Source organism: Prosopis cineraria, unplaced genomic scaffold (assembly GCF_029017545.1).
Source record: "Prosopis cineraria cultivar Desert tree isolate PC_DT_omini unplaced genomic scaffold, ASM2901754v1 PC10, whole genome shotgun sequence".
In the NCBI taxonomy this organism is placed as follows: Eukaryota; Viridiplantae; Streptophyta; class Magnoliopsida; order Fabales; family Fabaceae; genus Prosopis; species Prosopis cineraria.
Genome location: NW_026555341.1, coordinates 29,483,895 through 29,555,983, shown reverse-complemented (window position 1 = coordinate 29,555,983; position 72,089 = coordinate 29,483,895). Strand labels below are relative to the sequence as shown.

The 72,089-nt window shown below is 29.2% G+C and overlaps 3 protein-coding genes across 4 annotated transcripts; all 3 read right to left on the bottom strand.

Moving 5' to 3' along the window:
- Positions 1-16,775: 16,775 nt before the first annotated feature.
- On the bottom strand, positions 16,776-28,009 carry LOC129284530 (DEAD-box ATP-dependent RNA helicase 13). Its single transcript, XM_054920042.1, has 16 exons — positions 27,770-28,009; positions 27,403-27,675; positions 26,827-27,075; positions 25,177-25,355; positions 24,894-25,088; positions 23,468-23,644; positions 21,975-22,363; positions 21,663-21,843; positions 19,637-19,759; positions 19,401-19,517; positions 18,997-19,101; positions 18,336-18,476; positions 18,146-18,211; positions 17,871-18,020; positions 17,217-17,292; positions 16,776-17,092 (listed from the first exon to the last, which is right to left on the bottom strand). The coding sequence occupies exons 2-16, from the start codon at positions 27,563-27,565 to the stop codon at positions 17,031-17,033; spliced, it is 2,373 nt and encodes a 790-aa protein (XP_054776017.1). The 5' UTR covers positions 27,566-27,675; positions 27,770-28,009; the 3' UTR covers positions 16,776-17,030.
- A 15,397-nt stretch (positions 28,010-43,406) lies between these two features.
- Positions 43,407-52,221, bottom strand: LOC129321304 (truncated transcription factor CAULIFLOWER A-like). Of its 2 annotated transcripts, none has more exons than XM_054967023.1 (8): positions 51,899-52,221; positions 47,647-47,725; positions 46,520-46,584; positions 46,241-46,340; positions 46,064-46,105; positions 45,754-45,780; positions 44,846-44,973; positions 43,407-43,621 (listed from the first exon to the last, which is right to left on the bottom strand). In XM_054967023.1, the coding sequence occupies exons 1-8, from the start codon at positions 52,081-52,083 to the stop codon at positions 43,516-43,518; spliced, it is 732 nt and encodes a 243-aa protein (XP_054822998.1). In that variant the 5' UTR covers positions 52,084-52,221; the 3' UTR covers positions 43,407-43,515. The 2 variants fall into 2 exon arrangements, with proteins under 2 accessions (XP_054822998.1, XP_054822997.1); XM_054967022.1 differs by having other exon boundaries at positions 45,754-45,795; positions 51,899-52,217.
- Positions 52,222-60,393: 8,172 nt separating this feature from the next.
- Positions 60,394-68,561, bottom strand: LOC129321305 (MADS-box protein CMB1-like). Its single transcript, XM_054967025.1, has 8 exons — positions 68,113-68,561; positions 64,404-64,482; positions 63,802-63,863; positions 63,561-63,660; positions 63,377-63,418; positions 63,245-63,286; positions 61,443-61,573; positions 60,394-60,765 (listed from the first exon to the last, which is right to left on the bottom strand). The coding sequence occupies exons 1-8, from the start codon at positions 68,295-68,297 to the stop codon at positions 60,672-60,674; spliced, it is 735 nt and encodes a 244-aa protein (XP_054823000.1). The 5' UTR covers positions 68,298-68,561; the 3' UTR covers positions 60,394-60,671.
- Between the last annotated feature and the right edge of the window lie 3,528 nt (positions 68,562-72,089).

Below are 72,089 nucleotides of genomic sequence, written 5' to 3'. Positions count from 1 at the left end.
AAATTTATGCTATTGATAGGAAGCATTTCTATTGCTGTAAAATTGTACTTGTTGGTAATTTGCTTCACACGCGCACACACATATACTTCCTCCATTTTTATATATAAGAAAAAAAAACTGTATTATACAGTTTAAAAAAATTAGTTAACTATAATAATTATATCTAAAAATAACAAAATTAAACTAAAATGTCCTATGTTAATTAATATAAGCATGCATTAATTATTTTTTATTATTGTAAATTATAAGGGACAATTTAAGATATGTGTAATAAATGTTTATTAAAGTATGTGATTTTTCTTGTATAAAAAAAAAGTATAAAAGTGATAATTTTTCTTACAAATAGAAACGAAGTAGTATTAATATTTGGTTTAAATATTATAATTTGGTTTTAATATATTTAGATGGCATTATATACACACACACATTTAAAGTAGTCTTACTATTGAAGGGGATATGGAACTAGAGTGGAAAAAGGCTGGAGAGTGTTTTGATTGATTTTAATATATAAAGGTATTTTTGTCTTTTGATTCATTAATACAGCTTATTCCCATGTTTTTTATAAATGGACCAAACATTTTTACCTTTTTACATTTCCTTTCCTGAAAAGCATACCAAACAAAATAGCAGTAATCATCATTATATTTTATTTCATTCCATTACATTCCCATAGATTCTTTAAACCAAATGTGCCATTAATCTTTGCTTAAGATCATCTTCAAACTCATCACTAACAATGAAGTAGTCTCAGATCGACTACGTAAAGCCATTTGGCTATTCTTGATCTAGTTAAAGTCAGAGGATGGTATATACTACATAGTATAAATTGTTTAGATCTAATAAAATCAGGGAAACTTCATGGAGACATCCAATTAAATGATCGGTTTGGATTAATTTTCCCAGCCGATTTGTCAAACATCCATCAAGCATACATCCAGTACATAAGCGGCAAAACAAACGAACAAGCTCAATAGCCAGCGCACGATTTCATTTCCCAAAATCAACATAAACACAGATCAACGAGAAATCAAGAGAAACCTCAAAGAAAAACAGAACAGACCAGAACGAAGAAATAATAACGGGATTCAATCTTCTTAACTAATAACTAGCCTGACCTTGACGTGGATCTGCTTGTTTTCTAAGTCTTTTTGTTGCGCGAACCGCGAAAGTAGCTTCTAGGGTTACCTTCAAAGACGTCCCTGTACATAGTTTTGCCTTTCCCGCCAGGAGCTTTCATAATTTTTCTGCCATTAGAAGCACCACCGGACCCACGGCCCCGAATAACAACGACGACGAGAAGAACGAGTACGCCTCCCACAACTAAATGCCTAATCTCAACACTTTCTTTCGCGGCACCAATTTCGTCTCCTAACCAATTCTTAGCGCTCAATCCCAAATTTCTAGCGGTCTCAGACCAATTCGAATTCTTGGCGCTCTCCATCAAATTATTGACGCTCTCAGACCAGTTCACGTTTTTGACGCGCTCCAGTAAATCTTTGGTGATCTCAGACCAGTTCACATTTTTGGTTCTCTCTAACAAATCGTTAGCGCAGTCAGACCAATTCGCGCTTTTAGCGCTCTCGAACCAATTCATTTTTCTACTTCAGCGTTTATCGGTTCGGTGCGTCGGTGTGTGTCTATTACATGTATACATACATACACACAATCAAATGCTTTGGAGACATGGATGGATGTCACAGTCAGCAGTGAGGTCACGAGGAAACTGCTTCAATGCTTCTTGCCTGACTTCCTTTGTCGGACTCGATGACGTGTCAGATATTTTGTCTGGATTAAAAAATGTCCAACTCAAATTAGAATGAATTGATGTTTGCAAATAAAAATAAAAAAAACATAACTTTTGATGTTGCTCGTATTTTATTATTAATTTTTATATTTTTTTAATATTTAAGTCTTTATATTTTTATTTTTTATTATTTTAAATCCCTTCAAAAATAATGAAAGGGTCTAAAATAATAAAAATAAAAATGTAAGGACTTAAAATATAAAAAAAATATAGTGACTAAAAATAAAATGCGAGCAAAATATAAAAATTAAAAGTTATATTTTTTTATAAAAACTTGTGATTGTAACACCAGTAAATAAATAAAAGATAATATATTTCTTTAAATAATATCTTATTAAAATATTTATATTTTAATATTTAATAATTTAAAAGGTAAATAAGCAAATGATCTTTTAAACTTTATATACAATAACATTATAGATTTTAAACTTATTTATTAGACAAAATGTTCTCTTAATTTTTAAAGATAATACAATCAAACTCTTATCATTAATAAGAATTGATATTAACTTCAACCAAAAAAAAACTCAGAAAATGATTAAAAAAATTTGGTCCTTTTTAATAATTTTTTTTTACCTTTATTATAATTTTTTGTCATTATCTGAAGATAAGACTTGGAATGCGTAAGTAAGGGGGGCCTTCAACTTGTTCGACTCAATGCTTTTGCGGTGGTTTTGTTTCTTATGCTTTCCCATTTTGTTTCTTCAATACAAGGATTTGAATGAAAATAATTAAATCATGTTGTTGTGAATCTTTATTTAAAGCAATGACTTTGAACTGTTTGAAAGGCTGAACCTTCCGATGGATATCACGAGATAAAGAGGAAGAGTGTGGAAGATAAGGCATCTCCCGCGAGACTACTTCAGGGTCTGAAGAATTGAAGGATTTGAAAACAGGAGACATATCGGAGGAGGCAACCAGAGCAAGAGAGTTTTCACACCTAAGCCATCCTACCTGGTCAAAAAAAATTTAAAGAATATTTGACTGCCCAAATGCCTGGGCCCACACATGACCCATCACCACCAAATGGGAAATTTAGCTGCTAATTCACACAAAAGTATTTTTGCTCCTTAATAAAATAATTTAAAAAAACAATTATCCTACTTATTATAGAATGTTCAAAAACAGAATACTTGAACATGAGAAAACATCCTTGTGATCTGACTCTAGTACTTGCAGTTGCAGGTGCGGTGCGATATTATTTAAAAGTGCACTTTATTTTTATTTTTCCCCTCTCGCACCCAGTATCTTGAAGCATCTAGGTATGCTGGGTTCTTTATCCGTCCAGCTTGCTCTAAACTAATCTGGACCCCCGCTTAGTGTATCCTCTTTGAGATGATTCTCGTAAGTATCTCAAGTGACGCATGCTTTACACGCTCAGTTACGTTGTTGCATATCCTTGGACTCGAATCCAAAATTTCAAGTTAAGCTGTCACAAGTCACGACTACTTGGACGAGCAGCCTTCGGTAAAGTGCATGTTATTCTCTGAGCATTTGTTGTGAATTTCGTGCAGAGGTCACCTAAGAATGAAGAGAAGCCATCGTCAAAATGGTTTATATCAAAGGATGCAATAATACCTGAGCTAATGCTACTAGGCATCATAGAAAATCTAGACCTTGGCCGCTAACTTAGAATCTTGACCAACGATTTTATGTGGTTAATACGGCCATTGAGAGTCTTCACTGTGCTGTCATCGAGTATATTTCTCACATTTGATCACTTTTGTATATCTTGTTCGATACTTAAATATTGCCCTTAAATTATAGACTTGGAGCGTTTACGACCTTAATTTTTTTTTTGTGTACAATATAATATTTTTCTTCAACATTAAAAATGGTATAATATTTCTCCTATTGCTAAAAAATGTTTAACTTTAATCATTAGTTTATGATAATATAAAAAGATTTTAAAAATTATAAAAAAAACTCAAAAATTACATTATATTATCAAATGTGAGGCAGGCATGAGCAGAAGTTGTGATTCATAAAATTATATAAAGTTTATTAACTTGAGTAATGATTTGACTCAATTGGCCCAATGAACATTAATAAATTGGTTAGTGGTCACCTTTCCAAATTTCGTCATCGTCCTCATTATCAAAAGAACATTAATTATACGATTCACCTACTTTATCTAGAGTAACTTAATTAGCAAGTATTCTCTTTTGATTTTTCTTCCCACTTCACCTACTTTAACTACTTTATTCCTGATTTCCCTCGTTTTTCTTAAATCTTTATTAATTGTCTCACACCCCCCCCCCACTTTCTTTCTCTGCATAAGCAGTTTATAAAATCAACAAATTTCAATCTTTCACATGTTTTATTCCTACTATAAGCTTTGTTTAAAAAAAAAAAAGAATCAATGGGGTATCTCCTTCCAATCTTTTCCTTAAACGAGAATAAGAAAATTTTTATTTAAAGAATAATAATTTTTATTTGATGAATCACAAGAATTTAACAAGAAATCATAACTTTTCAAATATAATTTTTATTATTAAACAATAAGCTCTAATCACAATTTTTTAAAAAAATAACAAATTTTGTTTTATAAATTACAAGAGTTGAATAAAAAACTACAACTTGTCCAGTATAATTTTTATTATTGAAACAAAGTTATCAACCAATCACAATTTTTATTTAAAAAATAACAAGTTTTATTTAAAAAATCATAAAAATTGAGCAAAAAATCACAACTTGTTAATAAAGGTAAAATGATCTTTTTATTTTAAAATTTTATTGATACATAAATCTCTAAGGATGTTAGTAAAATTATGACATTTTGGGACCCAAATTATCATTTATAAAATTTGGAGAGATTTTATTATTAATTTTCCTATTTACTATTTAGTTTGATCATTTTGATACCATATTCATTGTACAATTTAAGAAACAGACCTTTCAATTATAGGCCTAAGAGTGTCTTAATTATAAATTTATCTTTCATGAAACATTTCCCATCAATTTTTAAAAATAATACAATTTCATTCTGCTGTTTATAAAAATTAACTTTAATAGGTAGTAATTTTTGGATCTTTTTTAATAATTTTTTATATCATTTTCTTGTCATTTTCTAATTAAGTAACAATGAAAGTTAATTTTTTCTAATGGCAAGAGTCAAATTACACTGTTTTTAAAAAGTTTTAAAAAAAATATTATACAAAAGATGATTTTATAGTCCCAGAATTTTAGAGACTAATTTACTCATTTAACCAAGTTTAAATCCATGTTGTAAGTTTTTGCACATCTTTTCTTTATTTTCTCAACAGCCGCAACATTTTACAGAAGTTTTATAGGGAAAAAATTAACAAGAGACTCCGTGCATAATTAACTATATGCGCCTTTTTGTAAGAAGGCATATATGGGGAAATTGCAGCAAAAATTCAAGACCTTCATATACATTAATATAAGGACTCTAATTTTAGATATTTGTTCTTTCCATTTTTAGCAAATAAATAACCAAAAAAAATTGGATTCACTAGCAACGTAAACAGAATACTAACTTGACATTATATTATTCACATTAATATCAAACATAAAGCATACATGACATAAACAGCTAAAGGAGGCATAGCAACGAGTGCATCAGTACACTACCACGTCGTTCATAGTAAACATATAGAAAACACACAACAACGAAAAAGAAAAAAAGAAAACAGAAATTAATAAGTAACTTTCAAATAAGAAAACAGAAACGGACCAGACCATATATATATATATATATATAATTAATCATAGTGAACTGAGATCAACAGGCAAGATCTTGTTGTTTCATGCCTATTTTTTGCGCAAGTCTTGGAAGTAGGATTTAGGGTCTTTTACAAAGTCGTCCCTGTACATGACCTCGCCTTTCTTACCAGGAGCTTTCATGGTTTTTCTAGACTTATCTTTAGAGGACGAAGAAGAACCAAACCAGGAGATGACGCCGGCGATCCCGACGGCAGCGGCGGCGGCAGCAAGAGCCACACCTGTTGCAGTATCAAAATTACTCTTTCTTTCAGTTCCAGCTTGGTCTTCATCACCATTTTCAAGGCCCCCAGACCTATTCATTTTTCTGCTTCGCACTTCACTCACAACACAACTCTTCTCTTTCTTATGTTAAATTGTTATGTTCCTTGAAGGGCTAGGAACTACTTTGTGAGTGTATAAATATTAATTTGTGCGTGTGTGTGGAGGGTTCGTGGGAAATTGCCTTTCACCCTTTTCCACCATCATTCCTCTTTCTTAAAGAGAAAGTTTCCTAGTTCCTTCGAATTCTCTAATTATATTTATTTAAGAGATAATATAACGTTTCATTTTTAAATTTTTTGGGGGGATGACAATTGAAGACTGAAAAAATACTTAAGTAGACTGGTGCACTTTGTCATTTATAATTTGTTCAATAAAAACATAATATTTAAATAGTATTACATATAAATTAATTCTGATATTAATAATAATAGAGAAAAAAATGTAAGAAATTAAATCTGCATTCTATTATAAAAAATCAATTTAAAAAATATCACACAATATTTTATTTAAATTACTTGGAGTATTTTACTAAGGTAGACTATAAATTATGTGGTGTATCCAATCTATCTAAATATTTCTTTTGAAGACTACAAGGAAATTAATGTGAAATAAAAATGTTTGAGTTGTAGGGCCTATTTGATTTCTATTCTTATTTATTATTTTTAAAAATCATTTTATAATATAGTTTTAAAATTATTTTTAAAATAAAATAAAATAAAAATCTGTTTGGTTATGTCAATTTAAAAATAGTTTTAAAATTAAAAAATTAATTGAAAGTAATAGTTATAAGCAATTAATAGTAGTAATTAATAATAAAAATTAGTCAATATAATTATAAATATCAATAATTAAATACCGTGTATTTTAAAGATAAAAAAACTTGAAGTTGTTCCTTTTTTTTCGAAAACAAAAAAATGAAAACATTTTTAGAAACAATTAAATAAAAAAACACTTATCTAAAAAATTTTTTAAATTTTTTTTTTTTAAAAAATAAAAAACATTTTTAAATTCTTGAATTTTCAGATATAAATTCTTGAAGTTTTAGCTGTAAAAGATCCTTAATATTTTCATTGGTCCTTATTTGTTATTTTTCCAATTTTTTAATTAGTAATTTAGTTCCTGAATTTTACTTAATTTTTAGGTTAAATGAATTGGATAATACGTCTTATCTTTGAATTTGAAAATACTTCCTCCGCTTTTAAAAGTATAATCTAATCTATTTTATAAGTTATTAATTAATGTAATTGTTTTATTTTAAATTGAAATTCTCAAACTACTTAAGAAATAAACAGAAAAAATAATGCTCTAAATTATATAAATAACAATCTTCAAAGTACCTTTGGAGTATTGTATGGTTTGTTTACTTTTTATTTTTATATTTATTTTTGTTTTTTTTATTTTTATTGTATTGATATTGATGTTGTGAGTAGAAAAAAATAAATCATTTTTTTATAAATCATGCAGCCTTAGTTGAGTATTGAAAAAATAATAATAAAATTCTCTAAGTTATACAAATGAGAATATGATCTCTTAAAATGTTATAATTTTATTAAAGTTCTTTGAGGCTTGTGTCAATAAATTTTAAAGTAAAAAGATCATTTTACTCTTATTGAAAATAATAAACCTCAATCATAACTTTAGTTTAATAAATAATAATTTTTATTTTGTGAATCATAAGAGTTAAACAAGAAATCATAATTTGTTAAATATAATTTTTGTTATTGAAAAAAAGTCTCAATCATAGCTTTTATTTTGTAAATCATAAAAATTAAATAAAAAATTATAACTTATTAAGTGTAATTTCTATTATTAAAAAATAAGTGTCAATCACAACTTGTTCCGTGAATTACAAAAGTTAAATAAAAAATTACAATTAGTTAAGTATAATTTTTGTTATTGAAAATCAAAATCTCAAAATAACAAACTCCAATTATAATTTTTGTTTAAGAAATAACAGCATTTATTTAAAAAATTACAAAAATTGAATAATAAAACACAACTTGTCAATAAAAATAAAATAATCTTTTTAATTTAAAATTTATTAACATAAAAATATTTAAAAATTTTAATAGAATTATAATATTTTAAAAAATTAGATTATCATTTATATAATTTAAAAAATTTATTATATGTTTTTCTTGAATATATGATGGATGTTATGTTGTGTTCATCTTAATATTTTCTGCCATTACTATAAAGTATTTCCCCGGTCAAAAAATAAGAAGTCATCGGTCAATGCTAAATTCATCGTCACTCTCGAAGCAGGTGGGTGGTGGAGTGATGATGTCCTTTCTCCTTTTTATATTCTTTTCAATATAAAGAAAATTAAATTATGCAGAGAAAAAATAAAAAATATTTTAATAGAAAAGAATACATATAAATAAATAAATTAATTAATTGGTGTTTGACTGTTGAGAATTTATTGAAGAAGAGGCTTACTCATATATAAAATCTGACTCACTTCAAACTAATTGAAGACCATGTTAATAATTTCAAAAATCAATTGATTTTTACTAAAAATGACTTAAATAAGGTATTAATACATTTATTTATATATTTTTATTTGGTTACAATACAGATAATATGATTCTCCTAAGATAATATATATATATATATATATATAAAGCCTACACAAATGGATGTCACAGACTCACAAGAAGGTTACGAGGAAACTGCTTTTTACTTCTTTTTTTTTTTGAGCAAAAAACTGCTTTTTACTTTTTGAAAAGAAAAGAAACTGCCTGATGTTTTGATGAGATTTCCTTGTCAGATTTATGACGTTTCGATCTTTCATTGCTGCAACGTTCCCACTTAGTCCTGATTTTTTTTTTTTTTATTCCATGGACAAAGTATCTGGAATGCATGTGAATATTATCATTTTCTGTTTAGATTAATTTAAACCCGGACTGTTATTATTATCAACATTAGTTTCACATATATTTCGAAAATGTCTTCAATATATTAATTTAACTCGACTTTATATTATAGAACTCGAACACAAGATTTAAGATAAGTTAATTTAATTTTTTTAATTAGTTGAATTAAATGCGCCTTGGTTCTTTCTTTTTCATCATAATCAATTGTAATTAAATATATTTTTTTCAATATCATTTCAACAGAGTTTGTCAAAAATAATGAAAAATGATAGAAAAATTTATTTAAATTATATAAATGACAGATTAGTCCTACAAAATGGTATAATTTCTCTGAAGTCTCAAGGGATGTTTCTGTCATTATAGAATTATAAGAAATGACACTTTTATCCTTTATTCATATTAAAAAAATTCACAACTTTTCATTCACAACTTTTTTTTATATATTAATAATTTTTATTTTTAAATTCGCAACAATTTAATAACTATTTGCAAGTCCTGATGTGCATCAAGTGTTAAAACTTCACAAGTTTTTATTTACAACTTTTGTTCTTATATTAACAACTTTTATTTTTAAATTTGTAATAATTCAATAGTCATCTGTAGGCCTTGATATATATCAAATGTTAAAAATTTGCAACTTTTTATTTACAATTTTTGTTTCTGTATTAATAATTTTTTTTATAAATTTGTAATAATTTAATAGTCATTTGTAACTCTACACATATAAATCCTGATATGTCATGTTACTTTTTTTCTCTCATAAAAAATAATTTTAAAAATATTTTTAAAATATTTATAAATGAGGTAAAAAAGACGACGGCCTTATAAATAAGACGTAGCAATTAAATAAATTAAAATGCAAGGAATAAATCAGGTGAAAAAGATGGGACAAGAGCGAGATGGAGGGAATAAAATGAAAAGGTGGCTTGTAAACAATAGTAGAGGGGAAAGCCAACAGCCCTCTCGAATGAGCGGTGAAGGTGAAAATCAGGTTGTGTCGGCTTTTATTTTGCAAGCAAGCACGCCTCTCATCTCTCATAAAAAAGGATATATATATATATATATATATATATAATACCACAGAAATGGATGTTATGGTGTATATTTATTTTCTGCCTTTAATATAAAGTATATCTCAAGTCAAAAAAAAAAAAAGAAGTCATTAACCATGATGATGTGGCCTGGTGGTTCCTCACTTGGTCTCTTAACCAAGTTGGAGGGGTTCAATTTTTCCTTTGGGCATAGAAAAACATTCGTGGCTAGCCACTTTACCTTTAATTGGAGGACTTAATGACGTCCGGATTAATTTAGAACTATTGATATGCTTGAAAGATGATTTGCTCTACCATAATGGATGCTCTAAGCAAAAATATATGAAGTTATTGGTCAATACCAAAGTCATTGCTACCCTGAAAGCAAGTGGGGCGCAGAGTGAGAATGCCCTTTGTCCTTTTTACATTATTTTCAATATAAAGAAAATTAAATTATACAGAGAAAAATAAAAAATACTTTAATTGAAAAGAATACATAAAATATGTATATAACAATAAATCTTATTCCACTAAGTGAGATCAGACATAAAGTATGTTATAAATAAATAAATTGATGTATGATGTGAAGAATTTATTGAAGAAGGGGCTTACTCATATATAAAATCTGACTCAATTCAAACCAATTGGAGACCATGTAAATAATTTCAAAAACCAATTGATTATTACTAAAAATGACTTCAATAAAGTATTAATACATTTATTTATATATTTTTATCTGGTTATAATGCAGAATATATATATAATACCACAGAAATGGATGTCACAGGGACGTCACTAGGAATCTGCTTTTTGCCTTTTTTTTTTATTGGGGAAAAAAGAAAAAGAAAAGAAAAGAAAAGAAAAGAAATGAGTTTTGCTTGATGAGATTTCGTTGTCAGATCCATGGCATTTCGATCTTTCATTGCTTCAAGGTTCCCAGTTTCCCACCAAAGTCCTTGATTTATTTTCTTTTTCTTTATTTTTTTATTCCATAAAAAACGTGAGTATTACAATCTCCTGCCAGACTAATTTGAACAAATTCAAACTTTCACTGTTTGCTCCCATTATTGCTAATAGTAGTCTCACAGATATTTTAAAAATATCTTAATATATTTATTTAACTATTACAAAACTAAAATATAAGATTTAAGATAAATCACTTCAACTTTCTCATCAACAATTGATCTAAGTGCGTCTCAATTCTTTCTCATTAATTAGAATCAATTGCAATGATATTATGTTGGAGCCTAGTTCGTTAGACTTTCGGATATTTCCTAGATTGGCTTTAAAATTTAATCAACTTTCTAGGTTGCAATTGCAATTAACTTTACTTCTTCGGATCTCTATTATTGTTATTAACTTTGTTTGAAAATGGGCGCAAACGGATGAGTATCGATGCATTGAATTTCATTAGAATTGCCTAAAAATATATTAAACTTTTAATTTTATCCTCACTCAGATAAAATAAATAAACTTTACATTCTCTTTATAATTTTATTTTTAAAAATATAGAGATTAATATTTAAGAGGTTAAAATTTTAAGAACTAAATTGTAAGAGGTAAAGTTTAGGAATAATTTGTAATCGAGTCAAACTTTAAGGATTGAGTTATAACGAGTCAAAATTAAAAAATTAAGTTATAATTAAATTAAAATTATATGAATTAAATAATTACTTTTTTCAGAAAAAAGAAGAAGCTGTACACAAAAATATATAAAGTTTTACTCTAACAATTATTAGCTCAACTAGGTAAAATTATCTTTATTCTTTTTTTTTTTTTTTGAGTCAAGATTATCTTTATTCTATTCGGGAGCCAGATTTCCAACTTGGCTAGCGAATATTTTTTTTTAATACAAAAGAAGAGACGAAGCATGACATTATGACATTAGGGGCTATACTATAAAGCTAATAAACAGTAATAATTTGGCCAAGGGTCAAATTTCCAAAATCCATCATGTTTGTGTCCTTTTATAATAATAATAATAATAATATTATTATTATTATTAAAAAATAATATTCCCTTCATTTTAAATTGTAAAATATTTTTAAAAAAATTTAACATTTTAAAATATAATACGTTTTAATAAAAATAAAATTTTATTAGTGATACTTTTTTAATATTATTTTTTTATATATTCTCTTTTTAATATTTTTTTATTAATAAAATATTAAATAAATATTATTTTTAAAAATATATATTTTTATTTTAAAAAATAAGATCATAAAATATATTTAATAGATTTTATTAATATATAAAATTTTATTTAAAAAATATTTTTTAATTTGAGACAAGGGAATAGATCCAACTACTTTATCTATGGTAAGTACAATAATTATGTTTTAGTTTTCTTCACACGTCTCCTCCTTTTTCCTTCATCCCCAACTTTTCCGTGATTTAATTGTTCATTTTCTCTTCCTATTTATTTTTATTATTTTATTATTTTTTTCTTTTTCTTTTATCCTCTCTCTTTGTTCCCGCTTTTATACGGACTCTTTCCAAACTTCTTTTCCTTCACAATTATTTTTATAGAATCATCGAATTTCACATTTTTTACAAAAAATAATAATAAATTATATATGTATATATTTGATATAAATATCAAATAATAATCATAATATTCTTCTCTCTCCAATTTCGTATACTATAAGTTAATTTCTTAAAGGAATTGATAATTCTTTTTATAATTTATTTTGTATAAAAAGGTATATCAATAATTTTATCCTTTTCTTCCATTTTTACATGAGAAATGATATTTTATAAAACTACTATTCCAATATTAAATAACAGGAATAAATAAATAAAGTTAAATCGTTAAAATTTCTAGATACATTATAACAATAATTTTGTAAAATACTAAATATTTAATTGTTTAAATTTATTTAGTTTAAATTAGATCTAGTAATTAAAATGAAAAAGCAGGAAGGAAGTGGAGGAAATCATTTCTAGTCAATAATACGTCAAAACAAAAAGAAAGAAAGAAAGAAAGAAATTTTCTTCCTTTATTTCCCAACCAAACTCGTTTGGCTTTGAATCGGACCTATCGCCACTCCTATCTATGCCTTTGGATTAAATAAAAACAAGTTGATATAATTAATGATCCGACAAATATAACCCCACATAAACATCATCTTTGAAGACCAAGAAATAATAGAAGGGAAAACTAGGAACATGCATGGACCATAAGTTAAGGTTATTTTGAGAAAAAGGACCAGGGTCTTTCTAGTAAATTAAGGTCAAGTGATAGTTATATAACCTTAATTCATTTGAAGGACCTCGTCCCTTTTTCTAAATAATTTACTTTATTATGATCCTTCTTCCCAATTTCCCCGTAACAGAACCAAGGCGCACAAGTGGTAGACATAGGATTTGGATATAATAAAGGGCCTAGATCGATTAACTCAATGAATATCTCAATTATTATTATTAAATATTTATTAATATTTAAAATTATCAAAATATATTTCTCTCTAAAATTTTAAAAGAATCATCACACACTCATAAAGTACATTATCCCTTCCAAAAATTAAAAATTTAGTATTTTTAAATTATTTTATAACAAAATTTTGTTATAACCGTTTGAAAAATTCCTAAAAAAATTTAAGATCTGACAAGAACTTTAAACTTATTGAATATTTATTAAAATAATAATTTCACTTGATAATTTATTAATATTTACTTGTTTAAAATCTTGGTAAGGTATTAACTTTTTCATAAGTTTTTCATTAATATTCTTCCCTTAATTAAATTAAACAATTATTATCTTGTTATATAGGACACTCATTGAGTAATTAAACTTAAATCCCTCATCACTAGATCCAAATATATATTGTCATGACATTCCTCTAACAAAACATTGTTTATTGAAAAAAAAATTTAGATGAATTAAATCTGAGACTTCAAAAAAATCAGAATATATCTCCAAACTTAAAAATCACTATTAAAATACATATAAATCGCTCGTCACTAAGATTCTTCCATAGGAAAATTTGACCTTGAATTATTAGGATAAAAATACACGTTTTCGCCTCATTTTGCTTTGTTCTTTCCAGCGTTCTAGAAGATGTTATACTGACAGAACAATTAACTGATATTATATCATCAAACACGAATCATACATAACCAGATCAAGAAGATGTTAGATCAATTTAACCAGACATCAAACCCAGATCGACACGAACCAAATCAAACCCTCAAAACAAGACAACATAGTACACCACATTGCCATACATAATCATAAATACATCCAGATCTATACTATCTCATCGTCATCGTCCCATGGCTGTTTGTTGCGCAATCTTCGGAAGTAGTCTCTAGGGTTCTGTTCGAAGGGGTCTCTGTAGATGATCTGGCCATTCCGACCAGGGGCTTTCATGGTTCTTCCTCCTCTTCTTCTTCGGCCCATACATGCACAACAACACTTACAACATTTGTACCCACACACAACAGCCACAACAACAAGAAGAACCATTGCTCCGATCACAGCCGACTTCTTCACGACGTCGTTTTTCCCGGCGGCTTCAAAGGTTTCTTCGAACCACTCCTTGGTGTTCTCGAACCAGCTCTCGCCGATCTCCAGCCAATTGATGTTTTTTAGACTCTCGAACCATTTTTTGATGCTATCAAACCAACTCATGTTTTTTTTTTTCTCCACTGATCTTACACTTCTCACTCTTCTTCTGCTTTGAGACAACTCTTCTTCGAGCGGGTGTTTTTATTTGCAAGAATAAATTTTGTAGTCCTTGTATTTATGCTTATTTCTAATTTAGTCCCTGCCATTTTGAATTTTTTAAAAATTTGTCTATAAATAATACACTTAGTGGCTCTTTAAGAAGTCATTCGTCAATGCTAAAGTCATCGTCACTTTGAAAGCAGGTGGAGTGAGGATGTCCTTTATATTCTTTTCAATATAAAGAAGAGGTTACCAGGAAACTGCCTTTTGCTTGATGAGTTTTCCTTGTCAGAGTCATGACGTGTCGACCTTTCATTGCTTCAATGTTTCCGCCAAGTCCTGATTTTTTTTTCTTTCTTTCTCTTTAAGTGGAATCCATTCAAATTAACCAATAAAAATTGTTCCAGTTTGACTCTTCATCTACAATCCCATATAAAATTTTTTATTAAACTTTTTGATTATAACAAAAAAAAAAACAGAGAGAGCAATTAAACATTTTTCATAACATTCAACATAGTTTGTCAAAAATCAACCAAACGAATTAAAAAATTGAAAAATTTGTTCAAGTTACAAATTCGACAAGTTCAGATTAATTTACTTACATCTTCCTTCTTTAGAAAGTAACTCTCCTGCGGAGACATGCTTCCAGGGAGTGATGTGGAAAAGAGAAAATAATTAAGAAAGAAATTTGTTCAAAAACTAATTTGTAAATTGATATTAAAAGTTCAAATTAAATATCTAATTTGCTCGATGATAAAAAAAAAACATATGGAATTTTCCCTATATTAAAAATAAAAATTAAAAATATTTTGAATATTTAATATTTAAAATATTTATAAAAGTCAAAAGAGTTTAATAAAAATATTAGTAACAAATTTCAACATAATTTAATCTTTATAATTCTATTACTAATATTATAAAAATTAAAATTTCAACATATTATAATTTTAATCTTTAAATATTATAAATATTAAAGGTTCAAAATATTTTTAATCTTTATAATTTTATTTTTTAAAATATAAAGATTAATATTTAAGAGGTTAAAACTATAGAGATTGAATTGTATGAGAAAAAATTTAAAAATTTAAGTTACAATCAAGTTAAAACTTGAATTTTGATTTAGAAGCATTTAGTTATAACTCAATCAAAAATCTCTTTTTGTTTTTGAATTATAACCAATTATTGGATCTTTTGATTTAAAAATTAATAACCTAAAAATATTATTTCAATTGAAAATTTAAAATTCAAATTGTCCCTTTAGACAAAATTTTGAGGTATAATTAGCCTCAAATCCTTATACAATTCATATATGATGACTTTATACAATTTTTAAAACTTTCAAGACCAATCAAAAATTAAGTATATCAATTGCACTTAGTAGAAAGCTTTTAAGGAAGCTTTCCCCTTTAATCCTTTTCTAAGAATCTTTATTCATTTTCAAAAATCTTTAACATATCTTCGAGAAATAATTCTACAAATATCTCAATCATATTCCACCTTTCTTTAAAAGTTTTCAGTAATCTTCAACTAAATTCAATTTTTTTTTTCCAGAATCTTTATCGATCTTCAAAAATCTTTAAGATATCTTGAAGAAAAATTTTCTACATGTAATTTTAATTATCTTCTATTTTTCGTAAAAATCTTCGGTAATTTTCAATTTTCTTCCATGATGCAAAGTTGACAGCACAACGAGGCTATTGCCTTCTACATTGAGAACCTAACCATCAATCATCTCAATTTCTCTTCATAAACAGTTAATATCTTTAATTTGATCAAACTTTTACCACGTCAGCTTTACTTGAATGATAATTTAACTCTGTAAAATTCATTTAAATTAAGGAATTTTCACATGCTCCATGTTCGAGTCCCTCAATTCTCAAATCCGTGTACAGTAACATCGTTTTAAAGAAACATTATAGAAGACACATTCCGGGCCAACATATTCTCAATATTTATTACAAGATAAAAGCTAGCAAGAATGATAATAAAATTTTAAATTTTGAAATCTACAAATCCGGAAAATTTTTTTAAAAAATTAAATTACAAATATTAATTCAAACAGTGATAAACAAAAAATCCCAATTATGTACTGAAAGTTATATTTAACATTTAAATGTCTTATTCATACTAATAATTCTTGAATTTAGAATTATCTAAATTAATATTTATAAACTTATTTTTCAAAAAATTTCATGAAAACCTAACTATCATCAACTTATCATTTCAAAATTCAAAAAATTTCATGAAAACCTAACTACCATCAACTTATTATTTTAAAACTTTACTGTCTTTCTCCTTGAAAACTATTGCTTCTATAACAGACAATTGTAGGATATCAGAGCCCATTTAGTACACGTAATCAATGGAATCAAAAGGAGAATCAAACATGAAAAAATGATTTCATTTATAAAACATTATCCTTTATAGTTATAAACAAGAAAATTTTTTTTAATAAATAATAATACATATATTAATTTTTGTATTAAAGGATAACTTATGAAGGATCTGTGCGTCAAGGCTTGAGCAATAATCCACCATTGTTGCAAACCCAGTGGTGAAAGGAATGCCCCAAAACAACCGGTACCATTAACTCTTCTCTGAATCTTTTCACTGAAACAACTCAAAATGGAAGGCACAAATATTCAATTATATTCATTCTCCATTTTCATCTCTCTCTTTTGCTTCCTTCGCTGGTCACGCAAACCTGAAATGACAACATTGTATTAGATAAACTAAATCCAACAGAACACATATTCCCGATCACAATAAACTAAAAGGGTCGGCTATAAGAAAACTAAAATAATCATCAAAAGACAATACGACAATACGTTTTTTCTCCTCTTTTCTCTTTCGTTTCAAATTCTCGATCCTCTTCCCTGTCATATCCTTGACCTCCATGCGTACCTGTGAGAAGAGAGCGGGGAAAAAAAAAGATAATGAAAGATATAAGCCAAATCTCATTTAATTTAATATAAATAGCAAGCTCAAGGAATTCACAACTTTTTAGGCCAAATAATATGTCGTGCTATTTTTTCAAATGACAAAGTCATATTTCAACTTCTTCATTCACAAACCAAAACAACAATGGATGAGATGAAAGCAATGAAACCCCAAAAGCATAGAGGTTTTCTGGACAGATTGTTAAATAGGCATAATTTACAAAATTTATGCAGATTAAACGAATCAAGAAAAAACAAGTACCACAAGGCTCTAGTTAAAACACACCTTTGACCTGCTAATGTTAATTTTTTATGACCTGATCTAGAAACCAAGCTAAAAAAATTATCTCGTTATTTTGGTCTGGTCCCAATTTTAGGGCTCATTGTATTGTCATGTAAGCTAAATATATCAATAAATATTAGGCTTATAGGAGTGTCATCAAGTTTTGCCCCGCCAACTCCCTGAGAAACTTAAGGGCACACACCCTTACAAAGCTACATCACGAGATAATCAAACATCCAAGAAATGGCACAACATTCTACCTCTTCACCAGCATTCCGCAAAGCTTGAAGCGCTTCTACGCAATCTTGACCAATCACAACCAACTTTCCCTTACCAGTTACTCCTGCACTTCCTTGCTTTTGCCTGGCTAATTGTTGGAACTGTTCCTGCATCAGAGGTGTGATACCCGCCTGGAAAGAGCATCATCTATGTTTTAGAATTTCGTAGATTTGAAAGAGATATAGCATACACACACATATTTATAAGCCGAAAGGAACAGAAACAAAATAACAAAATGAGGTCAACAGTGCAATACCCCAGCTAAATATCGATGTGAAAATTGTTTTGATTGCAAGGGACGTGAAAGAAGCACATTGAGCTCCTGCAATGGTTCATTTAGGACAGAATTAACAATCACAGGAAATGTCACCTAATGGGAAACATATGGGGGAAGGAAAGTAGTGGCCATATATCAGTTCAAGATGGAAAATTATTGAGAATCAGACCTGTTGCAACTTCTTCAAATGAGTAGAGCTGGCTTTCATTTGCCTATATTTCTTAACTCTTTCCTCCTCACTGTCATAATTTTCTGTAACTAACTCCACGGATTCAGCATTCCGCTCAAACCAGCTTTTCTGAGCTTTTTCCTAAAATAAACGGGGAAAAAAGTGCATTGGCATATTAAAAAAAAAATTACATATCTAGCAGGAGTTTGGTGCCCCCGGGGGGGGGGGAGTTGAAGGCTCGAACCAAAATGCAACGTCAAAAGAAAACTATACAGTCATTGTATAGTATCTGAAATTATACCTACACAAGGACAGGGATCTAAAAATATAAGATACGGGTTTGGCAAGGTATTATTATATATTAAAATTCTACAACACACGATAAAACATTAATGTACAAAATTATAATTGACAAGGAAAAGCTTTTGAATGACGGGACACAAGTACCTGTGCTGCTGGCACAAGGCCTCACCTGGTTATTGTGCAATGTGTGGCATGTCCAAAAGATATCAAAAGCTTTATTTATTTGTTCATTTTTAAGTGGAAAGGATGGTAAATGATTACAACCGCCACATGTACCCATATGGGTAAAAATTGAATGATGCTTCAAAGAGTCAGGCAATAGCACTCCTTTGGTGTAAACTCAAGTGAATCTATTTACCTGTGAATCCTTCCGCATTATTTTGTCTATTTGACGGGCAATAGACAACCGCTTTAGAACTTCTGGCATGTATGAATTCTCCAAAGGAAATCGCTGAAAAGTGTCCTATATATGTCAAACAAGAAGTGGAAATGTGAGTGATTCGTCAAGACCAGATGAAGCAGTAAGAATATCCAGTACTTATTTGGTTCAATGGCTAACTTTGCAGCAAGTACATTAATTCCTCCCCCCACCCCAAAAAAAAAAAAAATACATGGATCAACTAAACTCTTAAGAGCCTACTAATACAGTGTTACTATTGAAATACTAGCAGAGAGGTTCAACTACTATTTCTTCAACTAAGATTCTCAAATTTAAAGGATAAGAACAGTACAACTTTCTTTTTCTGAGGGTTTAAAAAAGACCTTGGAAAAGGACTTGCACAGCGAAGCAAACTTTGACGTATCTTTTGGTGAGATTAAAGCAATGCTGCACCCTTCAGCAGAAGCCCTAGCTGTTCTTCCACTTCTATGAACATAAACCTAAAAATAAGAAATAACTTTCAGATGCTAAAACAATCATATCATAAACATATAATACACAAGTGGCTTTGTGGTGCGTATGTATAAATAAGGGTGAAATAAGCCTAATATTAACTAACATCTGCTGAATGTGGAAGCTGATAGTGGACAACTGCTCTAACACCAGGAATATCAAGACCCCTCGCTGCGACATCAGTAGCAACAAGTATGCCATTTTCATCTTCACGAAAGCGATCAATGGCCTGCATTAAATAAGAGAAGAATTTAGAAGTCATATACATATCATGATGAGGCAAACAAAAATCAATTAGAGGTCTGAACTGGAAGGGGACGAATGCTAAAGGGAAAAAGAAAAAAATAGTATATGGATAACTACTGAGTACCAACTGTGAATCCCATGGCTGTGATATTAGTGGCATCGACACATCGTGATATGAGAATGAACATAATTTCCTCATATTTCAAGGCTTACCACAAAACCCATGAACACAACTAATCACTACAGGGAGGAAAATGGGGTAGACTATGAAACATAACGAAAATAACTTCAAAAAGAATCCATCTTCATGTGAAGTATGTATTGTACACTTCTATTAAACACGGTATAACTACCCATTCAAATAAATCCTATAAAAAGTGGGGCAAATATCAGAAAAATCACCCTCTTGTTTAATGCTACTGAACTGACTAGTAGAATAACGGAGCAGGATTATAAGTAAAGTGTCACAGCAGAGACTCAAATTGTTCATTAATTGTCCAGCAAGATGGTACATTTAGTGATGAGTAAGATTTAAGTATTACGTAACAACCTGAAATTTTTCAACTCCTTACAATTCAATCTGATAAGTGTATCCGTTTCACAATCTTTTGCAATCATACTCGTTCTCTATGCATTCTATGTAAATCATCTCAACCTTCCTCACTCAGAACTATTGGATCTAATTTTCTAGTTTACCATTGGTTCTGTCAAACCCTGTTAGCCAACCATTTATCACCTTAACTTTATGACTAAATGGATGATTGTTATTCTAATCATTGACTTATTGTGGGAACCCACAAACCAAATGAAACTCCCATGTTTAGATGTAAATGCTTTCTCATGGTTGCCAAATACCAATTTCTCCACATATACATGGATGAGTTCAAGCATAACCATTCTAAGATTGAGTAGTAAGACATCATGTGCTTAAATAGGAAAAGGCCAAACATATAATGATTTTCTTATCATATGAAATGGATTAGAAACTTGAAGAAAGCAAATTCACAGTTCTAGAAAATAAGTTTCAATCTTAGAAAGAAAAAAAACTTCCTAGCATTTTGAATTCATTACTGATGTTAATTCAAGGGCAATACTAAACCCTCATAAACACTGTAGTTGTGCAGGCTCCCTGCCTTTAATTCGTTCTATACAGGCCCTGATTCATTGACAGCCAATCAGACATCATATCACCAGATGTAACACCATATAACTCTGCATTTGAAAGAGGAGATTGTAGCTGTAACGAGGGGTATACAAACAGCAAAAAAGGATCATACAGCAGGAAGTGTTGTTTGACTCTGTCTATGCCTTCTCTATTGTCTTATTTTTTCTAATTTTGTCCAGTTACTTCTTAAAGCTACAAAATGCGTTTTTCACTATCATGCTTGGGGTCCTATGTATTCATGATGAATTTTACTTAAGCATGTTAAAGGTAATTTTGACGGTACAATACTCATTTGTGGCATTTTTGTAAGTATACCTTTCATTTTGGCAAGGAAAAGTTCATAAACACACTCACACGGTCTTATCTACAACGTTAGGGGAAAGGAAACTCACGCACCATATACCCACATTGGTGTAAAACCTCAAACTCCCCCCCCCCCTCTTTTTTTTTTCTTTTTCTTTTTTCAGGTGGAAGGGGGCAAATAGCACCTCAATCCTGATAACAACCATGATCACTAAGACCTCAAGTGGATCCATATAAAGGAGGCCTTTAATAATTATTGCACCAATCAGCAGAGTCATATTTTTTATATTGCTAAATATACAGTTCTAAAGTAATAGAGACAGACTAAAAGAAAATTATATATTATAGTCATTCAAATCATTTAGCACAACAAAACTTACAAGAAACCATGAATGGAGAAAAGGAAAAGGAAACAAACCTTTAAACGAGCTCGCTGCTGCATTTGAGCATGAAGAGTCCAAGCATTAATGTCAAGAATGCGCAGTAGAGAAGAGATATGGCGCAAAGCTGCAATTGATGTACAGAATACTATTGTGCGGCCTTGTCCATGGACAGTCAAAATATAGTACAGATAAGCATCTTTGTCTTCTTCTTTGCATCTGTATTCCATGACAAATAATTGATGTCACATAAAAAGTTATCAATCATCCAAATGAAGAAACTTCAAACAGAAATTAATATTTGCAATTTCTGAAACTTAAATTCTATACTTCGGCTTAAGATTACTTACTCGATAAATGATTCTTCAAGCTTGGCTGCCAATATTGATGGATTAGTGAGATCAATCACGGCAGCATTGGGTCTCATTCCTGCACGTTCAGACAGGGCTTCAATGGAATTAAATCCATCTAATACTGATTGATTTTGTTTTGTTGAAGCACGCTTTAGCTTCTTGCGAAAATCAGCAGATAGTGCTACTGTTGCCGAAAAAACTAGAGTTTGTCTTTTCTTTCTTTGGTAGCTTGAAATTGTGATGCAATTTTGTGCAGGTTGACGATCATCAGCACCAGAAGTGTTGGACATGGGAAGCATGTCAATTATTGATTGCAACTCTTTAAAATGACCACTTTGTATCATTCGATCGGCCTCATCAAGCACAAAGAACGACAAGGAATGTAACTGCATGAACAAATCATGAAAAGTTAAAAAAATAATTTTCAATTTAAACAACATCTCAAGGACTTCAGCACCAGATTCAAGATACATAATATCATAATTTTTGTCCATGAATATTTATATAAGCCTCTGCTACATGCTTGAACATGAGCAACATAAAGCCCTTTGTGTTTATCATTTATCATCTTCAACAACCATTTCAACCTGAAAGATTCAGACTACGTTTGGATGGATGGCAAGGGTTGGAAGGGTCATCTAGGAGTAAACCCTCAGCTTTGACACACAAAAACACAACACACACACACATGGATGGCATGGAATTGCAAAGAAGGGACTCCAAGTCCAGGACCTTCCTTGCCACTTGAAACCCAAAAGTTTCCATCCATCCAAACATTTGGGGGTTTGAAAGAATGAAAAACTCACTGCTACAACATTCTAGTCATAAAGGTAATAATAGAAAAATAATATAAAAGTCATGCCATTCCATCATCAACTTCCTCCCTTCATTAAATAGAATCACAAATGATTAGAGTACAAGATAATATAAGATAAAGGTAATATAACAGCATTGATCAATACAACATATCAAACCAAGCTTAGAAAAAGCAAAAGAGTAATTATGTTAGGTGTTAAATAAGTGATATGTCAGTCCAAGGATGCCCACATGTTTTGGTATATTCCCAAGTGTTAATCCTGCAGAAGTACAGGCATGCGTAAACATGTCTCAATATTGAAAAGCTATGTGCAAAGTAATGTTAGATGACCCTATCAAGCATAACTAATATAACCAATATGATATGTCTCTTATAATGGAATGCGCCAAATGAGCACGCTTAATAGCAGTTCATGTATTGCATGGTATGGTAGAATTAAAATGCCATCAGCCGATAGCTTATAAATAGGCTTTCTCTTTTGTGCTCTTCACTTGTTAATTGTTCTATATTTTACATAAGAGAGTTTCTTGTTGAAGAATTCAACCTTCTTTGGCACTTTAGTTCCCACCTTGGCAGTAATCTAGTTATTTTTTATTCCAGGAACATTCATAAAATATCCATAACGAAAAGTTCCATCGTGGTAAAACTTCATGAACACAGTATTAGCAATTACCTCAACTAGATGCTTTTCGCCAGCTGACATAAGTTCCCATAACCTCCCAGGAGTGCCAACAATAATCTCAGGCCTTGTTTTTAAGAGTCTTTCCTGTTTTTCGGCCAAAATACCCCCAACTATAGGAGTCACCCTAACGTTGATATATTTGGCTACTGCTTTCAGATGATCAGTGACCTGAAAACAAAATTACATATCGAATAATTTAAATTGACAAATAATATCATCGGGAAAAATTATTTCTATTGGGCAACCAGATAGCATGTCAAACTGTAAAGATCCACTTGAGAACTCAATAATCTGAGAGAAATATATGATTTAGTAAATGTTTTTGCAATACTTATATATTAATACATAAAATAATGTTTATTGTTATATTAAAAAAAAAATACTACATGCCATTTAATGAAAGTCAAAGTAGACATTTAATAAAAAAATATTGCGTGTCACTTAATAGCTGTTTCTAGAACAATATGATTTCATAAGTTAAAGAGATATGTGGAAGTTGTGTACCAGGTAAGATTCTGCACATAGTACTTCAAAAATATCCATCATGATGTGTTTTGGTAAAACAATAAAAAGAACTAGACTATACAAACCAGGGATGCATCTTGGAATTAAGCCATAATAGAAATTTCTCTTCAGGAATTATATGTGTGTGTGTGTGTGTGTGTGTATGAAGAATAAATTATTTGAGGAAGAAAAAGTATCCTCCCAAAGCCAAAGGATGACATGCAGGACGACCAAACAAAAAATAAGAAACTTTGTTTTCTATTTTAAAAAAGAGTTTGGGTGAAATGGGTCTTAGAGGCTTATTTATCAGGGACAAAACAACACAGTTCAGAATATTTACAAAGATACTAAAATTTAAGCATGCAGACAAGCTGCCTAATCTCACCACATATCTGAGATGGACACTCCCTTACAAAAGCCAGCAATAAACTAAATAAAAGCTACAGACATTGTCCTAGTCGATAAGCCATTTGGAGGCTAAAGGCACCCTTGAAAATATGAACATTCTGCTCTGACCAAGTACTCCAAAACAAAGCCATATTTCAATGCCAGATTTTTTATAAGACCAAATTTGAATTTAAATAAACTTGGAAACACTTCCCAATTTTTTTAACATCGTTGAAACTTCCACCCATCTATCATTCATCGATTACTGATACCAAATTTCAAGCAGTATTCTTTCTTGAATGTCGTTGAACATGACGTTTGAATTCATTACTATTTTCTCTGATAATTTATTTTGTCAACCACCACAAAATCATAGTAAATCCATTATTAGCCCCATAACACACTGGTTATCAAAACTAAACAAGAAAGAAAATCACATCCAAGTTCCCTATTCATCCATTTGTGTCCTCCACTTAACATTCAAACACTAAAACTATATAACTGAACAAAAATCCTTGACAAATACCTGAAGTGCAAGTTCCCTAGTTGGAGCAATGATAAGAGCCCTTAGAAGGCCAGTAGGGGCATATTTGTCAGGTTCTTCACCCCTTTGTTCAACCATCTTTGCAGCCTTCTCCCTCTCCTCTAAAAGGCGTTGCAAAATGGGCAAACCAAAAGCAAGAGTTTTCCCAGATCCAGTCTCTGAAGCCCCAACAACATCCTGCCAAAGTGAACAGACAATAATTATCATCAACGCTAAACATTTGAATCAAGTGCACCTAGTTCCCTGAAGAGAAGCCTTGACCAACCTTTCCCTGATGAGCAGCAGCTGGAATACAAGCTTTCTGTATTGGCGTGGGCTCCTTGAACCCCAACTTGTGGATTGCTTTCATGAGCAGAGGATGAAGTCTCAACTCACTCCATGCATAAAATTCCATTTCATCAACGTCCTCTTCCTCATTATCATCCTTCACATCAATAACTTGGTCTGGAAGGTGGAAGCACAAGCTGTGGTTACTGAAACATAGCTTACTCTTGCCCAAGTACTAATGTTCCAAAAATATTTTACATTCCAGAAATTTTGGGATGATATGTATGGGCAGACAACAGGCAACAAAACTTCGAAATTTCTACAGACGCACACAAAATAAAGAGAAAAAACCTGAAACTAAATAACTAAAAAGTTTAACAGGAATCATTCATCAAAATGATAGCGAAATTATCACCCAAAAGAAACATATGTATTTTTCAAGGAAAATGCAAGTAAACCCCCTAAACTTCAGTTATTTGCCAATACACTCCTCAACTTAAATACTAAAAATTAGCCCTTTAAATGTTTACCCTATAGGTCAATATAGCATTTAAAACCTATCCTTTTCCTATTAATGCAATTGCAAATGCCACTTCAAACCCTTTTCCTTGCCGTATGGCATCCTTCCATGGTCTAAAGAGTTCACTTTCTATGCACAAAAAATACAATATAAAATATCTAACAATGTTTACCTTTTTTGCCTAAGGACGCAAAGGGATATATTCACATTTCAAGACTACTTTTTTTTTTCTTTTCTTGTTCATTCCATACAGATTAGACTTGATATAACAAAAACTGACCAAGCAGTGTCACTAAAATGATGCAAGACACGTTTACTAGTGATTTTAGAGCTACGCTGAAGCAAAATGAGAAGGAGGGGCCCATGCAGGGCCATGAGAAATGTCATGTTTATTTGGTAGGCTGTTCAAAACTCTGAACACAAGGAGTCATCGGTGTTAGGGCATGAGACAACAGATGCCAATGATCTTATTGGATTACTGGTCAGCACTCAGAACATAAGGAGGGGTCCCTTAGTATGACAGCCAAAAAGTAGTTAGTGGTAAAATTAGTATAAGAATAAATACTCGAGTAAGGTCTGTGATGAGCCTCTGGATTTGTAAGTATCTGCTGTAACCAAACACCAGAAAAAATGACCAGGGGAAAAAGATAAAATAATCAAGTATAAACCCAAATAAACAAAAGTTAGGCCTAAATAGGGTTGGTAGAGGGGGTGATAGGTTGCTAACGCCCAGGTGACATTCATGGTATAAGGAAAGAATAAGGAACTGGAAGGGCCTCCTACTGTATATACGTTATGCTGAAAATACGGATGAAACACAGAAAACAGAAGACAAAAATCAAGACTGATACTTAATCCTCAAGTATGACTCATGGGTAGTTGCCTTTGAGGACATCATTATCCATTAAGGACGTCATCTAACAAAACTTCATAAACTTCCTATGAAGCTTTGCAGGTTTCCAACAGGAACTATGATAGCATTTGGAACGGACTTCCAATTAACCAAAGTGAACGGGCCCTTGAGTTGTTCAATCAATCTCAATATGTTCATGCACACACAAAAGTACGAATGCATGAATACATATAAGCATAATTTTGGATTAAATATGCATATGATCTGGCACATACCAGCTGCTTCCTTTTTCTTCTTCTTCTTTTCCTTCTTCTTCTTTTCCTTCTTTTTAGTCATCACACTCTCATCCTCGTTTTCTTCAAAATTCACCCCAGCCTCATCATTGAAGGCACCCTCTACTTCACCCAGCTTCTGTTTCTTCAAATCTGCGTTATGTTTAGACTTCTTCTTTCTCTTGTCTTCTTTGGGATCAGGAATCTCTAAACCATACTCAGCTTCATCAATCTCTTCCAGTGAAAGGAAACCTGTATGGGCAATTTTCCCAGGAAAAAAAAAAGAAAGATAAAAAAATTGTAAGTTCAAGAACAAAATTTTCCCATTTTGCATATAAGACTATGCATTGACAGACTTCTTCAGACTATGATTAGCAGAGCACCATAAAGTTCCCAAACTTTCTATAGTTTATGTCTAAATTTTAATCAAGCATTAAACTTCTCCAACTTGCTATGTTCAGCTTCTACCAAACCATAGTTTTAGAACATACTTCCATTAAAAAAAATATCCATTCCCCATAATCTACCTAACCAGGAGCAAAACAAAAAATATACAAAATGCTAAAAATAAATTCAGACCTCCTTCAAGTTCATTTGACCCTACAAGCAAAGAAAAAGAATCTTCATTTTCAGTAAGGGAAGGGTTCCACGACAATGAGTTCAGCCGCTCGAGTTCCGGGTCTACCCGGCTTCGTTTTCTTTTGGGCTTTCTCAAAGAGGTCTCTGGTGGATTGACCTCCATGGGAAGAAAACAAATAGTTGCAGATACCCACCACACGACCAACCAAAGAAAATAGAGTTATATGGATGCTTAACTTTGCTTGCTTTATTTTTCCCAAAATTTGAATCAGCCTGAGCAATAACACCACCAGATATCAATCATCTTATAACCTCTCAGAACAAAAGGGAAGTGAAAGAACAAACAAATGAACAGAAACCAAATTACCAAGCAAGGGCAATCGCTCCTCGCTTCCTCAGCTCAATACAGGGCCCGTTAATGGCGGCCCACTTTGGTGTACGGTGGCAGCGGTCTTAATGCTAAGACTGCGATAAGTGGCAAACGGCGGCGTCGGGAATGGAGGCAAAGCTGAAACTGACGCTTAACGCCTGAGTAGCAACAAGGACTATATCCAGTGAATATGTTCGTGAGAGTTGAGACTCCTCTCGCAGTCGGATGCAATTTTACTTCATCTACCTGCAGTTCATGTTGAAGGGAAATTCGCGGTTCAGTTAAGCTGGGTTGCGCTTGGGCCTGGTTCCGGACAAGGAACGATTGATGGCCTGGTTTGAAATGATCCGAATCCGACCCAATTGATGGCCCAGAAAAAATATTACAATAATAGGAAAAAAGATAAGAATATAGGGTATGTTTAAAATTATTTTTGTTTTATTATTATGAGAAGTTTTGTTTTATAGAGCATGTTCTAAAAATACAAAAATAATAAAAATATATTTTTTTTTCATTCTCTTTTATTTTTTAAAACAATAATCTCTTAACACCTAAAAGATATTTTTTATTTTTTTATTCTTCATAATAATATTTTTTTAAATACTTTTTGAAAACACATTATCAAATATATATTTTTGTTTATTTTTTTAAAGATTAAAAAATTATTCTTAAAATAAATTGCCAAACAAACCCTATAACTTTTGATCCCTATACTTTTAGCATGTTTTGATATTAGTCTTGATATTTTTAAATATAATCTTAAGGACTTAACGATAATTAAAATTTGCATAAACTATGTTACTTGTTATACTGGTTTATTAAAATTATGATGAGTTGTATAAAAAAATGTAGAAGATAAAAAAAATAAGAAAGACATTAAATTATAATCCTTAAACATGCAATGGATGATGTTTCAAAATGAAGAAAACACACAGCAAGGCGTATAGATAGAAAACTTAATAACTATTTTACTATACAATATCTAACTCATCATAATTTTATTAACTTGATTGCTAATAAAATTAAATAGATTTATGTACACATTAGCATATTTAACTTCACGAGTAATGATAATGACAAACATTACAAACATATGAAATCCAAGAGCCTTGGAAAAATGAAATAGAAGTATATGATCTAATACCAAAACATGTCGATAGTTTGAAGACCAAAAGTTTTATTTTCCTTAGAAAAAAAAAAACTAAGTTTTTTTGTAAATAAAGAAGACCAATTTATTATACTAATTTATTTTTCAACAATTAAGATTATATACATAAATATTTTATTCGATAAATTATAAATTGTCTCATTCAATGTACGTATACTAAAATTAAAATCTTAATATCAAGAGTAATATTTATATTAATTTAAAATTATAAATAAATAAAACCAAAAGTTCAAAATCATAAAAAAACTTCATAATAATTATGAGATTATTTTATTACATGATATATATTTATATATATAGAAAAAAATTTAAAAAAAATAATCAATCAATACATACATACATACATACATACATACATATATATATATATATATATATTGAAAAAAATAAATCAATATAAAAGTCCATGGAGATTGGCTTCGTTTTGTTTGTAGTTTTTTTTTCCCCTCCCAAATTAGGCTGACTTGATGCCATCACTAGTACAAAATATAATTTTAACTACATATTTTTCATCACAATTTATAGACAAACTGTGGTAAAATAAGGTAAAGTGGCAAAAATGTAAATAATAAAAAATGTAAGATTTATGGTCATAGGCATACAATTCACTTATCGCGGTAAATGATTTGACAAGCCATTAGACAAATAACATAATTAAAATGAATCATTAATTCAAATTTTAAATTTAAATTGTTAAGAAATATATATATATATATATATATAAATTTAAATTTAAATTATTAAGAAATATATATATATATATATATTTAATGTGTCTCAGTTTAGAATTTAGACATATATATTTTAGTTATTTTTAAAACAGATTATTTTTATTTTTATAAATATTTTATCATAAATATATAAATAAATTTAATTTTTCTAATTTAAGGCATAATAAATATGCCTGAAATCAGAAACCTACAGCGACAGGCCTTCTTAACGCCTGTCGCCGCAAGTATGTATAATTTCAGGCATATTTAATATGCCTGAAATTAGGCAAACTTACGGCAACAGGCTTGATAAATTCCTGTCGCCGTATGTCTAATTCAGGCATTAAATATGCCTCAATTTTGTAAAAAATAATAATGAATTAAAAATTAAAAATTTTACATAAATTTTTTAATTATTTAAATTTTTAATATGTCTGAATCTAGACATATTAAATGTGTCTGAATTCAGACATATTAAATTTACACTATTAATAAAATTAGGATTATTTTAATTTTTAGAAATATTTATTCATTATATATATATAAATTAAATATGTTTGATTTCAGGCATAATTAATATTCCTGAAATCAAAAACCTACGGCGACAAGCATTCTAAATTAAATATGTCTAATTTCAGGCATAATTAATATGCCTGAAATCAGAAACCTATGACGACAGGTGTTAAGAACGCCTGCCACCATAAGTATGTTTAATTTCAGGCATATTAATTATGCCTAAAATCAGGCAAACTTACGGCGACAAGCATTTATCACGCCTATCACCGTATGTCTGATTCAGGTATTAAATATGCCTCAAATTTGTAAAAAAATAATAATTAATTAATAATTAAAAATTTTACATAAATTTTTTTAGTTATTTAAATTTTTAATATGCCTGAATCTAGATATATTAAATGTGTCTGAATTCAAACATATTAAATTTAAACTATTAATAAAATTAGGATTATTTTAATTTTTATAAATATTTATTCATTATATATATAAAAATTAAATATATCTGATTTCAAGCATAATTAATATGCCTGAAATCAAAAACCTATTGTGAGAGGCGTTAAGAACGCCTGTTGCCATAAGTCCATTACTACATACGGCGACAGGCGTTAATGACACCTATCGCCGTATGTGTTTAATAAATTCATCCACTCGTGTTTGTCGCCCAACCCTCAGCTTTCTTACTTGCCCTCAGCTTCCTCAATCGCCCTCAGCTCCTAAAATGTCCACCACAGCTTTCATTCCCATAGCTCCCTCAGTTGCCACAGCTCCAACCCCCATTCCCCCAGCTCCCTTGTCCGCCGCAGTTCACTCCCTTTTCCCTTAACTCCCTCGTTCGCTATTAGCTCATCCGCCTATAGCTCTAGCTCCAGCTTGTCTCAGTGCCCATAGCTCCGTCGTCGCCTGCTGTCTCATTTGGCGCCAGCTAAAGTTTTTCCCCTCCTTTTTTTTGCAGTTTTTTTTTGCAATTTATTTTTTTTGCAATTTTTGTCATTTTTAGCTTAATTTTCATCCTTTTTTGCAGTTTATTTTTTATTTTTTGCAATTTATTATTTTTTTGTAATTTATGTCATTTTTTAGCTTAATTTTCATCCTTTTGCCTGGAATTTTTCATTTTTGATTTTGAAACTTGATTTTTATTTTTTTTAATTATAATTATGCATTTTTTTAATTGTAATTTTGTTAAATTTAATTATAATCCATCATGCCTTGAGTTTAATTAGTTTAAATTTTATTTTAAATCTTGGAGAATCTCTATTTATTGAGTTGTTATGCAAGCAATTTTTTTTAAATTACAAAATGTAAATTATTTGGGTGATACATTATTATTATTATTTTATTGTATGGTTAATTATACTTGATTAGTAGATAATATCGTGCATTGCATTTAGTTAGTTGAAATTGGTGATTTATTAAAAATTAATAGGCTTAATTGGAGGGTTTAGTGCCCGGGGAATCTTAATTTATAAGTCGTTATGCTGCCAAATTTTTTAAAATTTCAAATCATAAATTATTTGTTGATATTTTAATTAGGTAATGATGAACCGTGGTTGAATAGATTCTTTGCGGACAAGTGACGAATATGAGAGAGGGGTAGATCAATTTTTGGAATTTGCAAAGAATAATGCTCCTAATGATAAAGGATTGTTCTATTGTCCTTGTGTTAAATGTTTGAATGGGTTGTGACGAAGTCCTGTTGAGATTAAAGATCACTTAATTTGTTTTGGGTTCTACAAAGTATACACACAGTGGGTGTTGCATGGTGAATCTAGAAAACGTAGTGTACCAGAAGAGGTGGATGATGATATGGATTATTTTGGTGATCAAATAGAGGATATGTTATGTGATATTGGCGTTGAAGCTGTTGAGAAAGTGCACAAATATGATAGCTTGTGCAATGATTCAGAAACTCCTTTGTATTCAGGGGACCTTTATATCTACTGGTAGGAAGGATATATTGGCCACAATATTAGGGAGTGAAGATCACTCTGGCTGTGTTAGGGAGGTTCCAAAAGGCGTGGGCATAAGACAATATTTTAGATCACCACCACATCCTAATCTTGTACCAATACAACAAGTACAAATGATGATAGCAGAATGCAAATTAAGTATGATGATGGAAATGCAATCAATGATTAGCAATCTCCAGATGCAATCACAACAAGCACCGAACTATGGTGGTGTTCTAGATCCAGGGTCTGATCCTGACCTATCAGAGCAAGGAATGCCATGCATACTTTATGTGGAGAATTATGGCAAACAAGTAGTTGCATATGAAAAGGTGTATAACCATGCAACTATAGTGCACCACCAACCGATACAACATAACCAAGTAAAGGTCGCGGTTGAAGAGGTTGTGGATGCCAATGCTCCTGTGTTATTCCCTACTGAGGAGGTGTAAATAATAAGACAAACTGAGCATAATTTTATTATTTGGTTGAAAAGGCTAGCCCGATAGGTTACCAATGAGGTATAAAAAGTTATAATTTCTATATTTCTTAATTAACATTATAGATATTTCTAATTTTTATTATATATTAATAATAGGAACTCCTAAAGTCAAAAGAATCTCTGGGTTCTAATCCCCAACCGGTGTAAGATTATTTGAAACAGTTGGCTTCGGTGGTGGTTGATATGAATGAATTTTCTGATGAAATAAAAGTAAGCAAAATGATTGTTGAGAAGCCTATTACTTTCAGAGTCGCTAGAAAAGACATTAATGATCTCATTATTTTTGACTGGTTGGACTTAGTAATAATTCAAGTATTTATTATGTAAGTGTTCATTTTTATTTCTAGATTAATATTTAATATTTTTATTTTCTTGCTAACATATTTTTTATTATCAAAGGTACCTCCATAATATATGCACCAAACTTGGTGTCGATTATAATTATGAGTTCTTGTCTCCACTTTTAACCGCAATTGGCAAAGTGAATCAAAGAGCTTCTTATATTGGAAAGATGATGTGTAGGCAAAAGAAGAGGTGCTGGTTTTTACCAATTATTGAAAGGTATTAAATTTTAAATTCATCCCTTAATTTAATAAAAATTTGCTTAATGATATGATATTAATATAAATTAATATGTTGTAGTCATCATTGGATGCTTCCTGTCATTTGCCCGTATGAAAATACTATATATTGGTTTTGTTCACTACGAAGGGAAATAAGCGATGATATGAAGTCTTTGATTGAATTGTAAGTCTTCAAATAATTCTATTTTGTGTTATTAATAACATATATTTAATATTTTTTAAGTATGTATATTTGGTAAATAGATCATTAGCAACATATTGAAAATCAGCAAGAATGGTTGATAAGAAAAATAATGAAATTAAGTGGGTGCAAATACAAGTAAGTATTTCAAATTTATTCTCTTATTAGAATGAATATTATAATATTGATTTAATAAATTTTATTATTTTTATTATCTTGATAGTGTTCTCAACAACCAGGAAGTATATATAGAGTATGGTTATTATATAATAATTTTCATGTATGAAATCATCACTCAACGTATTATTTACTCATTTGATCAGGTAATAATTTGCTAATAATGATTTATATTATGAAATTTGTCATATACTTGAGTTATTATTTATATATATTGTAATAACCCTAACTAAATTTAAAATAAATAAATATATAGGTTAATTTGCTTAAAGTGTGTTTATATTAGTTCTTGGAATAAATATAACAAGTTAAAGACTTAGTTTAGTGGCAGCTGAGAAAGACTTCATATATCAGGTCCCTAGTTCGAATCTGGAAGAGTACAAAAGAAGAGTGGAATTTTTTTTCTTTTTCTGGTCATGCGAAATTACCAAATTGCCATTGGTTTCATCAGATTTTTTTAACTCTTTCTTTCTTATTTCTTGATAAATCTGGAGTAGAGAGAGAGATTTGAGAGCACCGATATTTTGCTCTGCCTTTCAACCGAATCTACCTTCTTCCTCCTCCACTGAAGCCAGCACCGTCATTCGTGTAGTCGCTATCGACGCTGTGCTTATCCGTTCGCCTCAACTGTGATTTTGTTCCTGAGTTGCTGCTGTTCGTCCGCCTTCACTGTTGTTCATTTGCGTGGGTATAAAAGATCTGGTAAGCAAAGATCTCTTCCTTTTGGGTTCGTTTTTTGATTATTGGTGAGCTTATTCTTCTTCATTCATGGCGGCAGCTCCTCTTCACTGTTCAAAATCGTTTTTCCTTCCTCTGTCCGTGCGTGTGAGTGGCTAAAATGGTATTAAAGTAATTATAAATCTTTGGTTGCTGTTACTGTGCATGAGGCTACCGTTGCTCTGTGTGTGGGTAAAAATTTTAGAAATTGAGGTTGCTCTGTTGTTGCTGTACTGTTTTAGGGAAGGGACAACTCAATATTGAGTTGCAAATTGATCTCAAAGCTTAATAATGATATATATTTATGGCTGAAATTATAGAGTTCTTTGAAAGAATTTTGTTGCTGCCCGTACGTTACAAGAAGAAGGTTCAAATTTAAACTAAAAATTTGACTTAAGGCTTGGTAGTGATATACATATGGGACATAATTTTGGATTTAAATTAATTCTATTTGAAATAGCTGATGCAAAGAAGTTATTGAGGTGAAATTGGAAGAGAATGGCTTAGATATACAACTTAAATGTTGGTGCTTATAAGATGTTTGTTGAAAGATTTGTAAGAGAAAATTGAACTTGACTTTTGAATATTTATAGAAATTATTAATTTAGAAATTAACCTATAGGTTTGTAAAGGAATTTGATTATGAGATTGCACGTTGCTATTGGAGCACTTGGAACTTGTTTGGTTATTGGTGAATTTGTAGAATATTTTAAATTAAAAAGATATTAAAATTATATATATTTATATTTTTAGGGTGTGTGAAAGAACAAGACCCTAATAAGACTTAAAAGAAGAATACTTTCGAAAATCTAGAACTTCAACAGGTAAGTGAATAGCATTCCATTTAATTTATTTTATTGGTATTTTTATTTTTAATCAATTTTTGTTGAGATATTTTATTCTTGTGAATTACATTAGTTTTGAACTTCGTGATATCGATGTGAGATGTTTAAAGGAGGATATATGCATTTATTTCCTCAGGGAATATGTTTCAAAGAGTTATGGAATTATTTAGTTTATTAAACTCTTGAAATCCTTGATTATTTAGATAATACAAGCTCGTATATTATTTTATGAAAGACTATTTTCAACAACTCTTAAATTGAAATTTCAAATGATGTATGTGAGTTTGGTATTGGAAACTCAGATTATATTTCAAAAATAATTATCTTTCTTGCATGTTTGAAATACAATTTTTGAGAGGACTCTAAACAGAACACTGCTGCTAACGGCAGTTCCGTTAGCCCGTAGCGCTGTGGTTAAATACTAGCTAGTTTGTTTCATGAATTTTATTCTCACGTTTGGTGTTCGTGGGCTTTGTGCCCACGTTTGATTTTGTGGCCTGAGCCGTATTTGGTTATTTACCCTCGTGGACTAGTGTGTCCACGTTTGTTTTTGTGGCATAAACCATGTTTGGTTATTTACCCTTGTGGACTGAGTGTTCACGTTTGTAACCTATTCTGCTGAGTTCTCAAAATTTTAAATATTGATTAATATGTGTTTTCAAAATTTACCTGGTTTTGACTAGTAATTTGTATCACTTTGAGTTATATGAGAGCAAATTGTTTCTTTAAGCATGACAACATAAATTGTTTTCAACTTATTCTTATTTTACAAATATGATTATGACTTACATGCTTATAATTTTGGTGGAATTACTTTCAATTATCTAACATCATTGTTAGAGACTGTCAATTTAAATTTTAAGAATTTTACCATGGGAATGCTATTCACTGGAAAAATTATTTGGCTTCAGATTGGTTAGCTAACACTGATTCCACCAATGACCTCTAAAGGGGCAACTAGCTACAGTAGGTGGACATTTTGATTGGTATTGTTGCTTTTATGTAAATATATAATTTGTATGTCTTTTTAATTTGAAAGAAAGAGTAGATGCTCCATATAGGTTGTTGATAAACCTTATTTTTTATCTGTATATTGGTTGCTGGCTGGAAGGAGCTACGCTCCTGATTTATACTGTTATCTGTAAAAATTTTGTTATAGAATTTTTGGGAGATCCTAGTTATAGGGGAGGTTCTATCAAAATTTCTACAAAAATATCGACACTCTCTTATGATATTGAGTTTAAAGAAGTTATTTTAATTCTCATACAATTTGATTAAATTTTGTTCCTCTCTTTTGTAAAATGAAATAAATGTTCATTTTGAGACTTACGGGAATGTGTAAGTGACTCATACCCATGCCGGTCACCCTCTATTTTGGGGTGTGACATATATTGTTATTGAAATTGCAGTACTTCCAAAATTTAGAGCCATATTCTAAGCAAGAGTTGAGACATATACGGAATCTTTGGTCTCGTTTTTTCTTAGAATTAATAGGGTTAGAGTAGAAACATTTTAAATATGTGTATTGAAAATAGAGATTTTAGTTAAAATGTTTGTAATATATATATATATATATATATATTTGTATTGGCATCTGGAGTTTCTATTTATGTATTAATGCAGGTTTTGTAAAAGTAAGAGATGTATATAATTATAGGTGATTCTATAAAAAAAACATAGCATTTATGGCCATAGTTATAATTGTAACTGTGGTAAAAAATGAATTTATGGCGATAGTTGTAACCACAACTGTCGCCAAAGATGCACCACTCAATCATTTTTTATCATAGGTCCACAAGAGACGAACCTATTCGCCACAGGTCTGAAATACACCTGTGGCGAAAGAGGCTATTTTCCGCCACAGGTCTCAACTTCACATGTAGCGAAAAATAGCATTTTTCGCCACAGTTATATTATACCTTTCGTAAAAAATATACATTTACTGTCACACTATTTTCTACTATAGAGTGTCTTCTGTCATCGAAAATACATTTTAACTGTAGCAAAAAATGCTTTTTGCACTAGTGCATGATGTGACCAAGCCATGTGAATGCTATTGATTGTGTATAAAAATATAAACAATCCAACTCAAATTGGCTTCTAATAAAACAATATCTGTGGATAATTAAAAAAAACTTAAATTCGCTTTAATTTTTGAAAGATCTACTCTCAACTAGATTTAATATTGAAAATACTCGAATATGGTTCAATTAGATAATTATTTAAAGAAAACCTTAATTTTCCCCTAGTAATTGATATTATTGTGAGTTTAATTATGTTAGAAAATGAAGATCCTAAATGCATGTTTGATATACGAAATAGTATTTCAAAAAAAAAGAAAATGTATTTAAAAAGAAAATATAATAAATTAAATGCATTTACCATTTTTATTTTAGATAGTACTTTTCTATTTACCAAACATTAAATGAATTTAGTTCAAAGTGTACATGATGGCATTTTGCTTAGCAAATCACAGATGTATTAATAATATAATTACACTAAATTCGACCATAATTAGACTATAATATATTTTGCACGTACGAACTAATACTAACTTGTTGAATCTCCAGAATGATGATTTTCTTCAAGTTGGAAAATAACAATTGTGCTTTGTTAATACAAATATACGTGGAAGCTCATGGAGGTTGATAAAGGCGAAGAACAAAATTAATTGTTATTTTTAATAACAATTAAATAAAAAAATAGATCTAAAGCTTTCAAGCAAGAGTTAAATAAATACCGCAGTAAAGTACTACAAAGACATAATGGAAAGCGCATGGACAATGCATAATTCTGAAGTTACCGCTCAACGAAACTAACAGATGAACCCAAAAAGTACTAGTAATTCGAGAAGGCGAACAATAAAATTAAAGAGGTTTTGATAGGTTAATTAATGATAACAACTAATTAATAATTATAATTATAATTAATAAAAATTCATAAGGTATTAACCCCAACCATTCGGGTTTTTGCACCTCATGCATCAAAAAATTCTCTAATAAATTGCCATGATCTAGTTTATAATTATTTTGATTAATATAAGGAGATATGGTATAATATTTTATACACTACAAAAATTATAAACATTCCTGATTATTCTGGGAATCAAATGGAAAAGCACAAAAATTTAAAAACAGTACAATAGAAACAGTACATATAAGCTGAACATGTGAGTGAAAGAAGCAGAAGGTACATGGTGCTTACAAAGGAGACGAGAGGCTGTAGAAAGGACATTACAAGTGGAAAGGAAATGTATAGTTGCTTATATAGACATTCAAAGTAACTTTGATTACTTTTACTTTTAAAGTAACTCTGGTTGAGTAACTCTGATTACTTTTAGCACATGCATCATGTCTTTTTTTATTTTTTATCATCTTTATTCTCATGACTTGTTTTTGCCATTTTTTTTTCTTTTTCTTTTTTTTGACTTTTTTTTTCTTTATTCTCATACTCGCTTTCGATCATTTTTTTTTTCTTTTGTCATTCTTTTCTTTTTCTTTCTCTTTGTCTTCTTCTTTGATTGATTGCCTTTTTTTTATCTATCATTCTGCTATTTTTGTCTTCTTGGCTACTTTTGCCTGTTGGCCAGCAATTGATAGTTTTCAAAATCGAAGCTAAATATGTCTTCATCATCTATATCTTGGATAGATAATCCTTCACCCAAGGTTGTTGTGAAGCTTGGGAAGCTACCTCTTGTATGAGATAGGCCCATTCTTCTTTTTTCTTGGCAACTACCAACTATGTTGTCAGCTTATACTTTTTTATTAGAAAAGATGTTAATGTAATAGCTTGTTCTTTAATTTGTTGTGGAATTGTCTTAACAGTGGTTTTAATCCACCGACAAGAAAATTAAGATTTAGCGAGAACCACATTCCTTGCTAAATAAGTTATATTCCTTATTAATAACAAATAATTTTCTCACTAAAGTTGTAGTTAAATGATAGGTCACTAATATTTAGCGAAGCGTAATTTTTTTTAGCGAAGACATTTTTTCCTCTTTAAATTTAGCAAAGAACTAAAATGCTTTGCTAATTCCTTGCTAATTCTATTTTTTTAGCTAGGACTTTTGGTGAGGAACTTTGTCCTTGCTAATTGAAGAGGAATTAATTCCTCACTGATTCCTTGCAAAATCAATTTAATTGGAGAGGAATTAATTCCTCGCTAATTCCTTGCAAATTGGTTTAATTGGAGATGAATAATATCCTCACAATTTCCTCACTAAATTGCACATTTGTTTTGTAAGAATCAAAATTTTGATTATAAATAAATCCTGTTGAATCATGCAGTTGACTAGAAAATGAAGTTTAAAGTACACAATATAACATAAATGGTTCAATATGTTAACCACACATTAAAAGTCATACAATATTATAATAGTGTAGAGTAATAAACTCAATAAGAGTTCTAAAAGTATCTCATACTTATAAAATAAAGGAAAAATTTAGGAAATAACAATTATTTTTCACACCATTTGGATCTGGTTGCTTAGAAAAATTTGCATTGCTAGCATGTTGCTATGGAGTTGGGATTGCCTCAGCCAAGTACGAATAGCCCCAAAAATGTCTTGTTGTATGGAAAATCTTATCTCTAATATCTTTTGGTTGAATACAAGTTCTATCTTCTCCTTTATTGCATGGTTAACTACTTCTTCAAATGTAGGTCTCTGAACAATATCTCCTACATTTGGTATAGGATGTGGAGGAGTAGAATGAACAATATTAATGTTACAAGTGGTTTTGCCATGATTTCCACATACTATAGCTGCATGTGATCCAAGTCCATAAACTTTACCGATCTTCTATATCCCACCAACTGCCTTCAACTATGCTCGAGCCACTTAATCTTGAGAGAGAGAGAGAGAAGCTTGAGCTTCAATGAAATCTCTATCATCAACATTTACACCTTGGCCTCCACCTTCATTTTTCAAACATTGCAACATTCTCAAAATCTCCATGTTGCTCATCTTCTCTAATTGATTGTCCAGATAGGTGAATTTGATTGTTATGTTTATACTTAATCTAACAAAATTCAAATTTCAACTAATTAGTAAGTATATATAAATGAAGAACTAAATTAATCATCATTTTTAACATTAAACTTACTTTTGGATTTTTGGATTTGTCATCAACCCATTGATCATCTTTTTTTTTCCTTGTGTATTGCCTTGTACACTTCAGATAGCATGGGTCTCTTTCCTTTCTCTTTCTCTTACAAAAGTAATAATCATTAATATAATTTAAAAATTAGAACAATAATAGTACAATATGAGAGTTTTATAACTTAATGACTCAAAACTTACCAATTTAGAAGCATGTCTATAGGCAGGACATGCTATATGCAAAGAAGGATTCACCATGTGTGCTCTATCCAGATAACATACTATAAGTAAGGAAGTCATTTATAGCCCACATAAGATTAGCTCACATTTGAAAGTTTTAATGTATAAAAGAATCATATGTTTCCACACCAATCTCCTACAATGTTTTCAACTCATTTATAATAGGTTGCAAATATAAGTTTATATTTTGGCCAAGGCTCTTTAGACTAGGAATGACAAGAGTTAGAAACATATAAGGGCTGCTCATGCACATTCTTGGTGGAAGGTTGTACGGTGTAACAATTACTAGCCAACAAGAATAATTATGTGACATTTGCCCATAAGGATTAAAACCACTAGATGCAAGGGCTAATCAAACATTGCGAGGTTCTATAACAAAAGAAGGATGGCTCTAGTCAAAATGCTTCCATGCTTCTCCACCACTAGGATGGCTCATCACTCTTAACTCTCGACGAGTTGTTGAATGCCATATCATGTGTTCAACTATCTTTGATGACATGTACAGTCTTTATAGCCATAGGGTAAGAGGCATGTATCTTAAAACTTTATAAGGTTTGTTATGCTTTCACCTACCACCTTTCTTCCTAGGCTTATAACGAGGATGATCACATTTGGAACAAGTGGTTTTATCTTTATATTCCTTCCAATAAAGAATACAACCATTTACACATACATGTATATTCTCATACCCTAACTCAAGCTTACTAACAAATTGTTTTGTCTTATACAAGTTATTAGGAAACTTTTCATCTTTTGATAACAATTCTTTAATTAATTGTAAAATATGATTGAAACAACTCTGACTCATATTAGATTCAAACTTAATATTTAGCAATCTTGTCACCATAGATAATATAGAATGAATTCTACACCTATCAAAAAGTGGCTCCCCTGTAGCCTTTAACATTTTATAAAACTTCTCAACTTCACAATTAGAAAACTCTTCCTCAACTTCAAACATTTGATTTCCACTAAAGATCTTCCCATCAAATAAATTTAGATTAAAACTAAGACCAGCTCATTACCCAAGGTACTCTCATATAATAAGAAATCTAAATGTTATAGATAAAGAAAACCTAAAGTTTCTAGTAGAAATTGTAGAAAAAATACAAGATGAAGACATTAAAAAATATTTAATTAAAATAAAATAAAAGACATATTAGATAAAGAAGAAAAACAACAAAATAGTACCAATCATATAAGTATGAAAGACATATTAAAAATATTTGAAAAAGAAAATGTTACTCCGGTAAGAATAAAAGAATTACAGCAAAATATAAAACAAATAAAATAAGAAATAAAAGAGTTGAAACAACTAAAACAAGAAATGGGAGAATTAAAAGAAAATGAAAATCAAAGAGAATTAGAATTGTTACAAATGAAAGCTTTACTAGAAACCAGTAAAATAAAAACATAAGAAAATATAGAAAACAAAATAGACAAACTTCCTTTTGAAATAGATCAACAAAGATACATGAACACAATATCACAAATAACCTACAAAAAATGGTATTGTCAAGTAATTTTAGTAATTTAGGCCAAAAAAAGTATATTTAGTAATAAATAGGGAATATTCAAGAAATATAATTGCTTTAGTAGATTTTGGAGCAGACATAAATTGTACACGAGAAGGATTAATCCCAACAAAATATTGTAAAAAAAACTTGTGAAAGAATAGGTACTGCCAGCAATTCCAAATTAGACATACAATATAAACTAACAAACACACATATATGTAGTAAAGGAATATGTTTTAAAAATATTTTCTATTGGCTAAAACTCTAAGTGAACCTACTATATTAGGCACACCTTTCTTAAAGTAAATTTCATCTTTTAAACGGGATCATAAAGGAATAATTGTAAAAATAGCAGGAGAAAAGATAGTTTTTGAATGAATAAAATCTCAAATAGTTAGATAAATAAGAATGTTAAAGCAAAATTCTATATTTAGATAGAAAACAAAAACAAATAAACTTTCTTAATAAAAAAATACATTATAAAAGAATTAAAGAATAGATAGAAAGTCTGAAAATAAAAAACAAAATAAATAAAATAAGAGAAAATTTTGAAAAAGACATTTGTGCAAAACTTCCAAATACTTTTTGAAATAGAAAAAGACACAGAGTAGAATTACCTTATAAAGAAAACTTCAATGAAAAACAAATATCAATAAAAGTTAGACCTATATAAATGAACTAAGAATTGTTAAAATATTGTAAAACAAAAATGCAACAATTACTTGAAAAGAAATTAATAAGGCCGAGCAAATCTACATGGAGTTGTTCAGCTTTTTATTCTAAAATAGCACAAAATTAAAAAGAGGTGTGTCAAGATTAGTTATAAATTATGAGCCATTAAACAAAGTTTTAAGATGAATTAAATATCCTATTCCCAATAAAATGGACTTAATAGGAAGATTATCTAATGCTTTAATATTTTTAAAATTTGATATGAATTAAATTTGGATACTACCACAAATAGCAGAAAGAAATAGATATAAAACAACTTTTACAATTCCTTTTGGACATTATGAATGGAACGTAATACCTTTTGGATTAAAAATATACTCTCAAAATTTCAACAAATAATGAATGATATATTTAATCCATACAGTCCCTATAGTTTATACTGATGATGTTTTAGTATTTTTCAATTCAATTAAAGAACATTTTAAACATCTAAATCAATTTTATAAAATCATAAGAGCCAATAAACTAGGCATCTCAACTAGAAAATGAAGTTACTCTAAATTAAAGTAAAATTTCTAGGAATGGAGATATATTAGGAAAAATAACTTCAACCAGTAGAGTTGTAGAATTTGCAGAAAAATTTTCAGATAAAATTACAGATAAAAATTAATTACAGAGATTTTTAGGATGCCTAAATTATGTGGCAGACTTCTTTTCAAAGATAAAGATAAAAAATAGCTATACTTTTTAAAAGATTACAAAAAACCCTCCAAAATAGACAAACAAAATAACATAAATAGTAAAAGAAGTGAAAGAACAAGTCAAAAGCCAATCCTGGATAGCCAAATCCATTATAATTATAATTATAATTTATAATCTGGGAGTAAAGCAGCTAAGGTGGCAGCCATACAGTGGCTCCAGCGTCAGATCAAGATCGTTCCTTCCCGCTGCAGTCTCTTCTTCAACGTAATTACCACTGCATTTACATAAAATTATTGTTATTACCAAACATTATTAATCATTTTTATAATTATAATATGTATTTCGGGCACATCTTATTTGAATTCTATTGGATTTCAATTTAAATCATTATTATTTTCCATAAGTCATTAACTAGAATATCAATGCTATTTTAGTACACATTAATTCGTTATAAAAAAGATATTATAATTTAGTTAAAAATGAAAAAAATAACATATAAACCCCGTTGAAATTAAATATTGTTAACCTGATTTACCCAAAAAAAAAAATCTTGTTAACCCATGTGAAATATGCTAACAAACTCTCCAAATAAAAATTGGCGGGACTTTTATCCAAAAAAAAAAAAATGGCACGACCTGAGCAGGAAATATCCATAATCCATAATTTAATAAAAGCTAAAGTGTACTTTTGATCCTATACATATCTTTATATAAAATTTTAAGTTAGTCTATTAAGTTTACAAAGTATCTTTTCAGTCCTCTAACACTTAACACTGTTAATTTTAAATGAATTTTTTTGTGTCTCAATCATTGTTATTTTTATAAAAAAATTAATATGTCAATATTTGATAATATTTTATAAATATCTAAAAGTTTACTGTATAAATTTTATGTAATAAAACTAACAGTGTTAGAATTAAAGGATTGAAAAGGTATTTTATCGAATTAAAATTAAAAAATAAAATAAAATAAAATATTATGAAAAGTTAAAGGGTTAAAAGACATACCTTAGCCTTTAATAAATTTTGAATTGATCACCCAAAAAAAAAAAAAGAATTGGTCCCAATTATTACTTGAAACCAAAATTTGTTAGCAATATTGGAGCAAGAGCAATAAGTGATAATAGTACAACTTAACTTAAATCATGTTTAAATATATGAAAAAAATCAAAATATTTGATAAAAATCCAAATAGGGTTGAGGTCAATCATATATAAAAACGTAATTATTATTTTAAACATAACCAATGATAAGTTATTCATAATTTTAAAGTACACGTACGCGTGCATGCATGCACTCTTCCTACAAAGATGCATTATTCTCATTTGATAGAGAGAATCACATTCATGCCCATAATAACACCAACTGTTGAGATTAAATTTAGATGGAATATATTTAATTTAGGTTTTAGATTGTACTTGCTTAATTTTAAATTTTAAAAAAAAAATCTCATAGCTAACACATTATAAAAGATAAACATGAGGAAGGAGAGGGAAGTACCCGATGTTTAAAGTGGGAAGAGGGTGTGGGAATAAAAAAGAAGGATTAGGATCTGCTGCTTCATGGCTTGGCTGCACCCATCGTGCTTCTTGTGCCTCTCCTGCTGCTGCCTTCTCCCTCTCTTTTATCTATTTTCATTTCAATAATATCACAATCCAATAATATACATGCACATACATATATATCATCATGTATGAATACAAATATCAAAGTATGCAAGCATGTAACATACATAGAGCTAAGAGATTAGGATTCTCAACTTGACAAAGCACAATGTATACTTTAGCTGGAGAGGGACAATTCCATCAGGGGCCAAAAAATGGGGAACTAATTCTTGCATATTTTCATGACACTGACAACCGGTCAAGTTATTGGTTCAAGGGTCTATTGTAAAAACTATAGTTAAATTGTGATCAAATCGATCATAAACAAAATATTTTATTAAATTGGTCAAGACAATGGTGATTTAATAGTTTACTAATTTGATCAGGTAGCTTGACTTGAATTTCCTTAATGAATATTGTACACACAAAAATTAATACATTTTTAAAGAAAGTTTGTAACATGGGAGGCAAATTTAAAGAACCCCTCATCTCCCCCCCCCCGGGCGGGCGGGGGGTATCTGTCCTTGACTCCCATGTGTCACTCTTTTTCAGTAAAGCATTATACTTGTCGATCATAGAACCATAACTAGTTAAGTGTAAGAAAGTGAACAGCACAATAAAATAAAGAACGCCTTCTTGATAACATAAATAGAATGGCAAATGTTAATTAATTATCAGTAAAATCATGAAACAAAAATTTGTAAATGTAAGCTGAACATGTGATATATCAATCCATGTAATATAATATATTCTGGCCAAAGAAAAAAGTCATATAACACACACACACACACACACACACGTCACCTTCTTTGCAAGCATGCTATTCTGTTCCTGCATCACCTTCTCCTGTCATTATATATATATATATATATATATTTGCAGAACAAAACGAAATCACCGATTAATTTACATAAAAAAGTGTATAAAAACTACTTCACCCTTAAGAGATCACGTTTTAGAGGCAGGTTTTTCAATTGCTATTATCTCAATTGATCGAAGTGTATGCACTATATATAAAAATAAACACAGTCAACTTTTCTTGGAAAAGAAGATGAAATTGATTGAACCTCTCAGGACAGAAAATCAAGCTTATGGAGAGTCAAACACACTCTACCTTTTTCTGAAGCTCAGAAATGGACTCGTACATGAGCTGGTTCTGTAATAATAAATTCAAACGTACGTAAAAATATCTCAGCGCCATTAAAGAAGAAAGAATTAATGTTACTGAAGAATGATGGGGTGTGTGTGTGTGTGAGTGTGAGAGTTGATTCATATATATATGTATATATACTTTGCGTGTACGGATATGTTTGATAGCTGTTTCTAACTGTAGCTCTAGACTCTGAAGCTCTCTGAGGTTGAGTAAAGCAAGATCTTCTCCCATATAATGCCTGAAACTTAAAGCTTAATAATTAATATCATGGATCTTCACTTCTGATGAACAACTACGACAAAGACCAAATGAGAGGCAGAGAATTAGATGACTAAAAAAAAAAACACACACACACACACAGAGGTAGCTAATTCGCCAATCAATTTATATTACTGGTTATAGTTCGTTATAACTTGCCTCTGGTTTCTCTGCAAAAGATCAATCTTGGCCTTCAGTCTAGAATACTCAATGGTCCAGTTTTCCTGCAAAGGTTTAAGAATAATATTATACATAGCTTAGCATATCTAGCTATAATATATATGTGTTTTCACGTACACCAACTCTTTATAGAGCCTTAAAAGTGATGATAATATGAATCTCTTACATTCATATTGTTAGAATATATAGGTAGCGTTTAGAAAGCAAAGACAAAACGGTGCAAAATTAAAATTAAAGAAAAGAGGTAGGGATAGAGCAAAAGACAAAACTGAAAGTAGTTAAATTGTGTAATGTTTCGTGCCTTCAGCATATATGAGGTATATATGAAACAAGAATGTAAAATAACACAAAATCAATCTTCACCAAATGATAAGGAATGTAATAGCTCAACTCAAACAGAATAGGAGTATACACCCAATTGAAAATCATAAAATCAACCGAAATCACATCTTAATTGTATTATTAATATTATATTTGGGGAAAGAGTGAAAGAGATAAATTCCTTGTAATATAAATACTACAACTTTTGTCTTTTTTTTTTTGGTAGACAATCATCTGACGTCCGATATTATATATTACTTTGGTATACAATCAGCTGATTCTAATATCTTAGCGTTGATAGTTGTCACCTATTTTTATCTTTATCTCTAACTATATAACTTATAAAATTCACTTTTATAAACGTAGATGATCCATATATATATACGCATGGGCAGTACTAGACTTGCATATGCTCGAATAAGTTCATTCTAGTTTCTTTCATTTCTTTTTTTTTTTCATTAGGCCTCCCCATTTGTTCACCCAAAAAAAAAAAAGCACACAATCATGTATATCCCATATGATCTCTTTCATATTTGCTTACAGTATTATATTAGTGTTCCTAATTATGGCTTGTGTTTGCCAACTGTGAGTTGATAACTACTTGTGTGTGAAATCAGCATTCAATTAGTTTTATGCTAATATATATATATATAGACAAATTAAGATGGGATGAGAATGTAGAAAAAAATATAAAAATAATTATTAGAAATGACTAATAAATTGAAAATTGAAAGTAATTAACTAATGAGAGTTCATCGTAAATATGAATTGATTAAAGCACTAACCTGTGTCGCAGTATCGTTTCCAGCAAGCTGCCTCTCAATATAATGGTATCTTTCATAGCGTTCCAGAATGTTCTCCATGCTGTTTCAGTCCCCCAAAAAAAAAAAACAAATCAGAGTTAAATATCTTCATTCATTTATGCACACACAAATACATCTACATACATGCATACATAAAATCAAGCTAATTTTTTTGGCAATAATATATACAGTAAGTGCGTTTCTATTTCTTCGTATATATGTGTAATAATTTACTTCTTCTAAATCATAAATTAGCCTTAACTATCTAATTGTACTGAATTAACTTTATATACCTAAGAAACCAAAAACAAGTTAGCAGTTCAAACATATATATAATTAGAAAAGATGAAAAGAGTTACATAACATTCTAGCGAATAACTACATGTATGTATATGTTGCAATCCTTCTTTAGCTAAAATATTTGTGCAGCACATTCTAAAGTACTCTCTGACTCTCTGGCCATTATTATAAGACTTTTCTTCATAGTCGTTAACATAAGACTCTTTTTTTGACTAAAGCATTAATTTTTTTTCTCAAATATCTTTTGATTTGATTTCCTTAGCTAACTAGATAATTAATCTCCTAATAAAGTAAACAATTTTCTAATTAATTTAATGAAATTCATTGAGTATGTTGAAGTTTTAAAAAGTGTAAACTAATTTTGACTAAATTCCTTAATCTATTGAAATTGTTAGTAAGTTCTTATAATAACTAAACATGGAGTATTTGTTGATTAAAACTAATCATTAATGACTCATCTATAGATTATCCAAGAATTGTTTTTTCAGGTGGGGGCTAAAAACTATTTCAACTAATCAACTACAATGAAATTCACGAAACTAAAAGTTTAGGTATCAATAAGGAGTACTTCTCCAGTCTTAATTATATGATAAAGTTAACTAATTTCACTTTTTTTTTAAGGAGTGATGGTTGATACCTTAAATTTATAGAAAAATGTATGAATTTTCTATTTTGTCTTCCATTGAAATTAATGATCATGATAAAATAGTGTATAGAAATTAAAGGCATACCAAAATCTTGTTGCAATTAATTAAAAAGGGATAAAGTTAAGAAAATAATTAACTACCATATTTTTAGTCAAGATAAAACTCTAAAATTTTATCTTATAACTAGTACTAAAGGGACTAATTAATACAATTATTCCCATATTTCTCCTGTGTAATGAAAAAATCAATTAGGTACGTTTTTTGTTTTAAGGTAGTTTAGTGTTGACACATGGCTCATCTAGGAAACTGCACCCTAAGACAACACATCCTCAAGTCCATACATTAAAAGACAAAATCATATAATTTGTGAGAACATTCTTTTTCTTTCTTTCTTAGCCATCATTATTTGAAAGGACTTGACTAATATCTCTTTACCAGACATTAAAAAGCAAGAGCACAGACAAGAAAATTAAAAACCTGCACGTGTTTCAGGGGGGAAAAACTTTCTTTTTAAAAAATGTTGAGGATGAAAATCAATTTTTGATCGAAAAATTTAAATGAAAACGAAAAAGAGAAACAAAAGCATGCAAATGCAGCAGCAGCAGCAGCTTTTGCATCCATGTCCTGAACTGAAAGGACTTGAAATGAAACATGACAAGTAACTAATCCACAAGGCTACCACTCCATCATGAATGAACTAAAACATAAAAAAAATTAAAATAAAAAATAAGAAGAAAAGACAAGAAAATAAGTAAGGGTTTTACAGTGATCATATCACTGGTACGGCATGTATGATTTTCTTAACCTAGGATGAGTTAGAACAATCAAAGTTGCAGCAACGAAATTGAACTGTTGATTTGCCTATAATTCTTGTTGGAAATAATTGCTATTAATATTATTATGTTTCTCCTTTTAGGATTGTGGAGTCTTCATTAGTTTTGTACGTGTAAATCTGTGGGGGTTGGATTTAATAATGTACATAACAGTATAATGTGTGTTTGAAGTATGAATTTTTGTAAATTCTGTTAAATAGGAGGTAGTTTTAAGATTTTAAAAATAATATAAATAAGTTAAATCTTGTGCATTGTTAAGATTGTCGAAGTTGAGTTTGTATGATAAACAAATAGTATATCTGTCTTTCGAGTATTTATCTTGAATAAGTTGAGTAGATTTGAGTAATTTTGAATTGTTCTTCAAGAATCATAGATATACTTTTCTTTGTTATAACAAATTGGTATCAAAGTTTGAGTAAAAGGAAAGAAATTAAAGAAAAGAAGGTTTGCATGTGTTATGAGATCTCCATAATATTTGTTTAAGAAAAGGAATGTACTGAGAGTGAAGAAACTTGAAGATACACAAAGGAATATGATGCATTGAGAATGGAAGGACTTGGTTGCTCAATTGCCAGAGAAAATGCAACAACATAGCTTGTCTGGGGATTTTTTAATTTCTTTTTATTTTCTAAGACAAAAGTATACATTTGATCATTTAATTTTACACAAAACTTCATTTTAATCCTTTAATTTTATAAAATAGCTTTCAATCATCTTATTCTTACACCATTAATTTTATTAACAAAAAAATGAAGATTGAACTTTTAAGCATTGACAAAATATTCTCAAATATGAACGCCTAAATTTTCATTCTTTAAAATATCGATAATTGACATAAAAAATATCATTTGAGACTAATATATATTAGGGTTAAAGGATTAAAAAGATATTTATAAAATTTAAGGCTAAACTAAAACATTCTATAAAATTAGAGGATCAAATTAAGGTGCACTTATGCCATTTTTAATTAATCAACATTTTATTTTTAATTAAGAGATTATTTTTACTATGTACTCAGCATGTTTTAAATTAATAAAACATATGAAATGAAAATATATACTGAATTTACACTGTCTATATTTAATATAAAAGGATCAGATTTGGAGTTCTAAACTTAATTTTTTATAATACAAGTGTATTTTGAGTATTTCCCTTTTCATATTATCTTCTTGAGTATAATTGATTTTGTGTATATTTAAGAGTATGTGTGTGTATTTAAATTGATCTCCAAATATGTGTTTGTTTGATTTGTGCGAAAATAAAATTTATAATTAACCAAAAATAACTTTTTCATACTATTATATCAATCCCAAAACCAAAACCCTAATCAGATGCAAAGCAAAACAAACAAGAAATCAGACGAAAGTGATTAGTATTAATGTGTAATTATGGTCAAACTTGTGACACATGCATGTAGCCAGGCTTTTTCATATTGTAAAGGCCACAAAAACCTGCGGAAAAGAATTAACACAGATTTATATATGATCAATCAGTATAATTAAGAAATCAAAGTAAAAATTAAATATTATAATGAAAAAGTTTCTCCTAATTCATTCATTAATTTCAACCTAAACCAAAATCAATAACTCTAATAGAATTAAACTGCAAAAATAAAACAAACATCAATGTTAAATATATGAGAAAACATAACTTAGGTCTCTGTACTTTACTCAAATTTTGCTATACATTCTTGTACTTTTTCAATATTTTAGATCCTTACACTTTTATTTTCCTATATTTTAGGTCCCTTCATAAGCGGTGTTATAAGGACCTAAAACATTGAAAAAAAGTATAAAATTTTATAGCAAAACTCACGTAAAATGTAAGAATTTCAAAATTATGGTTTCCCTATATATATTATAACTTCTCATATGCCTATTTTACATGCACCAAAAACCTTTGTTTTTCATGCGATTCAAAACAAACAAAGGGGAAAAAATAAAACTTTACAACCAAAGAATTCTATATATATATATATATATATATTTCAATCTAGAGCCAAAACGCTACTCAAGTGCAAATTAAAACATGAAAAAAATTCAAAAAAAATGGAAAAAGAAAATTAAAGGCTAGAGTAATGTAGCAAAAGATTAATACATATCACAGTGCATAATACAGCTTTTGACACGGATAATTAACAAGTAAGCTTTATCATGCATGAACCAAGGTCTATCCTTACTTGAATCTTTTTATATACATGCTTAAAGAAAACACTGTTCGATTAGAAAAAATAAAATTATAATACCCAAAAAGGTTTTCGAATCAGATCCAAACAAAGAGATCAAATCACAAAAAATAGAAGAAAGCAGAGAAAAACATGTACAGTGCAAGCATCACACAAACACACACAGATACATATAGAAAGATGAAGATGAGAAATTTGAGAATTTAACATTGAAGTAGTTTGTGCGTGCGTGCTTGCGTGTGCACAAACACACACACAAGCACATATACCAAGAATCAGTGGCATATTCGAAGAGCTTTCCTGAGTGATTGAAGACGATCAAAGCAACCTCAGCATCACAGAGCACAGAGATCTCATGAGCTTTCTTCACTAACCCAATCCTTCTCTTGGAGAACGTAACTTGCCTGTTGATCTTGTTCTCTATCCTCTTCAGCTGAACCCTACCTCTTCCCATATCTTCATAAATATACTTATAATATATATATTGGTGTAATGATAAATTTCTTCTTTTTCCGTTGGATTTTCCCGATAAAATTACCCAAACAGGGGAAACCCAAAGGGTTGAAGAAGAAAGAGAGAAGGAGAATGTTTAGAGTTTGTGTGTTTAATTTGTTTCTTCTTCTGGACAAGCATGAGTATGGAGGCGTGTGTGACTGTCCGTCTGTGAGGGATAAGAAAGCTTTTAGGGTTTTTTAGGGCAAAGAGATTAGGGTTGTGATCTTTGTTCATTGCGTTGTCGATCTCTCATTGGTTCACTGGCACGTAATTCAAAGTCTTCCATTCTGTTGCCTTCCTTAATTACTGTCCACCACTAGTCTCTTCATAATTATCATAATAATAAGGAAAAATCATAGAAAAATTTTTAAAAAATATGTAAATAATAATGAGATCTGCAAAATGTGATAATTCTTTTTTAAGTTCTTTAGAATCTTTAATTTGTGACATTAATGTTATTTATAAAATGATTATAATACTCTTGATTTAAATAAAAAATAAAAGCACAATAATTATTTTGATTTAGGTTATAATAACTTTTCTTCTAACAATAATTAAAATAGGATGACGAATGACAAGTTCTATCCCGCAAATTTTTTAATAACTAAAGTCTAAATATTGTAAATATTTGTGACAACTTTTCTTTTACAAAATTTTTAATTGTTGAATCACAAGTATTGTAGATATTATTGACTACTTTAATTTAAATAATAACTACTTACACCTAAAAGACTTCACTAGAGTTATTAACTTTCGTGAAACGTCATTGCTTAGCATATTTTAAATTTTTAGTCAATTTTTTCAATAATATATTAACTACTTCTGCTTTTTTCCGATCTCTCATCAGCTCTCATGAACAAGTTAAAAAAAAAATAACCATAATTGTGATGGTCCTCATCGTAGGGACACGAACATTATTCCATAAATCCGTGCGTTGGTTTTTTGCCGTACGGTTCCTTCTTACATATGGATGAACTTGCAATACCGTTTAATATTATAAAATATTTTTAGTCTAATTACATTCTTTAATAAATTAGTTAATTATTTTAAAATTATACACTTCTTATATATTTATTTTTATTTAATAAGATATCTCAATTAAAAAATCTTCTCAATTATATCCCTAATTAAGAGTATTTTCTTAAAAAAAAAACATCATTGGTTACACTTTAAAAAACTCAAAATACCTTATATTTTTCAAACATCTTACTTAAAAAAAAGCCTTATATTTCTTAGTGAAGAAATCAATATTATAATGCATGAAAAAATTATCATAGGATTAGAACTTGTTTTATTTTATATTTATAAAAATTATTTTATAATATAATTTTTTTAAAAAAAATTCAATAAACAAAACATCATGAAAATTTATTTAATTATATTATTTTAGAATTTAAAAATTTTTTATAAGTCTTGTTATTCCTGATTGATGTATGATTTTAATTTGATTAATTATGATTTTCAACAGAAAATATCTTCATGAGAAGAAAATTAGAACTACTGAAAATAAAAAATAATAACAACAAAATTTATTGCGATAATATAATCTGACCACACACAAAACGACTTAGGTTTTAATATCATAATTATGAAAATACCTTGTAGTTCTATTATTACATTCTATTATCTTGACTTATTGTCTCACTTGGATATATATATATATATATATATGTATGTATGTATATGTAGAGTTATATATAGTTAATGTACTAAAGTCTAAGTTTAGTTATCCGTAAATTTGGGAAATTGTAAAAGGATTTTAGATATAGTCCAAATCTTCTACTATGGGAAAAATGTGTTGAAGCGCTGTGACTTTACTCACAAAGACAGATCTCTGACAGTAACACCATGTATTGTCTGCATCAGAAAATTTCTTTTACATTCTATTTTAAAATAATTGTGATTTTAAAATGGGAAAATCATGACAAAGGACTTTATGGCTAAAGGATTCTGATTTTCTATTGAAGGACCAAAGGATTAAAACGTGAATAAATTTGAATATGAAATGATAAAAATATCTTTATGTTAAAAAAAAATAAAAAGTCCATCCAATGGTGGTCATTGATGGCCCCTAGAGACCTCAGTGACCAATTAATTTGATATTTGATAATTGATAAAGGTGATTAAGGTTGGAGATCTAGACTCATGATTTTTTGACTACCTAAAAAGTTTATAGCCGCTAAAAAGCTCATTTAATTGTATTATGCAAAAATAAATATATTTAGTAATCTAATTAAGCTTTAAATCAATTACATGTTATAACATTTCAATGACTTGTTAAATCTGAAATTGCAGTTGTTATTTTAGTAACTTTGCTTGTTAATTTGACAAAGTTAATTACAAATTGTTCATTTCACTCAAACTCCTTGATTCCATTTTTAAGATTTGTTAATTTTGGATTGCTACTTTATTAAAATATAACGGGGACTTTTCTTTTCCAAAATAATTTCTTGTTAAATAGAGCACCTCACTTGTCATTTCATTCAAGCTCCTCTGTTCCATTTCTTAGACTTGGTAATTTTGGAATTGCTACTTGTTAAAATGTGACAAGGACATGTTCTTTTTTGAATGATTACTTGTTAATTATAACACTTCACTTATCATTTCACTCAAACACCTTGGTTCCATTTCTTAGACTTGTTAATTTTGGAATTGATACTTTATTAAAATGCAATAGAGACTTGTTCTTTTTTGAATGATTACTTGTCAACTAGAGCGTATCACTTGTCATTCACTCAAACTTGTTGGTTCCATTTCTTAAAATTGTTAATTTTGGAATTTCTACTTGTTGAAATGTAATGAGGGGACTTGTTCTTTTTCGAATAATTACTTGTTAACCATAGAACTTCACTTGTCATTTTGCCTCCGTTATCAACAAAAATTAGCTTTGAGTTGATAAAAGATGATAGAAAATGACCATGAAAATTGCACAAAATGACCTAAAATTTACAGAAAAGGACCAAGAATTTTTTTATAATTTTTGAAGTCCTTTTTTGTTATTTTCAGATACTAACAGTTAAAGTTAATTTTTATTAATGATAAAAAAAACATTGCATCATTTTCAAAAGTTGAAAGATAATTTTGTATAAAATGAGTTTAGGCTCCTAGATGTATATAGTTTAGAGGCCAATTTATCATTTAACCATAAAATAACTATGAAATTAAGATTACTGTCATTTTAAAATTATAATAAAATAAAAATGATCTTTATCATTTTTCCCTTGATTAATAATGGAAATAGTTATATGTGGAGTTTAGATACTTGTTTAAATATAACAATACTGAGTTTACAATCTATCATATATATATATTTATTGGATCTACAGTATCCATCTAAATTTTATATAGTGATTTTTAAAAAATATAGTGTAATAATTTTAAATATGATATAGTAAATGAGAACAAGAGATAATAAATCTCGTAATAAAAAAGATGGATGTGGGATCTACAACAAAAAAATGAATGATGAATATGAAACCTATAATAGAAAAATATATGTGACACCTATAATAGAAAAATATATGTGACAAACATTGCCTTTAGTGAAATTTATTCATTTATCTAAAAAAAACATGCTCAAACATTATATTCTAGTCTCTAATAATAACTAAGTCTTTGATCCTATCTATAGTATTTGAGAGAGAATGGCTTTGGTTATAGTAGTCCTGATTAAGCGTGTGAACTTCAATTGAATTAGAGTAAGCATTAATTGACTTTAGTAAAATTTTCATTAGTTCATTGATAATATTCCTTTCCTTTTATAATATAAGTTTTTTTATAAGATTTTTTTTATTTTATATGTCTTTTTAAAAGTCTAAAGCAGTATTTATTAATACTTTCCCATTACACTCTTATTTGTAAGTGTGGAAATATAGAGAAACATATTTCCTGGTGATGCTAAATTATGAGTTACAATCAATATATATACACAAAGCTGAGAGACACAGTAGTAAATGCTAATATCTCCTAATAATCAACAATAATTCTTAATAATCAGGCTAAAATATTTACAATAAATTTAGATATTCTCACAATGAGTCACGTGGTGGAAGTATTTTAATGTATTAAATTAAAGGAATATGATCAATACTTTAATATAATGTATTAATTTTATATTTTTAACCTCTGCATTTTTACGTAAACAACTAATTTATTCGTGATGTGATGCATGTCAATGAACTAGCAAGTCACGGTCAATTTTTTTTAGAAAAAAGACAAGTCATCAAAGTGCTATTTGCTAAACTTCTACCAAAAAATTATTTGGTGAAAAAAAAATGATCAAAGTACAATACGGTATTGACTATTGGGTGAATATTTAATAAATAAATAAAAAGGTAAAAGATTAAAGGATTAAATTGACATTTAAATTATAAATCCAAAAACCTGTGATACCCTAAATTTATTTTTTATATAATATTTTTCTTAAATTTTTAAAAACCATGTAATAAAGCCTTTACTATTAATAAAAGTTAACTTTAATAGTTGTAGCTAAAAAATTATGAAAAACTTACAATAAGGGACTTAAAAATTATAACCAAGGACCACGAACATTTTATTGGTCATTTTCTATAATTTTTAATGTCATGTTTTTGCCAATTAACTATTAAAGTTAACTTTTATTAACAATAAGAGGCAGATTGCATTGCATTCAAAAGTTCAAGCTGAACATTGCTTGACATGCAAGGTTAGGATCCCAAATGCTCTGATACCTATAATTTGGAGGTCAATTTTTCTGTTTTATCTTAAATAAAATATGAAAAAAAAAATTCTCATGAGTTGTAACACTTTTTGTCTTGTGAGTAATGGTCTTTCATTTCAGCTTTTCATTTGGCTAACATATGTTAGCATCGCTACATCAACAAGTGCCGTGTGATCGATGCTACTTCTAGGAATATGTAAAAGGATTGTCACCAAATTTTTTATTTTGTGATCAAATTAAAATCAATCTCAATTACACCACAAATTAACTTTTTAAGTAGAATGAATATAATTTCTCAGTAGGACTAATTTATCATTGAATTATAAAATTCTACTATCATATTATACTTTCTTTGATCCAGATTAATACAAGCATTTTTCTTTCAATCAATTTTGATTCAAAATATAAGACACATAGTACATGTAAAAAAAATTCCCATTTTATCTCTTATATTTATTAATATAGATTTTTGGTAATTGGGATTAGGGGTAAAAAGGAAAAACACTCATAAATGATAAAAACTTTATTCTTATATATGTGAATTTTTCCTAAAAGATACTTATATTTTGGACTTGAAAGAGTATATATTAACTAAATTAATGTACATAGTCTTAGTTTTATATATATATATATATATATATATATTATGTCAATGAAACTATCGAATTGGTTTCAGTAATATGCAACATATATGTGTCTGTTCTGCTCTTTTAGTTAACAATTTTAGGTTTACTTTCGACTATTGATTTATGACCTCAGTTTTGATTAATTCATACATATCATAGAAGTTGCTTAGAAGTAGAATTTATATCTTAAAATTATTCCCTTTTTTTTGTGTTAAAATGCCTATAATGAAGTGAAATAATTTTTAAGCCAATGATACTCATTTCTATGGATTTTTCTCTGTTCCAAAATTACTCAACAACATATCCGTTAGTCCTAATGAAAGTAGTTATGACCACTTGAACGCGAGATCTTGGGTTCAAATCTGTATGAATACAAAAAATAATTTTGGAAGAGTTAGCTCTAATTGCTCACGACAATACTCAAATTTGACCTCATCAAAAATTACTCAATATTAATATATACAATAAGGACACGCTATTGGAAAAAAAAAATATTACTCCTTCCATTCTTTTTTTTATAAGTGGTATTCAACTACTTCACACAAATCAAGAAAATTAATTTATATCTCTAAATTATTTTATCTTTTGACAAATACGCTTTATTAAATAAATTTCTTTCTCTCTTTTTATTAATTAAAAGCACCCTTTTTAGGGCATTTCTGAAAAAAATTATTCATTACTATATAAACTTTACAAAACGTCTTATATTTAAGAACGCATTTTTTTTATAGACTAAAATGACAATATAAAAATATCTAGAAGTTGACTGGAGAGTATTATTTTCATGTTTTTTCACATAAAAAGGAATATTGTTATAAAAAGGAATATTGTTTTGTAGATTAAAATAACTTATATATAGAAATATGAAAATATCTAGAAGTTGACTGGAGAGTATCATTTTCATTTCTTTCATATAAGATCTGATCATTCCGGTCACCTAATACATCCTCCACACATCAAAAATCGAAATTTAAAGGGAGAATAACATTAAAATCTCAAAATTTAGGTTTACAAAAAGCATTTGAAAAATTATTTGTAAATATAGATTCAAATAGTCATAAATTTATAATTATAAATAAAACATTTAAATTTTAAATATAACTCTTAGTATGTAGTTAGGATTTATACAATTTGCAACTATATAAATTAATATTTATAACTTATTTTTTAGAAAATTTTGTTGGGGATTAAAGTATAATAAATTATAAGTTTGGAAACTTTTTTGTCATTCTTTCAAACCCAAAAACTTCATATGATGTTCTTCTTTGAACTACTTTTTAATTTCCTATGGCTGCAATGCTGCAACATGATATTAGCCACACAAAATTAAAAGAGAAAATTAATCATTTGATTCTTATAATTTTAACTTAATTATAACTTAATCCCTAAATTTTAACTTGTTATAACTCAATCTTTGAAGTTTTAACTTATTTGTAAATCAATTTCTAAACTTTGATTCTTATAATTTAGTCCTTAAAGTTTCAACCTCTTAAATATTAGTTCATATATTTAAAAAATAAAATTATAAAGATTAAAAATATTTTAAAATTTACTACTAATATTTTAAATTATTAAACCCTTTTAATCTTTATAAATATTAACAGTTTAAAATATTTTTAATCTTTATACTTTTATTTTTTAAAATATATGGACTAATATTTAAAAGGTTGAAACTTTAAGGACTAAATTGTAAAAGTCAAAATTCATGGATTAATTTATAACCGAGTCAAAATTTTGGTGATTAAGTTATAACGAGTCAAAGTTGAGGGATTAAATTATAACTGGGTCAAAACTATAAGAATCAAATAATTAATTTTTCTAAATTAAAACAACTAAAAACAAACAAAACACGCACACACAACTTTATGTGCTTATTATAAAAACATTTTAATAATTTTATATTTATTAAAAATTTTAGTTATAAATTAAATATGTTCTTGAATTCATTCAATATTTTATCAAGTTTTCAATATCATCTTTCAAGTTTATTACTTGAGGTCCCTATACTTTAATCAATATTATGTTTTCATTCCATGAAATTTATTTTCTTACTTTTCTATCCCTTTTATTTACTTTGCTTAAAATGTTGGTCCCTTAATTTTGAGTTGGCCTAAATAATGTTAATTTTGCTGAGATCCAATGTCCTAATGCTTTCCAATTGCCTTTTCTCCATTTCACATGTGTGTTTTCATTTTAAGGAAATGTGATTCCTTTTTCTGTTGTCTAATTATCAAATTTTTAATCAGACAATTTTATTTTTTTTTTTTCCAAGTCAACATGTTTTTTCTTAGTCATTTTATATGTTTAACAGTGTTAAATCCACCTCGGCAAAATCTACACCGTTTGGGCTAGTTCATGCCTCATGGTCCTTCCAAGTATTTTTTTTAAACAAATTCATTTTTTTCATTAATTCATCAAAAAAAAAAAGAAATAATATTTCAACGGGAACAAATGAAAGGGATAGATAACCACGAAAATAAATTATAAGAATTAAAAACAAAATACGATTAAAGTATATGAACCTGAAATGTTATTGTTTTGCCATCTTAATTTCTCTTTGCATGATTGATGCACTTAAGTGGTGTAGGGGGAGGAGAAATTCAAAGCAACAAAGGGCATTAAGGAAAGAAAATAATTACTGCTTGAAACAAACACATTAAAGAGATTCTTATAATAAGGATGGAGGATCAACTAATAAAAGTTCTTATTTGTAATTAATTTTCTTGTGAGAGAGATGCAGGTTGTAATTCTCTTTAAAAGTAATTGGGGGTGGTGCCCACTTTTTTTTTTTTTTGCCAACCATGTGAGTACAAGAGGAACCTACGAGGGGGAGCACAAGAGCAGCAGCACCCCCCCCCCCCCCCAAAAAAAAAAAATTGAGATGAGGCCTAAGGAGGACACAAATGTAATGTTTACATGTAAGAACTAAATAATGAACATACAATTTTCATAAGGTTCTCAATTTATCTAAACACAGTAACACACTCTCCTTTCATATCAAATTTTGTCAAGGAAACAAGTTTATTGCAAGGAATAAATACAAAATGGTTTCTATGTTGCATGGTTTTCATTAACACTTTTTATTGTAGCCTGCTCTTCCAGGCGATACAGTTTCATGAACAAGATCATTACAAATGCATCATTTATCATCAACACCATCACCATCATCAGAGAATTACATGATGAATTAAGCGGAGTGCTCAATATATATATATATATATATCATGCCATCCATCCTGGCAGGAACTCACTTGCATTTTGGGCTGAGGTTCCAGCTGATGTTCCAGCAGCTGCATTTGGTTCTGCAGAACCAAAGCTGCAAAAGCGAATATGGAATCAGCAGCTTGCCAACTAATATTATCTTCTTTGAAAAGAAGAGTTAGCTAAGTGTAACCCAAAAAAAAAAAAAGAGTTAGCTGAGATTCAAAATAAATATCATATATCTCCTGCCAATTCAAGCTTGATCACTCTACTAATCTTGTGAGTATTTTGAAGAGAAAATCTTAATGCAACAGATCCACAAGAGATTCGACAAATTAGACAAAGGAGGATAAAATATACTGTAATAATGGTTATAATAATGGAGGGTATCTTTTCTCATCAAATAATCGCACAGTATCGATACAAAAATGACTTTTTACTTAGGTTAAAAATTGCTTTTTACATCAGTTCTAGAAACAGCTCGTATGGAAAGTCTTAACTTCTAAATGCCAAAACAAACCATTATGATGCTTTCAATATTCGCCCATAAAGAAACCTTAGCCTAAAAGTAGATGAGGCAAGTTTGTCCCAAAGTTCTGGCCTCTCCAAGTGACTACAAGTAGATATATTTACCGTACCTTGTGTTTATTTGAAGAGGCCAGGACTAAAACCTGAAGGCAATTTGTGGCCTAAAGTTAATTCAGCCAAAGAAACAGCACCGGGTCGTAACAACAAAACCAAATCATATACTTGAAGGAGTAGATTTTCAGCAATGATGGGGAGGGGCTTTACCCTATGTTCAATGCATGACTGCATTGAGCAATCCCAAAGAAGTCATCGGAATGTGGAGGATGGCGGCTGTATGAATCATTTCCCTCCCTAGCTTCCCATGATGATTGAAGGCTTATATTTATTTCGTCCAACTGTGCAAAAATATAAAAGAGTTTGAAGACAGCGAAATAGCACATGGACAAAGACTTTAAGGGGTGTGTGTTTTTGTAATTTTTCCCAAATCAAAAGTAGAAATAGCACCCCAAAAAAAAGATTTAAATAGCATCTAAAAACAAGCAGTTAATGAAAAAAAATGATGATGAAGGACATTTGTCGGAATATTGAAATTTAATGTACAGAAGGTTGAGTTTCTGTATCCTTTACAATCTTGAAAGCTTTGACTACGTACAGTATCTGATTACAATTATATCATGATATTGTTAGAGAATGAGTAGTAAGGGTGTGTTAAACCAGACCTCTTCTGCCTTTTCTCATCTCATCAATAATTTGTCTTTTTCAAGGCTCTAGATAAGAAGACTACATACGGTATTAGCCTATAAGGACACAGGTAAAGGTGCTAAAATATACAGGAAAAATGACAGTAATATTCCTCCAAATTATATAAACGATAATTTAATTTTTAAAAATGTCATAATTTGGTTGAAATCTTTAAGAATTTTTATGTTAATAAATTTTAAAGTAAAAAGATTATTTTACTCTTATTAAAAATAACAATTTACAACTATAACCTTTATTTAAGTAACATAACCTTTGTTCTGTGAATTATAAAAATTGAATAAAAAATTACAACTTGTTAAATATAATTTCTACCTCAAAATAACAAGTGTCAATTATAACTTTTACTTAAATAATAACAACTTCTGTTCTGTAAACCACAAGAGTTGAACAAAAAATCGCAACTTATCAAATGTAATTTCTATTATTGCAAAACAAGAAGTTTTAAAATAACAAGCCTCAATCACAATTTTATTTAAAAAATAACTTTTATTCAAAAAAATATAAGAATTAAATAAGAAATCACAATTTATTAATAAGAGTAAAATAATATTTTTTAATTTAAAATTTATTGACAATTGTGAAATTGTGACATTTTATTTTATAATTTAAAAGATTTTATTGTATTTTTTCAAGTATATATTATACTTTGTGCAAGCTTTAATAGTATGACCTATAATCACCACAAAATAGCATGGTACAGAATATACAGGAGGACCAAGGACGCAAAGTTTTGTTAAAATACTAGGTAATTTAAAACTGTAATTAATGCTGTTATGATATTAGCTTTCTGTTCAGCTGACTAGGAGACTTCTAAGATAGGTGTACGTAACAGACAATGTCTAAGCCTGCAAACTGTTAAATGTGACGTGAAGTTTTAAAGATAGAATAAAATGAGAATATTATATACTTAAAGAGATTAAACCGAAAATAGAATCCATAAAAAATAACGATATTTACCGTTGTATATTTAAGGACTTATTAAATAATTGCTTGCATTTTATAAGTTCTACATTAATTACTTTTACCCCTTTTGATATATATCATCATTATTAAAGAAATACAACATGAACAGCTGAAATGCATAATTTAAGAAACCTTAAAGAACTTAAGTGATTAAGTTAAATTTGATTTATTCTTTATCCGAGATTAAAAAAGGACACATTCAGCAAATTAACCACACAACTAAATGCAATCCTTTTAAATTCAGTTTTAAATGGAAGAAAAGCCAAAAGAATCGACAACATCAGATTCAGTCACTACAAATTTATGAGTAAACCATGAAAGATTAAGGAGTTTTTTCCTACCTTGCACCTCAAGACATGGTTAGTTTCCAGAAGCATGTCTTCCTGCCCATCCATCAAAAGCATGTTAATCAGAACATATACATATACGTATACAAGTTAAAAAATGTTAAAAAGCATCTAACATAGGTTTACCTTCCTTTGCAAATCAGCGAGCTGATCAAGCAGATGTTGTGTCTGCAGATAAGGAACAGGAAGATAAAAACATCTTGAACGTATTGTTTAGCTTTAAGCATATGTAATTATAATGATCCTTCTAAAGAGCTCAAAACAACTAAAGAGGTTATGTTTTACTTTGTACGAGACCAAATTGGCATACCTTGTTCGACCTGATTTGCTTCAGGGAAGAGTCCAACTGACGTTCAAGCTGCTCAAGCTCCTTTATCCCCAACTGCTCCAATTCTTCCCCAAGCAGATTTCTAGAAAGTGTACATTTAAATTATTTGAGTATAGAATTAAAATGTCTAATATTCATGATCAAGTCTCTGGTGATCTTTAGAGCAACTTGTCTATTGTTTTTTTTCGAGGACATTTCAGAAATATCATTGTACGTATTTCACCTCTGTGTGCGCTGTAGTGCCTCCACTTTTGATTTCAGCTTGAGATACTCTTGGTAGCACCTCTGCACAAGGGCATATAGTACGGAATGAGGATAGACTTTGCCATAAATCATTAAAGACGGGGGTGAACATAAATTTACATGATATTTCAGTCAATGAAGGGAAGAGAAACTGTGCATATATATGCAAGAAGTCTACTTACTCAATGAATGTTTTGCATGGCATGATAATAATTGAATAACTGTAAGAGATTTTATCATATAACATTTAGAAAGTACCAGATCTCAAATTTTTGAAGGGATGGCATAAGTAAAGAATGCTTTGATCATGATGATTATTTTGAATTTTGGAGGGAAATGCTTCTTCACAATTTTCAAATATTGATGGAATTTAATGACTGTAATTGAGATATTAATTAAATGAGTGGACATAAGCCACTCATTGAATCTAAATCTCATTATATTAGCATAAGAAAATGAGTGTTCTAAAGAGAATTGCTTTCTAAACAAAATATTACTGGATTTAGTTGAATAGAGTTATAAAGTTAATAATTACAGGGGAAAAAAGGTGATAAAGTTTATGAATCTCTCTTTTGAACTAACCTGTGTCTCCATTGCAGGTTGCTCTGCTTCCAAGGCTCCATAGCTGCATCTTTGGTACCGTTCAATTGTCTTAGCCATGCTGAAATAATGAAAAAGCCATCGCATAAATGGCATCGAATCCGTTTCTTTATTTTGTATAAAAATATTATACATAAATAAAAGGGGGGAATGCAAGAATAAGTGCTTAAGATGAAACAAAACTTATTAGCCAGTAATGGTTACTTAATCATTTTGCACTTGAATCTAAGCCAAATATTTCTGTATATACGACGATAAATTACTGAGAAATCATTCAATTGGGATCTTCCCTTACGTTTGGCGTTAGAATCAGAGTTACTTTCACTGAATCAGAAAGGTTTAAGGATCGGAGAAAGTTACCCCAGTTATACATGACCCACATCATAAGACCAAAACGAAAAATAATAATTTTGTAGCAAAATATATGAAGAGTTGACACATAATTAAGTAATCCAGGACATAAATATAGATTTTATTTTGATATATAATCTTCACATGCAGAAAATAGAACATTTACAGGAGTTAAAAAGATCGAGATTGATGAATTTCTTACGGCACGTTAATCAGAGAAATGAAACTATTTTCTCTACCTTCCCATCCACATACATGCATGCACACGCACGCACACAGTTCTTGTCACGGATCAAGTACTGTTGATACAAGAACCAACCATTTCATAAGTTCAAACTAATTAAGCTTCTAAAAATAATACAAGATCAAGAAAAGCCAAACTACTTCCTCTCTTTAAAGTCACAATATCATTTATAAATATGTACAATGTTATGTTAGGAAAATTATTTTGAGCATTCGTTGATAATCTTATAGCAATTACTTGGAGGAACCCTTTCATAAAGATTTGGACCAATAATCACCTAAGTTCTGATATAATTAGTGAGATATATACACTTCTTCCAATGTTTCTCATGATAATTTGTCCAATCCATCACCAATTAAGTTCAAACAAAAGTTATTATTTTTTAAAGCTCATGAAAAAAGTTAAATTTCCTTGCTTTAAATATCTAAATCAATTATTAATGTATACGATATTATTATGAGAATAACTACTTTGAGCAATCATTGGTGTACATAGCAAATCTATACATACAAATCTGTACATACTGGTATTCAACTTACTACTGTTTGGTGTAACCAAAAGGAAATTATACCTTTTGTTTGAACTTGATTGGTGATGGATTGGACAAATCATCTTTTTTTAGCGACATCAAAAGAAGTGTATATGTCTCATTAATAGTAATTGAATATAGGTGAGTATTGGTCCAAACCTTTAAGTAAGTTGCTTTAGGTTTGATTTTACATCTTGCGTCTCCAAATAGTAAACCTCTTCTCTCTCTAGAAGTAGAAGGACATTTCATCTTAATTAGTCCGGGGCTTTTGAACTTTCTTCAAATTATGGCATTGATGGAAATGAATTTATTTCTGGTACTTTGATAATGCTCAGCAAGGCTTACGGATTTGTTTATCATGATTTCAGTTCTGTATTAATTTAGGATTTGACTTTTATCATGACACTACTATCTAACAAAGAAAGGCAAGTTTCCTTCTGTCACTAAACAAACATTGTTTTCTTTTATTATTGCGTTATTGCTCAAACCAAGAGGCTAATGCATACACGAACTAATCTCATTAGCCTTTGTAAGTCAACAATAAAGTTTTACTCTTTCTTCAATCTTCACACTAACCTGTGCATACAAGATTGGAGAGTTTAATTCTATTATCATTAAAACCTTTTAAAGTGATCTCAGCATAACTCCTAACTCCTACATTTGCAGATACTGAAGGAGATGTCTTTTCATTTTTGTCCCACTAGAAGGGATGCATGAGAGAAGTTCTCTCACGGTATATACTGTATAGTTAATCATGAGCACCAACATGAAATATAATTATTTTCAGATATCTTTCAGAACTTTTGCATACAAAATAAAACCCAGCAATTTTCCAGTCCTGAAAGTACTCGTACGAGGCAATGAAGATATCTAAGCTGCTTTATTGTGATGGATGTTAATTTTAACGGCTTCTTCATGAGTGATATGAATAAAACAAATACTGACTGTTTTTTTTTTCCTTTTAAACTTTTCAAGCACAAGGCTTCTGGTCTGTGTTCTTGCTCTCTCTCTCTCTCTCTCTCTCTCTCTGTCATTCAGTTCTAATCTACCAGTAAGGCCTTCGTACAAAAAGAACTATATATAATCTCATGAATCGAAAGGGAACATCCTTGCTCATCTGTAACTGTAGCTCTCTGTAATTAAATCTACGAATTCCAGTGATAGTTAGTGCCATTCATTGGCTTTTTATTTTTTTCCTGGGTAACATCTTTGGAATTTTACTCTTAATCAAGAATGCTTCTTAGCACAACTGAAGATCAGAAACTTTCACTTCAATGATGTTGAAAATAATCATTTTTTTCATAAAATTAAAAACAGACATATTGTGACGATTTAAAAAACTATAAGGCGTAAACGACAATCATATTTAATTTACTTTTAATTCTTAAGTTTTCCCTTATATTGAAACTTGATCTCTTTTCTGACGATATTCAATTATAACTGAAATATAGTACATCATAGAATCCTAGGTACAAAACAGGCGTCAAAAGAACGTCAGTAAGGATTCGTCAAAAAAATATTAATCACAGAATAATTTACCACTTCCAACGTTAAGATTTGTGGTTATTACATCGCATAACATTACAGTAGAACAGTACGGGACTTAATCAACAAGGAATCAAACACTAAAAATCAAGCAGGAATGTTTGTTGAAATTTAAGAGTTTTCAAAACCAGCATTTTTGATTGGCAATGTTTTGATACTTCTATGCCCCCATTTCCCTACCATTTATTTGATTATTAACAATAATTTCTTTTTTGATCGAAATGTTAAGAGATAATCAATGAATTTTATATGGTACACAATGTTATTCCCAGAAATTTCTATATTTAAAATGCTTTTTCACGCATGCCTATGATATCACTGAAGGTTCAAGTTGCAACGAGACCAACCCCCCAGTCCTCTCCTTTTCTGCGCTTACTTGAATAAAAATTAATGTATTGGAAGAAAATATTCCCCCGCACTCCAGAATCTCCTACAAAATTTAACTAGCTAGCTAGGAAGGAGAAAGTGAAACAAAATTCTTCAAAATTTATTATGCATATGTATATATGTTCAAACAGCTTAACCTGATTCCAAATATTAGAACTGAAAAAGTAAAACATGGAATTTTGTTTAATCAGATTATATGTTAACCATGATATGACAGATTGCAATAAAATGTAAGAAATTTAGTCCTCCAAGAATTTCTATCTGGGTTATCCTTAAACCAATCATCTAATAATTAAAGATTTATAGATTCTTCATACTCTGATTGTGATTTAATCTTTTGAAAGCCAACAAAAAGAAGAAAGTACAGAAATCGAAATCCGCTCCTAGACCTATTACTGTAATCAGAACACCCAAAAGCCAAAAACGAAGTAAAATCAACAACACCTAATGATCATGAAATATTCAAGAAATCACCCACGCAATTCAACAGCAACACGAAAACTCGAAGCAACCCTTGAGAACAAGTGAGAACTCCAAGAGAAAAACCCAGAAATGCTTTCATCGGAGAGCACACAAACTTAAAGCTGATTAATTAGAGCAATATATATATATATATAGATAAATAGAGAAAGAACCTTGAGCTGCTGCAGAACTCATAGAGCTTGCCTCGGTTGGAGAAGATGATAAGAGCAACCTCAGCATCGCACAGTACGGAGAGTTCGTAAGCCTTCTTGAGAAGCCCATTCCTTCTCTTGGCAAATGTCACTTGCCGATTTATCTTGTTCTCGATCCTCTTTAGCTCCACTCTTCCTCTACCCATTTTGCTTTACGAGAGAGAGATTATTACAATATCTATATATAGAACAAAAACTGCTCAGGATTCAATCAGGTATATAAATATATACACATATATGACAGCCTTCAAATAAAAAAAAATAATTAGAGCTGCAAATTTTTCTTCTCCTTCAGCTTCTTCTTCTTCGTAAGCTAATAATTCATCTGTTATCCCTCTTTCTTAGGGTTTTTTTGGCATGTATCTGTGATGCTTCAGAGAAGAAGAAGAGAGAGAATCAAAGCTCATTCATGGGTTTAACCACAGGCTTGGCTTTTTTATAAAGCAGTAGAAAACAAACCAGAGAAGACCACACCGTTGGTTACAGACTTACAGCTGATGCCCCTGTAACTTTAATATTAAAAAATAATAAACAAAAATAAATATCTGATAGAGAGAGGGGGGGACAAAATAAGCTAAAACATGAAGTTATTTAATTATTAGTTCTCTCTAGGTTTAATTCTTTAATATGATGTGTAATTTAATTATTACAAAAAGTGTTCGACAGGTTCAGTTAAATAAATGAATGAAAAGAAATTAGTAATAAATTAATTCATTAAAATGCTATTTATATTAATTCATTATTATCACAAGTAATTATGGTGTACATAATCATTAAATAACCAAATCTTTATTCATTAGAGTTTGTGAAAGCGTCCAAAAATAAAGTAAAAAACAAACAATTAATTTAAGGTGAATATTAGTTAAAGAACGTTATCTTGTCTTATTGTAAAAAGTCAAAAATTAAAATTTATCTCAAAGAGGGTGAAATTAAACTATCATTAATACTTTTTTAAAGTTATCATTTGTGTCCACTAAAGCTATAACCTGTTTTTTTAGATTTCGTAAAAAGTTTCTCATTCAAATGCAGTAGGAAAATTAAAAATAAAAAAACATCATTGTGATGCTGAGAAAAATAAGTTGTAATTTTAAGGAGCACGACTAATAACTTCTGGGAGAAAATGAGAAATTCTTAGGTAGACCAAATACATCATGTCATTTGTAGTCTATCCAATTAGAATGCTTCAATTCATCTAAATAAAATCTTAAGTGACATTATTTTAATTAATTTTATTCTTATAATATAATTCATAATTAATTTATTGTCTTTTCTCTCTTCATTATCTTTGATATCAAATCAATTTATATTTAATATCATTTAAATGTCATATTTTTATTAAATAGATCACAAATGATATGGTGCACCTGGTCTATCTAAGAATTTTTTGGGAGAAAACATAAGTGATTAATTATTTATAATTAATCCATGTCACTGAGGTTCATTTATTTAAGATTAAAAAATAAGTAATTTTTAGATATTTTAACAATTTTGTAAAAATAAATTTATTTTATAGAGATTTTATAAAGAAAAGATATTATTTTATGTTTACTCATAATAATAAAAAGTGATTATTATTTAATTATTTTTAGATTTTATTATATTTTCATGGATCTCTATTTTTTTAAAAAAATAAATTTCTATTTAAATATTTAAAATTACATAATTTTTTTCACTTATCTAGCATCATATGATATTATCTTTTATCTACTGTATTAAATTATTTTCAAAAGCTGGTCAAAATAGCTTTTCAAAAATAATAATAAGTTTTTTCATATTCTAATTATTTTCAAAATTTAAACAAGCATCATAATATTTTATAAAATTAATTTGTTTAAAACAAATAAGTGGTTTTTTTATAGTAAGAAGATCCTAAATTATAATAATAAGCTCCAAACTTAAAATATCACTGTACGTTTTTAACCGTATTAGTCTGATCTCATCTAACTTTTAAAAAATAATAAAGAAAAAGAGTTGTGCTATATATTCATAATTTGTTAAGATTGCATCTGCTTATAATAGTTATTTATAGATATATTGATGTTGATGTTGGGAAAATTAAGTTGTTTCTAAGTAGAGCATGTGATTTGCAAGGAGTTTAAAGTGATCAATATTTTATATATAGCTTATATAAATAATGTGTCTTTCTATAAATTTTATAATATGTGTGTGTATTATATATTGCCAACCATATATGTTTAATTTTACAATATATTTATAGATAGATATAGATTTTATGGAGCCTGAGTTATTTTTAAAATTGAAAGCCATATTGATAGTTACAGAGAGATCCTTTTAATTAATGAACTGAAATTATAAATTTAAAGAATATGAGTAAAAGTAAAAAAAATAATTTAATTTTATGATGCTTAAACAATTTTTAATTTATAAAATTTTTAGTTGTCATTGATATAAGTTAATTATGAGTTATAATCAGTCGTTATTTTCTTTAATTTAAATCACTCGAACATGTTTCATTATTAAAATTTAATAAAAAATAAGGGACAAAAGATTTATTAAACAAATAGAAAAATTTGGGAAAAAATAAAATCAAATTTGGTGTCTCATTACCATAAGTCCGTAGAGTGAAAAATAAAAACAGAGACGAAAAGATGAAAATAACAACCATTGACATGAGTCTCAAATCTTGGTCATACTCTAGAGATACCAAAAAAACAAAAATTTATGGACGTGACTCATTAACTCATTACATTAATATATGTGTGTGTGTGTGTGTGTGTGAATAAAAATGTCTCGTCAATAAATCAAAATAAAAAGGAAACTAAAAATACAATATGATTTTTGAAGCCTAAAGCAAATTATCACTACAATAAATAAAAATTAAATTTTGGGGTTGCAGTGACTGTGAATAAAGCAATGCATATGAGTAAATGGCTCCAAACACGACCAAAGAAATAAAAAAGCATCCAAGTAGAAAGGAGGAAAAAAAAAAAGAAAAATGAAATTTCCATTGTAAGAAGATCCACTGCACACTTTAGGGCATGTTTGGATTGTTTCTTGAGAGTCCTTAGAATTGGAATGGGAAATTACGGGCTTGTGTGGTTTCTATTTTTAAAAAATATTTTCTATTTTTAAAAACAAATAATTTAAGAAATTTGTTTGGATAAATGTTTTGAATTTAACTATTTCTACAATTTTTCGTAAACATCTTGAAGTTATTTTTTTTATTTTTATTCTTTTCAAAATGCAATATATTTAATTATTAAAAATATACCTAACTTGATCAATTTCTATCATAAACCATTACTATTAATTACCTACAACCATCACTATCAACCTATTTTTAATTATAGAACTGTTTTTAAATTAACATAAGTAAATAGATTTTTATTTTTAAAAACAAAAAATGATAATAGAAACCAAACAGACCCTACATATCCTTTCCCGCCATTTTGACTATCTTTTTGGCAATTTCTGGTTTGAATTTTTTTTCTCATGGGAAGACGCATTCCCTTAAAACTAACCCCGTGTTTTAGTTAGTAGAGAATGTAGGGGAGGGAAGATTTTAATGAATTTCATTTGATGGATAAATGGGATTATTTTTTCTAATACAAGAACATGAAAAACTATATATACATAAAAACAAATAAGGCTATATCAAAATTTGATCCTTGGTGGATCTTCAAAAATTGTGGTTTAATTTCAAAATTGTCATCAGCAGCTTGTTAAGTAAACCATTTGGCACAATTATTTTCTTCTTTGAACATGGAGTTGAAGGTGATCTTTCCATCTTTTATAGTAAATCCCTTATATTACTAATAATTTTAGAAAGAATATAGTCATTGGAGAAGTTATGTTGAATGAGCATTGGCAATGCTTCAAGAGAATTAGAGTAAATGTTGATTTTAGCAAATTTGTCATTCCAACAAAAGTTAAGGCCTTTTAGAATGTCCAAAAGTTCTAGGACTATACTACAGTAA

Coding starts and splice junctions, on each gene's coding strand:
- LOC129284530 (XM_054920042.1), bottom strand. CDS start 27,565: ATGGAGGTCAATCCACCAGAGACCTCTTTGAGAAAGCCCAAAAGAAAA. Junction 18,212..18,335: donor ATTTGAAGAAGTTGCAACAG/GTCTGATTCTCA, acceptor GAACCATTGCAG/GAGCTCAATGTGCTTCTTTC. Junction 17,293..17,870: donor TGCGGAATGCTGGTGAAGAG/GTAGAATGTTGT, acceptor CTCTTCTCACAG/GTACGCATGGAGGTCAAGGA.
- LOC129321304 (XM_054967022.1), bottom strand. CDS start 52,083: ATGGGAAGAGGTAGGGTTCAGCTGAAGAGGATAGAGAACAAGATCAAC. Junction 45,796..46,063: donor TTTCTGAGCTTCAGAAAAAG/GTAGAGTGTGTT, acceptor ATATAATGACAG/GAGAAGGTGATGCAGGAACA. Junction 43,622..44,845: donor CTTCCCACTTTAAACATCGG/GTACTTCCCTCT, acceptor ATGTAAATGCAG/TGGTAATTACGTTGAAGAAG.
- LOC129321305 (XM_054967025.1), bottom strand. CDS start 68,297: ATGGGTAGAGGAAGAGTGGAGCTAAAGAGGATCGAGAACAAGATAAAT. Junction 63,419..63,560: donor AGCAAATCAGGTCGAACAAG/GTATGCCAATTT, acceptor CCTTATCTGCAG/ACACAACATCTGCTTGATCA. Junction 63,287..63,376: donor TCGCTGATTTGCAAAGGAAG/GTAAACCTATGT, acceptor ATGGATGGGCAG/GAAGACATGCTTCTGGAAAC.